Here is a 58,560-nt window from a genome sequence, read left to right as displayed (position 1 = left end):
GTCATGCATGATGATTGCTGTTTTGAGGAATGGTTGTGCAGGAACATGGCTCATCTCAATACCTATGACATGTGTCATGTACTAACCACATGTTGGAAGCTTTGGGGCGCAAGGAACCAGAAAATCTGGGACATTACTCAACCTAATCATTTGGCCATCCTTGCTGATGCCAAAGCTTATCTAGATGCGTGGATGGAGCTGCATTGCAAGGTCTCAGGAAACAACATTGAAGCACACAAAGAAAGCTAGAAGAAACCACCCCAAGGAATGCTAAAACTAAATGTAAATGCAGTTATGGATAAACATTCTAATGCAACAGGCCATGGGTTCATCTTACGGGATGCTTGTGGATGCTTTGTGGCTGCTACGGAAAGGAACTGGAAAAGAATCTATCAACCAAGAGTGGCAGAGGCAATCGGAATCAGAGAAGCTCTTAATTGGATAAAGTCCTTAGGCGTTAGTAATGTCCAGGTCGAGTCTAATGCGAGCACGGTGATTGATAGTATAAAAGTTGAGTCAGATTTGACAGCTTTTGATCTTATTATTCAGGACATTAGAAGTTTAGCTAAGAATTTCACTAATATTAGCTTTGTGTTCGCTAGACGTTCTGCGAATAAAGCAGCACATACACTTGCTAGGGAAGCTGTATTCATAGCTGAACGTAGGGAATGGAGTCTGTATCCTCCGAGTTCCCTTTTGGATGTACTTTGCAGTGATTTGTGTTAATGAAGTTCTCTCTTTATTTAAAAAAAATAAAAAAATTCTTTAATCAGGGACGGAGCCAAAGGGGGCAGGGGCAGCTGCCCCCCTCCCCCACCCCATATATAACATTTGTATGTATATATGTATATATAGTACAAGTTTTAGTATTAGTATAAAGAAATAGATGAATTTTAACAAGAAGTGAGTTAAATTAGTTGGCAGAGCACATATTTGGTTATAATGAAGGTCCAGGTTTCAAATTCTTAGTTGGAAGTTTCATAGTTTCTCTTGGCTACTTTAATAACTTTTATAATATTTAACACACACACACACACACACACACACACACACACACACACACACACACACACATATATATATATATATATATATATATATATATATATATATGCACTCAGGTGCGAATAAGTGTCCAGGAAAGAATATGCGAACGAATCAGTGCGTGACACGTGTCCAGATCTAATAGATTAAAAAAATGTGGTGGCATTTTCGTAAATAATTGAACATCGAAGTGCAAGTAAAATCACTTACAATTGCACCTACTTTCACCTATAAGTGCATGTAATTTTGCGTTGTTAACATTCACTTCCCTCAACCATTCATTCATCTAGGTACACCTACTTATAACTATAGGTGCAACTACTTATAACTATAAGTGCACTTACTTTCACCTATAAGTGCATGTAATTTTGTCTTGTTAACATGCATTCACTTCCTGTACCCATTCATTCACCTGGGTGCACCTACTTATAACTATATGTGCAACTACTTATAACTATAGATGCACCTACTTTCACCTATAAATGCATGTAATTTTGTCTTGTTAACATTCACTCCCCGCAACCATTCATTCACTTGGGTGCACCTAGTTATAACTATAAGTGCAACTACTTATACCTACAGGTGCAACTACTTATAACTATAGATGCAATATAACTATAGGTGCACTTCGTATTGATGTCACCTATAATACATTTTACTTGCACTTCGATGTCCAATTATTTACAAAAATGCCACCACATTTTTTTTAATCCATTAAATATGAACACATGTCGCGCTCTTATTAGTTCGCATATTCCTTACGAGGAGCTTCATTCGCACTTGAGTGCAATTCTATATATATATATATATATATATATATGTAACACTCTTTTATATTAATAATGAGACGTAATTTATAATGTGTTCTCTATTCAAATTATTTTATCAAATTAAGAGCAAATTACACTTTTGGTCCTATGACTATAGGGGGTGTGTTAACACACCTCCTATAATCATAGGACCAAAAGTGTAATTTACTCTCAAATTAATTATGTTTCAAATATTTTGTTATGAATATTTTTATAAAATTTTGATGTGTTCTATTTTGTTTTCATGTTTTGGCTTCATTCGAAAAAATTTATAGACCCATCCCTGTTTCTTCACCCCGCTCAACAAAATTCCTGGCTCCATCCCTGTCTTGGACTACTGTTTATTTAAAGTGTCCAATTATATTTTCACTACCAAAATACAATCCCTTAATTATTATTTTTTCTGCCAAAATAAATTTATATTTAAAAAAAATAGTACTTCGTAATTCAAGGGACTATTAAGGACAGAGAGACATTGAAACAAAAATTATTGCACAACACAGCCTTGACCATCTTCCTTCATATAAATTAAGGCACGCCTTATCCTCTGCAAAAGAAATCAAGAATAATTGATAATTAACATTTTTTTTTACAATAATAAGTGCAAAAACAGAACAGAACCAAATTGCCAGAGAATTCAATAATTCATTCTAGGGTACCAGGTTGGGAAGTACATAAGCTCAAAAATTGAAAGGAAACAAAAATAATGCTTCACATTCAACACCTATACAATTTTCTCGAAAGAATCACTAGAATTTTAGTAAGAGCATCCTTAAGCATCTACATCAGAGGAGAAATGGGAGAGAATTCACTACTTTTGAGGCCAAAACGCCATGGTGACAGAGAGAGAACCAAGAGAGAGATATTACTCTGTCACCATCTGTGCAAAGGTTGAGATATTACTCTGCCCAAGAAAAAGGAATTAATGATGGAAGAGAGAAAACCAATAGAGAAAAGACATGCTTATTATATATATATATATATATATATATATATATATATATATATATATATATATTTTTTTTTTTTTTTTTTAAATCAGTTTTGATTCTTTTTCCTCTCCTCCCACATTATTCTTTTTCCTACTCACTCTTACATTCTCCCCCTAATATCTCCAACCGATAAGGATGCTCTTCAGTTGGAATATTAGGGGGAGAATGTAAGAGTGAGTAGGAAAGAGAATAATGTGGGAAGGGAGGAAAAAAAATCAAAACTGATTTTTTTAAAAAATATATATATAAAAAATAAGCATGTCAGAGTAATTCATTTTCTCTATTGATTCTTTCTCTTTCATCATTAATTCCTTTTTCTTGGACAGAGTAATATCACAACCTTTGCGGATGCTCCTCACCCCTTCTCTCTCTTGGTTCTCTCTCTGCCACCATTGACGTTTTGGCCTCAAAAGTAGTGAATTCTCCCCATTTTTCCTATGATGTAGATGCTCCTAATACTAATGTTATGCGTATAGATATATTATTTCAAATGCTCAATGCTAAAAACAAAGATTTAACTATATTTATTGCTTTCATTCTGGAAATAAATAAATAAAAACAACTTTATCCCCCGTGTATCAATAACTCATGGCACTAATTATGTTGTACACTAAAAGTACGAACAAATTGTTCATTATTCAATATCTTTATCTTTATTTTCAGTAACAACCCGTTATAGAAGGGGTTCACCTTAAAGAGATTGTGAAAGAACTCAAAAAGTTATCAGCCAGTTAAATTGATGAAAAGCCAATGAATTCAGGTGAAGAATACCTCGTCTGTATCTCGTAACTTAAGGAGCTCTAATCTTTCAGGTGGCCTCCTATTCGTCAATGTACATAGCTGTATTTAGGCAAAAAGGCGAGGCTATTAGTTTTTGTTGCTCTCTTGCTCAACATGAAAGGGATTTAAGGTTTATACCCAGAAACTAAAATGCTCAGGATCCTGTGTTGAGGGCATCAATCCTTCTGCTCTATGGAGTTCAGCAACCCGTGCACGATCTGTAAGGAAATATATGTATATATATATTATTAGAACATAAGAGTAAGAAACATATCAACTCCTGGACAGTAAAGTCTACCCAAACTCCGCATGTAAATTTTATCAACATTAACCAAAAATCCAAAAGTGATATGTTTGGAAGTATGATGCTTGGGAAAATACGAGTGAGGATATATAATAAAATAAGAGAGAAATAGTGATAATTTTCCTTTATCAGAAAAATTGATAATAACTAAAAATAAATATTATCCAAAAGATAACTAAGTGTTCATTTGGCCAAAACAAATAAGGGGCAAAAACAATCCATACTAAGACAAACTTACAAAAGGAGCTGTCAGTATATACTTCTTTTTAAAAAACATTTAGAATGAATAAGCAAATTTTGAAATATAAAATTTTCATTCAAAAGTCTGTATCTCTCCAAAAAAAATACAAGTTTAAAGGTAAATTGTCTCTTATCTACTCCAACAAAAAGGACTTTGCACCAAAACATTGTTTATCCCAACATATGACTTCTTGGATTAAATAAGAGTCAAGCTACGTGCAAACAAGCACTAAAAGTATTTAATATTGGTGCATTTTTTTCACCCATATTGAAATGAAATCCAAGTAGAATTGTCTAAAGAATAATTGGACAAAATTATTAACTCCATATAGCAGAAGGTATGAGAGACAGCAACTTTGAGAAGAACTTTTTCAAATGAACCACGCCACATCAACATAAAATGGGCTAAAAGCCAAAGGATCCAATTGATACCAGAAAATGGCAAGAATCACTGAGGGAATACTAAAAAAATGTTTATGCACACTTGTCAATGATTACCTCCTCGAGCTGCTCGCTGTGCAGTGTGCAACCACTCTTGAGCATAGGCTGCTGTCCTATTTATCATCTCTTGTAACTGTTGAGCAAGTGAAATGACACCAAACATAAGCCATTAAAATTTTTTAAAAAATACAACTAAATGAACAAATTATATTGATCAAGGTGGTTTTCACACACTCAAGTCAACAACAGCAACCAGAGGCCAAGAGACATTAACGACTGAGGATTCTGGTAGTTTTTACAATTCTTTTCTCTTATAGTATATTCTTTCTCTACATTTGAAGCTCTTCATGATCATAATATTAAAAGCAAAGAAATAAATACGGAGCAGTAACCTGTACTCCTTACAAGTTACAAGGCATTGAATGGTAACTTTTGAACATAAACGTTTAGTTAACAAAGAACATCATAGTTGTACTTGTACAACAAGAGAATTTTAAAAGTAAAAGATGTATGATCCAAGTTATGCAACCAAAATGGGCAAAAAGTAGAGTACAACATGCATCTTGTAGTGCATAATTCTCAATAGAACAGAACAAAGTTTCCAAAACCTGCATATCTTATGTCTTTAATCAAGACTGGAGCATGACTTACTTCATGTCTCTCTCTACTTCCCTCGGCTGGACAAACATCATGTACCCATTCAACTTCAGCAACTCGATACCTTCATGGCAAGACAAAGCCAAAAGATAAATTTTAAGAAGCACATGAATGGAATTCCATCCGAGAGAGAAAGAATTTTCAAAGGCACTAAATAGCTACTCCGAATTAATTTAACTAACCCATCTTGATCCCAGTTTCGAACAATACGACATCTTCGGCGACTTTCAACCTGCATTAAGTACCATGTTATTTGATAAAAGGAAAACTTAACAGCAATAATGTGAAAGGGAACAGTTCAAAAGGAAAGCTTCAGCACTAGCTATTTATTCCTAGCTAATCAGCGTGACATAATAATAAGCTAATGAATAGGAATATGAACCAGTCTATTAAAAAGGACAAAAAGCTAGAAGTAAGCACCAAGGCTCTCCAATACTAACATAAACTAAATACAAAAGTGAGGGCTTCCCATACATCATACTTGATTATACCTGCCTAATCTATTTGATAAGAAGTAATATAACTCATGAGGTAAATTACAAAAGCCACCCTGCAACTCTGCAAGTCTTTCTTGATTATGGATAGCTATCTTCTGAAAATTACAGGACTCCAAAATACACTAGTTTCCAAAACAATAATTAACACTGAAAATGTGTTAAATCAATATATATACTAAAATAAAAGCCATGAGCAGACTAGAAAATAGAAAGAAAGTTTAATCTAAAGACAAAAAATGTGATTACTAGGTTAAAATATGAAATACTATAAAGAGAACATGCTTCATAAAATGAATTCATATTCACCTCTAGAAGGAATCGCCCATCCGGAAGTGGCTCACAGCTACATGAAGAATGAAGAATGAAGAACATGTTATCAACTCCAATGATAAGAATAGCATAACAGAAGTAGTTTGGTCTAGTCGTCTAGAACCATAAATATTCAGACAAAATAGCATGTGAAACACCTACTCTGTTATCTCCACTTCACAACCATATTCAGCTATAGAACCTGTTGCAGAATCAACAATAGCCTACATCATTAATGTAACGTCTCAGCACAAATTAGCATGGCACTTAACAACCAACTAAAATATTTAAGGTGAAATCTTGAAACATATAATCTACCATTCCCATACGACGATTTCCTTCCATTATCCTCCTCACCTATTAGAAAACAGTGTAAGAAAATCAAGCATAGAAGATTTATTTGGACTTCTCAATCAACTGCAGGATGGTCTAATCCACAGCATTTGAAATGTAATGAGATCAATATTGTTATGCATAAATCACTGTTAGCCATATCAACACACTGATTAAGGCCGTATTAACTAATTGCAGCAAAGACATAAATAATCGGGCACATTCAGTTGTTGGCGTGGACAATAAATTCATGTAACACTAAATATTTAGAATGTTGCATCAGTTTACTTATCACAAGAATGGTCCAAGTCAAATTGCAAATCAGCTTATGCTTTCGTAGAACCAACTGCATGGAGATCATTAGAAAATCACTAATTTGAGATGCTATAACTCTTTCTCATAGCTTTTCATAACGGATCAACCCACTAAAATGCAAACTGGGATCAGAAATGTTGTCAAATCAGGAAGAATAAACAGATGCCAGAAGTTTGCATCAACCATAAAAATATATATATATATATATATATATATATATATATATATATATATAAAATTAAAATCACATTAACTCACCATAAGCCTATAACGAGGCTCAAAAATGTTAAGTTGAATCTTCTGACATGGTAGAATAACATCCATTACAAAAAGAGGCAGCAAATCAACACCAAGGTTAATCAAGCAATCATTCTCAGTTTTCCTTTCAGCATACTCCTCAGGAAAATTCTTCTGAATGATGTTATTCAATGTCACACTGCAAAAGGCAAGAACAGTTAATGCAACAACACCAACGAAGAAAGACAGTTTTCTGTAGGTTCATCAACCCATTAAAAGCATGTTTCATTGTTTCCAAGGCACTCACCTGATAGCACAAGATCTGGTACTAAGAAATAGAACCGTCCGGCACAATGGACATCTGTTACCTAAAATTTTCATTAATGTCAAAAAGAATAGAAGACAGAAAGAAATACAAATGGAGAAACACTAAGAATTATATATGTACAAACACTCAGGCATATCACATATGCAGCTTATATATATATATATATATATATATATATATATATATATAGAGAGAGAGAGAGAGAGAGAGAGATACAAGGGATGGAGACAAAAATTAATTAATTAATTAATTAACTGAACTTGAAGAAGTGATAAGGAGCAATGAGTTTATAATTACATCGATCCATCGATTGAAAAAGACAAGAGCGGCAAAAAGAATGCCCACATGGAGTCGTAATTGGTTCATATAATAATTTTAAACAAAGAGTGCAATCAAAATCATCACTGCGCTGTGGTTTTCCATGGATTCTCCTTCCTTCATTGATAAATCTTGCTAAATTTTGTAGAGGAAAGCTGCAATCAGAAAATAACATTTGAGAAGTTCAGTTGTAAAGAACTAGAAAGAAAACAAGTTAAAAACATTGCTTTATTTGCAACACTACCTTAGGGGGTCAATATGAAGGCCTGAATAAATAACATCTTGAGCAAGTTCATATTTTTCTAACTGCCATTCATATTAACATGAATGTGAGCATTTGAACGAATTATCAATTTGTAAATATTCAAATAAAAGAAGAAAAACAAACAGTAAATTGTGCATTGTCTTCCAACTAAATACTGAAAAGTTAGTGAAGATGAATGCAACAGTAAAACACATAAATGCCGTTGCATATATGAGTGTCTACCCAATAGACATACATACTCATTCAAATAGTATAAGATAACAACATCATCAATATCAAACCAATTAAAATCTAGCACAAGATGCCAGATAAATCAAATAGAAAGTGAGTTTGTCAAGTGAAGAAGTAAATTTTCAACCACTTCAATCCTAAATCACCTCATATCATGCATGCTCTAAGTGCAAGACTGTTTGGTCAAATGATATTTTTTGAATTATAATCATATCCTTACCATAACAAGTGCATTTGCCTTCAAAATGTATGATTTTACTGAACTGCTTCGCAAGCTCACCACCTTCTCAGCATCCTTCAATGCAAGCTGCAATTCAAGGTAAAAATTTAAAAACATTGTCTGCAAGACCTTGAGGATGAGCGATGCTATTAACCAGGAAGAATAAGAGGGCACACCCCAGCATGGGTTGTTGGATCCAGCCCACTCAGTGGCCTAGTTTCTGAATCTGATGAAGATCTATTTTTCAGAAACAGGCTAAACCTGGAATAAAATTAGATGATGGCATAGTAAAAATTAAGTTCACTCCTCATATTAACTGAAACCCATCACCACGCTCAACAGTCAAGTGAGAGAGCTGACAGTAACAATTCAAAAATAGGTAGGAAATTACCTAAGGTATGACGCACATCTGTTGCCAAGGATGGTAGCATCATTTGGTTTTACATTGCTAGCTTTGGTGTAAAAATTGATAGCCTGGTCAAAGAGAAATGTCAGTCAGAAAAGTAGATCCAGATGAAGTTAGTTCAATTTAAAACAACAGGACATGTCTTGTTGCATGAAACATCATGTGAAAGATCATTTTTGGCTTCAACTGGCAAAGACCATGGAGCTGATAAACATTTTGAGATAGAAAAATAAGTGCGGCAGAATAACATCCAGATAATCATGCCCATAAACATAGACCTCACCTACCAACCATCTTTACCCACTTTGCAATCAGGATAGAATTCCACCCTTAAGAATCCATCCAATTCCTAGGCTAATTTATATCCCTAAATTTAGAGGGCTTTGGGAATATCTACATTTTTTAATAAACAAGGAAAATCACTACACTCCAGATAACACTAGAACTGACACCCAACCAATATTGTACTACTTAACAATTACTTAGAACTCAATATACTCAAAGACAAATATAGGTCAATGTCAAAGTTGTGCGCAATCAATCATATTCAAGTTACAAAGGAATTGAACTAACAATAAAGCTTTTTTATTCATATTATAATTATAATAATTAAAAAACATGTAAAAACTAAAAATACTAATCATCAGAAGTGCATTGATTCTGTAAAGCAGTTGAGTAAGACTAAACGACTAGGAAATAAATCCACCTCATCCAATCTATTGTCCCGGAAGGCATTATTCCCCATCCGCACAAGATCCTGGAGATGACTGAACCGCTCAAATGACATCGAAGGATCTCCTTCACTCGCCTGCATTCATGTAAGTTAAATCTCAAACCTCCATTTTCCAAGCTTTCAGTAAGCAGAAAACCATCATTATCATGAAAATTTAAAAATAAATAAATAAATAATAATAATAATAATCACCGATGGAATGTCCTCGACGTCGTCAACCCCTTCCAAACCAAACTCCGGCAACGACAAAACTCTGGCCGACATTCTCGCCGATTACTGCCTACCAGTCCAAACAGTTTGAGATAGAAGAGGACGAACAGTGTATATATATCTGATGAAGTTCAAGCGGAGGGAGTCGAAACAAAACGGCACCGTTCGAACGCGTGATGTATCGTGTTCTCCCCTGTATCCTTCGTGCCACACATGGATCGTATTCGTTTACGTAGTCTCTATATATATATATATATATGATCATTTCTTTCTCTCTCCTATATCTATATCTAGATAAGTATTTTGTTCTCACAAGCCCCCCAAAATTTATAGCAAAAGTAAGGTGGGAGTGTGAGACTGGGAGTTAAAATAATTGATTATGGTAATAGGCCAAGAGAGCCGAGAGCGTCATCTGATGTCAACGCCCGGTTTGGGTGCTGCCGGCAAATTAGGGTGTGAATTACGGTACAAAACGACGTAGCTTTGATGATAACAAAAAATATTTGGAATAAGAGTCAAATAGGCTATTGAACTGCACCCAATAATGCAATTAGGCCACTGAACCAAAAAAACAACAATTAGGCCACTAAACTAAACAATTTCATTCAATTATTCTAATTTACAGGTTTTGTAGGTTACTAACAGGTCACTCAAACAATTTAAAAAATTTTTTTAAAAAATATTATTTAAAAATAATAAATTGAAAAAAAAAAAAAAAACTCGTCTCTGCCGGAGACGAAGAACCTTCTTCGTCTCCATGGCCGGAGACGGAGAGTCTCTTCGTCTCCGGCCATGGAGACGAAGAAACTTTCTTCGTCCATGGCCGGAGACAAGAAACTCGTCTTCGGCGGGGATGGTTAATGTTTTTTTTTTTAATTTTAATTTATTATTTTTAAATAATAATTTTTTAAAAAATATTTTAAATTGTTTGGGTGACCTGTTAGTAACCTACAAAACCTGTAAATTAGAATAATTGAATGAAATTGCTTAGTTTAGTGGCCTAATTGTTGTTTTTTTAGTTCAGTGGCCTAATTGCATTATTGTGTGCAGTTCGATGGCCTATTTGACCCTTATTCCAAAATATTCTTACTCTGTGCATGTGTTAGAATAATGAACATTTTAGAATAAATAATACTTTGTATATTTTATGAATTAGAATAATGTACTTTATGTGTTAGAATAATGAAATTTCTATAGTAAGATAATGTATTTTATGAGTTAGAATAATGTATAATGCATTGTGTTAGAATAATGAAATTTTTGGGGTAAAATAATGTACGTTATGAGTTAGAATAATGTACTTTATGTGTTAGAATAATGTGTTTTATGTGTTTTTCGATCATGGTCCACACAGCTGTGTGAACTATGGTCCACGCAATAATGATTGGGTGTTGTCACGGTTGGTTATTCTTTGTGTTACTAGTATTTTATATGCGCAATGTGTGAAAGTATATGTCCAACATTAATACTTAATGTTAAAGTATTAATTATATTTAAAAAAATCAAGTGAGAGTATATAAAAAAAAATCTTAATTATAATAAAGTCATATGGTCTTGTGAAAATTAAATGTTTATATTAATGGTTAAATGTTGATGTTAACAATATTTAATTTTCACAAGACCATATGGCTTTAAGAAGCATTCATGCACACCACACGTGCTACCCCAAAGTCCATAAGTTTGAAATTAATATATAGCATAACTAGGCGGCCTAATATTTAAGATTGTTGATGTGCATATCGAGGATTACGGAGACAAAGATGTGTTATTCGTGGATTCATCGGATACTATCCAACAACACTCTCCAACTTAATTGACGTGAAGTAGGCTTAGTAACATTAAGATTATATTCTCAAATTATTAATTCTCATCTTTTATTGATTACACACTTAATTCGATAGTATTTGGAAGAAAAAATAATGTTTGAACTAAGATTGTGATTGTTTGGTCTTTAAAGGTCAATTGTATGTTGCTACATCTAGAATTAGAAATCTCAAAGGTCTAACAATTTTGATCCGTGTGACTCTAAAATTGTAATTCAATTACAACTGTAGTTTACTAAGTTCTTAAAATTTGTAATATTAAATACTATGTACTAAATTTTTAATATAGTTTAAGATTTGTAATAATCACACACCTTAAATATTATTTTAATTGTAAATATATTTATGTTCATAATTTTATCATAGGAATTCACACATAATAATTATTAAATAACAAAAATTTTATATATGAATAAATCTCATATAAGGTAGATTTTTATAACATATTTTGTTGGAAATTGGTGAATAAATCGATACACAAAATATATATAAAATATATATTTATCCCGAAAGATGGAATTTAATTTGTACAAAATTAATTCCAACCAATTTTGGTACGAAACCAAAATTACATATATATACCTCGTATATATATTAACCAACTAGGGATTTATTTTATCAAAATAATCCCACCACAACTAGTACGAAACTAGTACACGGGACTTAATTTTCACGAAATTAATCCCACCACAACTAGTACGAAACTAGTACAGGGATTTAATCTATCCGAGATTAATCCCACCTCTTGGTCCGAAACCAAGAACAAAATAAAAGCAAGAACGGGTTTCTAACCTGAAGTTTTAACCCAACGCGAAGAAACAAGAAGAAGTAGAGGGAGCCCGAGTCGTGTGTACACACACTCTCCTTAAAACCGATTCGCCACCTCCCGAGGGTGGTAGGACCGTTGTGGCGTCAGTCTCCCAGGATAAAACGGACTACGACTTTGGCGTTCGAGCACTCCAACCCAAAGCCCGGCGAACTAGAACACAAGTTGAGCACTCCGATGTTTTACGGAATATGTTTGGCAGAATTTCTTTTCTCTTTGTAAACGGAACGAGAGTTGGGAGAAAACAAAGAAAGATTTTGAGAGTTTCAACCTTGAGCTTCAAAAACATTCTGCCAACATCTTAGTTTTTATAGGGAAATGAGGAATTAGTAGCCCACTAATGGCACATTAAACCAATCATAAATTCAAATTAATAATTGGATAATAACGTTTGAAACGGTCGTAATTATTATCGAAATAATATCAACGGTCACGAACTTAATACGCGATTAATTCGTACCGACCATAACGACCCGTTTCAAAATATCTGAGTGACCGAGAAGTCCGTACAAACCCGAAGGTTTAACGAATTGGGACCGGAAACCACACCCGAGTGGTCCGCAAGCACCGAAACGGTGCAGCACGAATCAATGCATATAGCATTTGATTCGTGCTGGAAGCACCAAATTGGTGCAGCACGAAAGCTCACACGAAAGGAGCTAAACTCCATTTCACTAATTAAGCCTTCCAAGGCTTAATTAATACAAAAGCTTCCTTCCATTCGTCCATGCATCATCACAGCACGAATGCATCCCAATTCAATTAAGCTTTTCAAGCTTAATTACACTTAAGCTTTCAACCAACTTTCGTGCAATACAACGAAAGCTATTAAAATGCTGATTTCTAATTAGCATTTAAACTTAAGTTTTTGACTTCTTTCAAATAGGTTCACTTTGAGAATCAATTTCTCATTCACCTATTATCCATTTTGAGCGTACATTATATCAAATTCTTCGTCTCACTACGAAGAACCCGAATCCACTTTGACCCGACCCAAATCGGAAGTGGATCCCACATATATTTGTATCACAAAATAATCACTCAAAATGCCATTTTTAGCTAAAAATTCCAATAATCCCCCACATGAATGAAAATTGATTTTCGGGACGAGGAAAATCGACACGAACGTGCTCAACGGTCGATCCCTGCATAGCATAGGTAGGTGTTACCCTTTGAACCTTGCCTTGTGAAAATATGTTTACTCTACTGGCTGTATGGTAGAACTTGATGTCTTTGAACCAACTGCCGTTTGTGTAGACGATGACATATCCCACAGAGGAACCTTCCAACCTTTGTTCTGTTCTCATGGGTGTGCCCGTTTTGGTCATGGGTCACTTTCCTGGTTCTGCGAGAGTTTCTAAAGAATTGAGCCCATCAATTCTCCTTTGAAGCGACCCCACTTCTCTCTAACATAGGTGATTCTTTATCGAGTATCCCGCATACTCACACATGTCAACCGACATTCGAATCATTAAAGCATCAACATGCTAGCCTCGTGCGGGAGTCACTGTTCTAACGAGGAATGGTAGGGAGTCCGAGACCCCCACAGTGACACGCTTCGTTCCATAATTTAGTTGTCCCATTGAACCTAGGTGCCAGCTAGGTTGGGTGTCCACTATAGAACTTTTATTCCAAGGGCTTCAAACCCATTCCTCGTGCCAACTTCTCAACAACATCTTTGCTCAACCCTTTGGTTAGCGGATCCGCTATATTGTCCTTTGACTTCACATAGTCAACCGAGACAACACCCGTTGTGAGTAGTTGTTTAATGGTATTATGTCTTCGACGTACATGTCTAGACTTACCATTATACATATGACTTTGTACTCTCCCAATTGTTGCTTGATTATCACAATGCACACTAATTGGAGGTACAGGTCTATCCCAACAAGGAATATCCTCCACAAAATGGCGTAGCCATTCAGCCTCTTCACAACATTTGTCTAAGGCTATCAGCTCAGATTCCATCGTGGATCTAGCTATCAAGGTTTGTTTCGAGGATTTCCAAGAAACGGCTGCACCGGCTAACGTAAACACGTAGCCACTCGTGGACTTAGAGTCCTTCATATCCGATATCCAGTTAGCGTCGTTATACCCTTCAAGTACAGCAGGATATCGCGTATAGTGCAGTCCCCAGTCACGAGTATACCTCAAGTATCTCATAACTCTCACTATTGCCTTCCAGTGCGCATCACTGGGGTTACTCGTATATCTACTGAGTTTGCTAACCGCAAAGGCAATATCAGGCCTGGTACAACTCATTAGATACATCAAACTTCCAATAATCCTAGCGTATTCTACTTGAGAGATACACTTTCCGCGATTTTTGGACAGATGAACGTTAGTATCTAAAGGAGTCCTAGCCACTTGATAATCATCCTTGTTAAACTTTGCAAGGATTTTATCAACATAATGAGATTGGCTTAACACGAGACCATCAGGTCTTCTCACGATTCTAACCCCAAGGATTAAATCTGCCAAACCCATATCCTTCATGTCAAATCTCGAATTTAACATGTCCTTGGTAGATTTGATCATTCGATCGTTACTACCCACGATGAGTATATCATCCACATATAAACAAAGAATGACATAACCGTCTATCATTTCCTTAACGTAGACACACTTGTCACTTTCGTTTATATTGAACCCATTGGTTAACATCGCATGGTCAAACTTCTCGTGCCACTGCTTAGGTGCTTGTTTTAAACCATATAACGATTTAACCAATTTACAGACTTTCTTTTCTTGGCCTGGAACCGCAAAACCCTCAGGTTGTTCCATATAGATTTCTTCATCTAACTCGCCATTCAAGAAAGCTGTTTTCACATCCATTTGATGTACTTCCAAATTCCGCAGTGCGGCTATGGCAAGTATCATCCTTATGGAATTTATTCTCATTACGGGAGAATACGTGTCGAAGTAATCAAGGCCCTCGCGTTACCTGTAACCCTTAATTACAAGCCTAGCCTTATACTTCTCAATGGAACCATCAGGTTTCAACTTCCGTCTAAAGACCCACTTGGATCCCAAGGGCTTACTACCCGGAGGAAGATCAACCAGTTCCCAAGTGTGATTCTGTAGGATAGAATCCACTTCACTCTTTATAGCCTCTTTCCACATTGGTCCTTCCGTAGAAGTCACAGCTTCTACATACGTTTGAGGCTCGTTTTCTAACAAACATGTCAGAAAATCCGGTTCATTTTCTAGTAAACAAGTTAGAATATGCGTATCACATTCTAACATGTACGTCAGAAAATCTGGACCAAAGGATTTTTCAATCCTAACTCGCTTGCTACGTCTAGCTTCGAGCTCGGGTTCTATTTCAGACCCTCCACTGCCGTTATCCACAGCCTCGTCGAATGCTCGTTTCGACGTACTAGGTCCCTCACTGGACCTACACGGAAATACATCTTCAAAGAACGATGCATTCCTTGATTCAATTATCGTGTTCTTATGTACGTCCGGATTATGGGACTCGTGTACTAAGAACCGATACGCACTACTGTTATGTGCATAGCCAATAAAGATACAGTCCACCGTCTTAGGACCTATCTTTATTTTCTTAGGTGTTGGCACCAAAACTTTGGCAAGACACCCCCACACTTTCAGGTACTGGTAGGAAGGTTTCCTACCGTTCCACAGCTCATAAGGAGTCTTATCGAGCTTCTTGCGAGGAACCTTATTTAAAAGGTAGTTACTTGTCAAAATCGCATCACCCCACATACTTTGAGGTAGGCCCGAACTTATCAACATCGCATTCATCATCTCTTTCAATGTGCGATTTTTCCGTTCGGCAACACCGTTCGATTGAGGTGCGTAAGGTGCCGTACGCTCGTGTATGATACCTACACTTGCACAAAAGTCACCAATAGGTGCTTCGTACTCACCACCTCGATCGCTTCTAACCTTCTTAATCCTCCGATTAAGTTGGTTTTCCACTTCATTCTTGTGAAAGTGTGAAAGGTTTCATCTATTTCTCAACGTAGAACTGTACAGATTACAATAATTTATACTGAAAAACTAGCTATAACCTAATGGGCCCACTGTAACGGGCCTAGGGTTTCAACACTCCCCCTCAAGCTGGAGAGTATAGATCATAAGCTCCCAGCTTGTTACAAATATATTCAACTCTAGGAGCTCTAAGGGATTTCGTCAAGATATCAGCTAACTGATCTGCAGAATTAACAAAGCTAGTTTTAATACACCCTGACACAATCTTCTCTCTAATGAAGTGACAGTCAACCTCAATGTGTTTAGTCCTCTCATGATAAACAGGATTTGACGCGATGTGTAGAGCTGCTTGATTGTCACATATCAACGTCATTTGGGCAACATTGCCACATTGCAATTCTTGTAGTAGGTGTTTAAGCCACATAAGCTCACATGTGGCAAGCGCCATGGCTCGATATTCTGCTTCAGCACTGGACCTAGCAACCACATCCTGCTTCTTACTTTTCCAAGATATGAGATTACCTCCAATGAGAATACAATAACCTGAAGTAGAGCGTCTGTCAAACGGGCAACCAGCCCAATCTGCATCACAATACCCAACAACTTGTGAATGTCCTCTATCTTCGTATACTAAGCCTTGTCCTGGTGCTCTCTTGATATACCTTAGAGCACGAACAGCAGCACCCCAATGAGAATCACAAGGTGTCTCAAGAAACTGACTCAACACACTAACTGCGAAGGAGATATCCGGTCGTGTGATCGTGAGATAATTCAGTTTTCCAATCAATCTCCTATATCGCTCTCGGTCAGGCAATGGCTCCCCCTGTCCTGGTAGGAGTTTAACATTCGGATCCATTGGATTATCAACCGGTCTACTGTCCAGCATGCCAGTTTCTTCTAAGATATCCAAGGCATACTTCCTTTGAGAAATAACAACACCACTGCTAGATTGAGCCACTTCAATTTCAAGAAAGTATTTTAGCTTACCCAAATCCTTAGTCTGGAACCGACTAAAGAGATACTCCTTCAACTGAAATATGCCCTCTTGATCACTCCCTGTAATAACAATGTCATCCACATATACTACAAGGTATATGCATTTCTCATTAGAATGACGATAGAAAACAGAATGATCAACTGCACTTCTTGTCATACCAAACTCACACACCACAGAACTAAACCTTCCAAACCAAGCTCGTGGAGATTGCTTTAAACCATATAAAGAACGGCGAAGTTTACATACCATACCAGACTCCCCCTAAGCAACAAACCCAGGTGGTTGCTCCATATAAACCTCCTCGTGAAGATCACCATGAAGAAAGGCATTCTTGATATCCAGCTGGTGTAAGTCCCAATGATGAATGGCTGCCAAAGACAAAAGTAAACGAACTGAAGCAATTTTAGCAACCGGGGAAAAAGTATCAGTATAATCCAAACCAAAAATCTGAGTATAGCCTTTTGCCACCAGACGAGCCTTAAGACGATCAATTGCGCCATCAGGGCCCACTTTCACCGTATAAATCCATCTACAACCAACCACAGTTTTACCAGGAGGAAGAGGAACCAACTCCCACGTGCCACTAGACTGGAGGGCCTCCATTTCTGTTAACATGGCTTGACGCCAACCTGGATCCGAGAGAGCCTCACGAGTGGATTTGGGTATAGACACAGAAGATAGGTGAGAAAGAAATGCAAAGTAAGGGGACGAGACACGGTGATAACTCAGAAAGGTATATATAGGATGGGGGTTACGAGTAGAACGTGTACCTTTTCGAACAGCAATAGGTGCCTCAGTGAGATCAGTGTCAGATTGCAGTGGAAGTGGTGGAACCGCAGCCGGAGGATCGAACAGTACTGGCAAGTCACTAGGGACCTCAGGAACTGCAGGGCGAGGACGCCGGTGATAAACCTGAAGGGGCGGGTTAAGAGGAGTCGGTTGAGCTGGAGGAACAGTGGACTGGACAAGAGGAAGTGGACCAAGATAAGGTATGGGGAGCACCTCAGAGACAGGGATCGTGTCTCCTGATGAGGACTGGAAAAATGGTGTGGACTCAATAAAGGTGACATCTGCGTATACAAAGTGACGCTTTAGTGCTGGAGAATAACACCTATAACCCTTTTGGACACGGGAATAACCCAAAAAGACACACTTGACTGCTTTAGGATCTAATTTGGATCGACCTGGAGTCATGTCATGAACAAAACAAACACACCCAAAACACGAGGTTGAATAGGGAAAGGATCAACAGAAGGACACACAATGGAATATGGGGTGTCATTGTTAAGAGCAGAAGATGGCATGCGATTGATCAGGTAACAAGCAGTAAGGATAGCATCAGCCCAGAATTGAGAATGAACATGGGAGTGTAACAACATAGTACGGGAAATTTCTACTAGATGTCTATTCTTACGCTCAGCCACCCCATTCTGCTGAGGTGTGTAAACACATGACCTTTGATGCAATATACCACGAGATGTCATATATGACTGAAAAGGATGAGAGAGATATTCTTTAGCATTATCACTACGCAAAACACGAATGAGTTTGCCAAATTGAGTTTGTATTTCAGCACAAAAAGTTTGAAAAATCTGAAACAATTCAGAACGATCTTTCATAAGGAAAACCCAAGTGCACCTTGAATAATCATCAATAAAGGTTACGAAATAACGAAAACCCAAAATAGAGTTGACACGACAAGGACCCCATATATTTGAATGAACTAAATCAAAGAGGGACGCAGCCCGATTATTGACTCTTCTCGGAAAAGACTGACGTGATTGCTTTCCAAGATGACACGACTCACAATCAAAAGACTCAACAGACAGACCTGGGACCATCCGTTTTAGTTTAGAGAGACTAGGATGACCCAAACGACTATGAATAAGTAAAGGAGACTCTGTAGAGGCAGAAGCAGCAACATCACCACCCCGCATGTAATAGAGGCCCTGTGACTCATTGCCGGTGCCAATCACCCTCCCCGTACTGCGATCCTGCACAACAACCGAATCAGCACAAAAGGTTATGGAACAATTGAGAGTACGGGTAATTTTACTCACAGAGATAAGGTTGAAGGGACTGTTAGGGACATATAAAATAGACTCCAAGGAAAAAGACGATATAGGGGAAGCCTGACCAACACCAATTGCTGGTGTTTGATGACCATTAGCTAAGGTGACCATGGGTAAAGTCTTAGACTTAGACACATTATGCAAAAGAGAAAGGTTACTAGAAATATGATCTGAAGCACCTGAGTCCAATATCCAAGAGTTTGGAGTATTGGCGTGTGAAAGACAAACCAAAGAGGAAGTACCAGCATTAGGTGTGGAAGATTCAAGGCGGGATGCTGCTTTAAGTTGGAGATACTCTTCATATTCCCTAGAGGTCATCTCAACTGGGGTAGAGGTTGGCTCATGAGTCTGACTCTCGGATGCAGCAGCCTGGGCTAGATTAACAGAACGGGGAGGCCGACCATGTAACTTCCAACAACGATCTTTGGTATGACCATCTTTGTGGCAGTATTCACACCGAGGACGTTTGCCACGACGACCACCACCACCACTAGATGGTCCAGAAGGTCCTCTATCCACAGCCCGAGTAGCTAGAACTGATGACTCTCCAATAGGTTCAACTGAGGGAGTTGAGGCAATACGAAGCAGTCTGGCAGCAGCGTCAGTGTAGGTAGGCACACTAGGACTGGATAAAATCTGATCACGAATGTGAACCTGGTCAGGCCGAAGGGTAGCCAAGGTCATCACCATAAAGAACTTATCATACTGCTTCATATGACTTTCTGACGTCTCCTGATATGGAAGTAAATTATGATACTCCTGCTGTAAAGCTTCCATCCGACCCAAGAAATCCTGTGTACTCATATCAGCAGTGGAACGGAAATTAAGCATATTAGATACAAGGGAATATAGCCTTTGGATATCATTAGTATACAATGACTTAGCTTTATTCCACACATCATAACAAGTGTCATAAGACTTGTAAATAAGATATAATTTAGGGTCAATGGATTGCCACAACATATTGCACAATAACGCGTCTGACTTCTCCCAATCTGATTTCTTCGACTCTTCAATTTCCCCAACCTTTTTGGTTAGATGATCAGACATCCCCTGGCCTTTGAACCAGAGTGTCACAGAAGCGGCCCACGAAGTGTAGTTTTCACTCCCAACCAATTTGTCCATAGTAATGGTGGGATAAGAGGTAAAGGAAGCCATAGAGATTACCCACAAAGAAAAAACACACTGTCTGTTTCTCTTTGACCGGCGGTGACCGGCGGCGGCGGTGGCCGGAGAACGGCGGCGGCGGGCGGTGGCGAGGAAAACGGTCAACACTCTCGGAAGCGTCTCGTCGAGACGAGTCCAATGGTGGTGACGGCGTCTCGATCGGAGATCGGAGGAGAGAGTTATGGCCGGAAAACAGAGGCGGTTCCCGGCGACGGCGACGGCGCGTGCGGCGGCGGATGGCGACCGGACTCTGGGCACAGACTCGCGACGGAGCTCCGGTGAGGCCTGTGGTCTCGGTTTGGGAGAAGAACCACCAGGCAGAGGTCGGAGAGAGAAGACCAGTCGCGGCGGCAGTGAAACTCCGGTGGCGGCGGCGGCGCGGCGGCGGGGAAGAGAGGGGAAAAACTATCTAGGGTTTAGGCTCTGATACCATGTGAAAGTGTGAAGGGTTTCATCTATTTCTCAACGTAGAACTGTACAGATTACAATAATTTATACTGAAAAACTAGCTATAACCTAATGGGCCCACTGTAACGGGCCTAGGGTTTCAACAATTCTTATAAAGAATGAATTTATCGACGGCCTCGTCTTTGCTCTTAAGCAAATACACATAGCAGTATCGTGTGCTATCATCGATAAACGTGATAAAATATTTATTACCACCGCGCGATTGTATTGATCTAAAATCACATTCATCGCTATGAACCAACTCAAGTGGTTCCGTTTTCCTTTCAATCGATTTAAAAGGAATTTTCGTTTGTTTTGCCTCAACACAAATCTCACATTTGTGCTTATCAACTTGAAATGCAGGAATATGGTCCAAGTTAATTAATCTACGTATAGAATTAAAATTAACATGACCCAGTTTACCGTGCCACAAACACGAAGACTCAAGTAAGTAGGCTGAATTAATAACACTTTTATTAATCGCGGTTATTGCATCAAGCTTAAAAAGCCCATCTAGCACATAACCCTTGCCTACGTACATTCCTGATTTCAACAAAACAACTTTATCTGACTCAAACACTAACCGGAAGCCATTCTTGTTCAACAATGAACCAGAAACTAAGTTCTTTCGTAGCTCCGGTACGTACACGACGTTGTTCAGAGTCAGCTCTTTCCCAGAGGTCATTCTGAGAATTACTTTGCCCATGCCTACCACAGTAGACTGAGCAGAGTTTCCCATCCATACCTTCCCACAATTAGTCGTCTTGAAGGTAGTAAACAACTTACGGTTGGAACACATATGTCGGGTCGCACCCGTATCAATGAACCATTCCATTTGGTTCGAACCAACCAGGTTTACCTCGGTCACCATTGCCGAGAGGATGATTTCGGACTCATTCTGATTGAGCCGCACCACGTTAGATTCCGAATAATCATTCTTCCTCTTAAGTGCTTTACAATCAGTCCACTTGTGACCCATAATGCCACAATTGAAGCATTTTCCGTAGAATTGCTTCTTGAAGTCCTTTCTGCCCAAAAGCAACAAATGGATACTAGGTTCCACTTGAAAGGCTTCACTCACGATCGTTCCTTCGTCAACTTGACTTAGGACGATCCCGGAATCCACCATCTTGTATTCAAGTAATCGGCTAACGACAAACATTTTTGCCTTAGCGTCATCACTCTTATACTTTAGGTCCAAAGATTCCCAAAACGAGTCCCACAAACCGTTCAAAACATAGTTTAGGCATAGGAAAACCAAATATTTCCAAATCCTCACTATGCTAACGGTTTGAGCGTTAGACTCATGTTCCTTTCCACTAGGAACCATCTCGGTCAAGAACCATGACATGCCGAGAATCATTAGGTTGTACAACATTTTAAGTTGCAACCCTTCAAAATTCAACATCTTGAATTTCCACGGTCTTTCGACCAATCCACAAGGTACCGTCCCATGTACCTTCATCGTAGGGATATACCCTTGGATGCCACCACCGGTCTCCGAACCAAAGTTCACCAGGGTTTCGGAAAGTGCAACTATGTCGCCGATCCGACCAATTGAATGTGCACCACGAGCAACATTCACGGTTCCACCACTCGTGGAATCCATCGACTTTAATCACCAAAAATTAGTCGGTTTTAAGATTGTTGGAAATTGGTGAATAAATCGATACACAAAATATATATAAAATATATATTTATCCCGAAAGATGGAATTTAATTTGTACAAAATTAATTCCAACCAATTTTGGTACGAAACCAAAATTACATATATATACCTCGTATATATATTAACCAACTAGGGATTTATTTTATCAAAATAATCCCACCACAACTAGTACGAAACTAGTACACGGGACTTAATTTCCACGAAATTAATCCCACCACAACTAGTACGAAACTAGTACAGGGATTTAATCTATCCGAGATTAATCCCACCACTTGGTCCGAAACCAAGAACAAAATAAAAGCAAGAACGGGTTTCTAACCTGAAGTTTTAACCCAACGCGAAGAAACAAGAATAAGTAGAGGGAGCCCGAGTCGTGTGTACACACACTCTCCTTAAAACCGATTCGCCACCTCCCGAGGGTGGTAGGACCGTTGTGGCGTCAGTCTCCCAGGATAAAACGGACTACGACTTTGGCGTTCGAGCACTCCAACCCAAAGCCCGGCGAACTAGAACACAAGTTGAGCACTCCGATGTTTTACGGAATATGTTTGGCAGAATTTCTTTTCTCTTTGTAAACGGAATGAGAGTTGGGAGAAAACAAAGAAAGATTTTGAGAGTTTCAACCTTGAGCTTCAAAAACATTCTGCCAACATCTTAGTTTTTATAGGGAAATGAGGAATTAGTAGCCCACTAATGGCACATTAAACCAATCATAAATTCAAATTAATAATTGGATAATAACGTTTGAAACGGTCGTAATTATTATCGAAATAATATCAACGGTCACGAACTTAATACGCAATTAATTCGTACCGACCATAACGACCCGTTTCAAAATATCTGAGTGACCGAGAAGTCCGTACAAACCCGAAGGTTTAACGAATTGGGACCGGAAACCACACCCGAGTGGTCCGCAAGCACCGAAACGGTGCAGCACGAATCAATGCATATAGCATTTGATTCGTGCTGGAAGCACCAAATTGGTGCAGCACGAAAGCTCACACGAAAGGAGCTAAACTCCATTTCACTAATTAAGCCTTCCAAGGCTTAATTAATACAAAAGCTTCCTTCCATTCGTCCATGCATCATCACAGCACGAATGCATCCCAATTCAATTAAGCTTTTCAAGCTTAATTACACTTAAGCTTTCAACCAACTTTCGTGCAATACAACGAAAGCTATTAAAATGCTGATTTCTAATTAGCATTTAAACTTAAGTTTTTGACTTCTTTCAAATAGGTTCACTTTGAGAATCAATTTCTCATTCACCTATTACCCATTTTGAGCGTACATTATATCAAATTCTTCGTCTCACTACGAAGAACCCGAATCCACTTTGACCCGACCCAAATCGGAAGTGGATCCCACATATATTTGTATCACAAAATAATCACTCAAAATGCCATTTTTAGCTAAAAATTCCAATATATTTTTCGTGCATCGCACGGGACAAATACTAGTTAAAAATTATAGTTGCAGAATTCATAGTTGATAAAGTCAGCAGATCATATCATCATTGAAAGACAAATAATTTTGATATGATTAATAGTATTAAAGTACAAATTTTAGATAGGATAAATTACTAAATATAATTATGGTAATATTTAATTAAAAGCTAAATGAAATCAAACGTATTTCTTATATTACTCTAATATATAATGTCTATACACATTATTACTAGAGTTAATTCCATTTTTTTGTCATAGATTTATAGGTGGCAATCCACTTTAAATCATTTTTTAACGAAACATTCACTTTTGATCATACTATTATTGTGGCATGACCGCATAACCATTATTGGCCCTTAATCAGCAAAATAGTTTAAATATCTTTAAATACAATGACATCTCCGTCTTCAATTATAGATTTTTTCAAAAAAAAAAAAAAACCCTAAAAATATAGTGGGTTAGCTTACTTTGTATAAAAGATCAAAATATCTTTGTATTTAACGACATTTCAACGATTTTGTTGACAGAGAATTAAAAATAATCATTCCACAATAATATTAGGATCAAATGAGGATGTTCTAATAAAAATTGATTAAAAGTGGACTATCACCTATAAATCTAGGACTAAAAATGAAATTAACTCTTATTACTATTAAAGAATATATAAGAAAAGATATTGGCCATGTTTGGTAAAATAGTTAGCCTATAGGCCAATTTTGACTTATTTGGCCACTATTAGTTGTTTGAGTTGATTTAAAAATCAATATAAATTTTTGGTTAATTAGCTTTTTGTACTCCAAAATGCTAAAATTTAAAAATTTACTCAATTTAACTTTTTCAAATAGCTTTTTGAGAAAAGAAATTATACCAAACATCTATCAGCTAATAGTTAATTTACCAAATACCTTTCTACAATCAACTAATGCTATCAACTAGTTATACCTTCTAATTAACCCAATCAGCTAACAACCATAGCCATTTACCGAACAGAACCATAGTGTATGCATGTGCATGGTAATAATAAAGGGAAAAGATAACCAAGTTATAATGGTAGGGATATTTTTGTCCAAAAAATGTATAATACAACTCTTATAGCATGATGTATATATATATATATATATATATATATATATATATATATATATATAATTAACAGGAAAAAAAACAAACATAAATAAGGGATATAACATGCATTGATACTTATTATATTTTTAAATTGAGTTAATACCCAAAATTTGAAATTACTAATTTATCCTTGTACTTAAAACCCTTTTGACAAATTATCTAACGGATGACAATATTGAACAATAACACAAAAATCGGAGACTACTTTATGACACCGAAGTTGTTTAGGACAAAATTGAGAAAAACTACTATAGTCGAGGACAATTCTAGGTATTAACTCTTTTTAGATTGTATGTGACAACGTTTTTTTTTTTAACAATATGACAACTTTCTTTATGATACCTTAATTTTTTTAATTTCGTCATACTATATAATGTATTCTATGAATAATATATTTATTGTTAGAAATAAAATTAATGGTGGACATAATTTGTAACAATTTAACGAATTCAAAATGTGATGAACGAAAATCACAAAATAAGAAGTGTAAAATTACTAACTATGATCCTTCTTATAACTTAACATAGTCAATAAATTTGACTAAGTGTTTTCTTCTCAAAAAAGAAAGTGCGGATAATGAAAATATATTATCATCTATGTTCATATTATAACATGTACGAAACATGCCTAGAAATGGTATGTGTGATTGAAAAACTGAAGTATTGCTTCCTAGAAAGATTTCTATAAATCAACAAAGATCACATGATAGTGTCTTGAATATATTGCATATCCTTCACTCTTTCAATATATTAATTGTTGGGTAATAAGGTGAAAAATCCCAAAAATAATAACCCTACGGAAAGATTATTACTATATGGGAAAAACAGAAAAACTGGGAAGGAAAAGGTGGATGATTTGGATGGTGGTTAGCACGAGTTTGAACAAATCGTTCTTTTCCTTAAAACCTTATTTTCTATCTCCCACAAGTGCTTTGAGCGTTGTAGCCTAGGTTTCCCAGGATAAAACTTGCTTCGATTTAGTGTTTGAGCACCCAAACAAAGAATCCGGCAAACAAAGCAAAGGATGAACACAGCTGGCTATAGAAAAAAAGAGTAGAAGCAGAGTTTTGGGGCTGAAAGAGTGTGTTCGGTTGTAAGATGTAGTGGAGGAGAAACAACCATAGGTGTGGCCACAGGTTTAGCATCCACCATCCCAGCACGACAAAGTATGTCACAAATGTACTTCCTTTGGTTGAGAAAGAGGCCGTGAGAGAAGGGAGACACTTCAACACCAAGAAAGAAGGAAAGGGAACCAAGATCCTTTAAAGAAAACATGCGAGCCAAACGAGAAATAAAAGAGCAAAGAGATTTTTCATGTTTGCCAGTTACAATTATATCATCAACATACACAAGGACCATGGTTGCAGTAGGCGCTGGGCGCTAGTCGGGCGCCCGGGCAGCGCCTAGTGCCTAAGCGGCCTAGTCGGCGCCTAGGCGGAATCTAGACGGCGCTAGGCGGTCGCCAAAAAAACAGTAGCAGACTTGCAATTTGACAATTTTAATGAGGCTATTTTCAACATTCAATCAAATAACACATTCAAATAAATGACATAATGACAATTCATAAGTCATAACATCAAAAGAATATTAAAAAAAAAAAAAAAACTCAAATGAAATACCCAAATACTTCAATCATCCAAAGATTGAAAGTATCAAACTAGTCTACGAGTGTATATATGTCATATTATATATATATATATATATATATATATATATATATATATATATATATATATATATATATATATATGTCATATAAATGAAAAAATTAGCAAGGTTGAGTCGATCGGGTTAACTCGACTAACTCAACAGAAATTGACGAGTTAACTCGGCGTAATCGGACGAGTTAGGCGCTAGGCGGCTGAATTAGGCGCTAGGCGGGCGCCTAGGCGGCCGGTCTCCTAGGCGGGAGCCTAGGGGGGAAATCGCCATGGCCTATGGGCACCTAGCGCCTAGGCGCCGATTACTCGGTGCCTAGGCGGGATTTTTACAACCCTGACAAGGACATAAACAGAGTCCGAGTGATGAGTATAGTAAAATAATGAAGTATCTGCCTTAGAATTTTTAAAACCAATCTGCAGAAGGTAATTACGCAGCTTAGTGTACCAAGCTCGAGGGGCTTGTTTCAGACCATACAACGGCTTTCGTAACCGACACACATGCTGAGGTAGTGTATGATCAATAAAACCGGGAGGTTGAGTCATGAACACATCTTCATTCAAAGTTCCATTCAAAAATGCGTTGTTGATGTCCAACTAAGGTGTTACCCACCCATGAGTAACAGCTAGACTTAAGAACAACCAAACAGTCGATGGTTTAACAACCGGACTGAAAGTTTTAGTGTAATCAAGCCCCGGTCACTGATGAAAGCTTTTGGCAACCAGTCTAGCTTTGTACCGAGTAATGGACCCATCTGGATGATACTTGAGGCGGAAGACCCATTTGCAACCCACAAGATTGTGAGATTGATCAGATGGGGAGGGGGGGACAAGATCCCAAGTCTCATAACGAGCTAACGCTGCAACCTCATCCTTCATGGCTGCCAACCAGTTTGGATCCTGCATAGCTTGCCTAACAGAAACAGGTTCAATAAGAACAACTTGAGCTGATAAATTGAGTTTTCGAATGGGTTTAAAAATGTTTTTTTTTTCGATTAAGTGATAACGACACGTGGGGCAGGAACTGGTACATAAGCTGGTGGGCCAGGAAGAGAAGTAGCAGGAGATGAAACTTGACTCATTTGTGAGCAACTAGAGGGAGAACAATGGGATGTAGAACCAGGCAGAAATGGTGATGGAGACGACTGAGTATTTTGAGTAGGAGGTGAGGGGAGTATAGGTGACAGAGGGGAAGTTATAGGGGAATTTGGAGGAAGATTATGGAGGGGTGTCGGTGTGATGTTTTGGTAATGTGGTTGCGCCAGTGAATGGGCGATGGGAAGAGAGATGGAACACCACTCACCTGCACTGGAGGAAGAAGGGCGGGAGAGGTCTTTAGCAATATGTGAAATGGGAACCACGCTTCAACAAACCATACATGTCAAGACACATATATACGATTTGTAGTTGGTTCTAAACAATAAAAAGCATGTTGAGATGCCCCGTACCCGACAAAAACACAAGGTAATGAACGAGATTGAAGCTTGTGGACAGTATATGGTTTGAGCTATGGATAACACAAACATCCAAAGGGGCAAGCATAAGTATTTGCTAGGATATTCCATGCCTCGTGAGAAGTTCGGGCACTTGAAATGAGAGGCCCGATAGCTGAGGACAAAGTACCAGCTATAGCGCAAAAAAAATGAGCTTATCTTGGCGTATCCAAGTGGAATAAGCAGGATTTGGAAGTACGCGATCTTGCACAGTGATAGTAGCAGTTGGGATGGGTTTACTGCCATCAATAAAATGTTTAAGATCATAGCCAATAAGAATGGCTTTGAGCTGAATTTTCCATGTGAGATAGTTGGAGGAAGTGAGTTTTTGAATGTTATGAAATGTAACCACAATTAGTGGTTGGCTAGGTTCAAGATTATTAGGAATGATATTAGCACCTTCAACATTTGGTACCGGGTTAACTGGAGTGGGGGAGACAGTAGGTTGAGTATTTGCATCATTAGCAGCCATGGAAAATAGAACTTAGGGAGAAATTAAAGGGAAAAAAATTATAGTTTAGATCGAATAGCTCTTGATACCATGTAAATTGGTGAAGAACTGATGAACTTACATTATTCAGAGAAAGTATTTATACTACAAAAGGTGAAACTAAAACCTACTAAACTCAAGGTAACCACAACAATAAATACGAAACAAACTAATCACAACCAAGCACTATATTATCTCTTATCAATAACAAATTCATTCCGTGCATTGCACGGGTAAAAATACTAGTTACTTTTAAACATTGAAGTAGTCTTTGTCATTTTTAAATGTAGCTATTTGAGTTAAAATATTTGTATATTTTAGGTTCATTAAGTATAAATACTTGATTGTAAATATCGCATCGCTTACAAGAACATATATGCATGAGGCGGTTATGTATAGTACATTACGAATAAAAATTTTAAAAAGACAAAAAGAATGTAAAATAATTTTTTTTAAAAAAAACTCAAATAGCTACATTTAAAAATGACAAAGACTACTTCAATTTTTAAAAGTAACTAGTATTTTTACTCGTGCAATGCACGGAATGGATTTGTTATTGATAAGAGATAATATAGTGTTTGGTTGTGATTAGTTTGTTAAGTTTGTTTCATATTTATTGTTGTGGTTACCTTGAGTTTAGTAGGTTTTAGTTTCACCTTTTGTAGTATAAATACTTAAGGAATTAACTAGAGGTCGAAGGTTCTTTCGTTTAGGTAAAAAATAAATTAACCTTAAAATCTATTGTGTAACTGGAGCTTGTGGATGTTTATTGTTGTTTATAGCAACTTAATAAGTGGTCCATATTTCACTTTTTATATTTAAACTAGTCGAGGGCACGCGCTTTGCGCAAAACGTCATGCTCAACAATCAATTATTATGTTCTAATTTTTTATTTTTTATTTTTAAAACGAGTATGTTCTAATTTTTAAATAATAATATATATCATTTTTAATAATTGTTATATGACAAAATAAATAAGAATACATAAATAGGTTATTTAGATACCAACATGATATACAAGAATTGAATTAGGAACATGCGGAAGGACATTAGATTTGGTTTTGAGGGAGAGAATGAAGATGTTAGCTAGAATAATGTAGTGGTTTTCTAAAAAAAAATGTTAAAAAAAAAAAGAAGAAGAAGAAGAATGGAGTGTTGGAATGATGGAGAAAAGAGAAGACAAAGATCACATCAAGGCAAAGAGGAAGAAGATAAAAAAAGTAATGGTAAAGTTGTTATTTCTTTAAAAATTGAGGGCAACTAAAATGAAAAAATAAATCAAAAATTAGATAAAAAAATTTCATCCATTAGATTTGAAATCAATGGTAAGCAAGGGTGCCATTTTTGAGGGGCAAATGACAACTCCCAAATATAAGTATAGGGGAGAATTTTAGTGATATTCTAACTTTATAAAATATGATGATTTTCCATCTTCAAAATTTCTAAAACTATCAAATCATGTTTTCAAATAAGTTTTAATACCTTTTAGGTTCCTGCACTTTTGCCTTTAGAGTACAACAACTTGATGCATTATGTGGTTGCTCATTTGATACCTAGATATGAGATACAAAGGTTATTGAAATGGAATGAATTTGTAACTAACAACATAAAGAACAAAATAAAATATAATTGAAGTTTAAACAAGACATGATATAATTGAATCTAGTTTTAGCAATTATCCTTTTTTTTTTTCAAACATATTGAACAAAGACATAAATAATAGAGGTGGCCAAAAATGTTGAAGTAGAGAATTAAGATGAACGGAATAAGGCTATCTTAAGCCATGTGCTGTAAAATTATGAGTTGTTGGCTTAGAAACAAATAAGGTTATGCTACAGATTGTGGGTTATAGTTAGCTATCTAAACGCACATACAATACCTTAATGTGTAATATTTTTTCATTAGAATCTATAATTGTAGTTATTAAGTACCCAAAACACGCAAATACACATTCTCTCATCGCTTCTCAAATTGATACAATTGCAAAAACTATGTAGAATGTATCCAGAATCCAAAAACGTGTTTGGGTCCAACTCTATTGATGGACCATTTTAAAGAAGATTTATATTCTATTTGTCTACTAAACAAAATATCACACCACACGTTTGTAATTAACCTGATTGAGTTTGTTTTTTCATTTTTAGTAATTTTTTTTAGCGTTTTTAATAGTTTTCAACAACAAAAGAAAACATTGTTTTGTTAGGAATAAATTGTAATAGATTTTGATATGCCAAATTTGTATTTGTAGAACCCCCAATTTTTATTTGGTTTAAGTCTAGTTGAGTCTTAGACCATGATCGGGAAATTATTAATTAAGAAGCAAAAGAGAAAAACAGAAGAGGAAGATGTAACCAAATGATTGTATAGATGAGTTGGAAGATGCTTGATATATTATACCTAATGACTCAAGTTTGAATCTCATAATTTATAATTTTACAAGGTAAAATTTGAGGAGCCAAGTTAATTAAGCCAGGAGTTGGGCGGATGGGCCAAGAAGAAGCCAGATGGAGTTGGGCGGTTGGGCCAAGAAGTTTGAAGCATATAAATCCCAAAGAAGAAGTAAGAAACAATTGCAAGTTTGAAGCATAAAGCATATAAATCCCAAAGAAACAATTGCAAGAAGAAGTTTGAAGCATAAAGCATATAAATCCCAAAGAAACAAGAACCACTACAGAGAAAGCATATAAATCCCAAAGAGAAAATCCCAAAGAAACAAGAACCACTACAGAGAAAGCATATAAATCCCAAAGAGAAAATCCCAAAGAAACAAGAACCACTACAGAGAAAGCATATAAATCCCAAAGAGAAACAAGAACCACTACAACCACTACAGAGAAAGATCAAGATCAGAGAAGCCGTTCCCACACTTTGCCAGAAGATAAGATAAGATCTCTGACAAAAGATACAAGAATTCAAAAATGATATCGTCTTTTTCCAACTAGTAGATTCTCATTACCAGCTATATGAAGATTGAAGCTGAGGAAAACATGAAGAGTTTACACGAACAGAGCTAAACAGAGCATACAAAAATTAAAAGATCTTTCCATCTCAAGAGCTATATTTGAAAATATCCAAGTGAGATAAAAACACTCAGATATAGAGCGTTCAAGAGAAATCATTCAAGAGTGTTAAATCTTCATCACAAGAGACTTGCAATACATTGAAAATCATCTACAGAGTCTCAGAAGTTGGAAGCAAGAGAAAATTTGTTTTTTCTATAAACAAGTGACATCCCTACTAGAGTGTAGGAAGGAGACTGTCATAAGGAGTGTGAAGTCTTGGAGAAGAGAAAGTAGCACGGAGTTGCGAAACCCAAGTAGCAGTTCTACCGGAGTGTAGAAGTTGGGGGGAAAGTAACGTGGAGTTGTGAAATCTGAAGCAGCAGTGTTGGTGGCACTAGGCGTGATTAGTGCGGGCTTGGTGACCAAAGCACTAGATCACGGAATTCATTGTATCTAGGAAACAAGTAGTGGTGGATATAGTGAATTGCTCTTGGAGATAAGAGCAAGTGGAGTGGGAGGATTACAGCACCTCCGAACCACTATAATTGTCTTGTGTTCTTTACTACTTCTTGCTTGCTTCTCATGAGATATACTTGACACAATCTCTACACACACTTATTTTATTTATTTCCGTTGTGCACCAGACTTTAACAATCTAGTTAAGAGTTTTGGTTTCTTTGTGCCTTAGCAATTGTTATAATTTGGCAAAACGATTTAAAAGTCTATTCACCCCCCTCCCCCCCTCCCCCCCTCTAGACTTTTACCACACCTCTTTTGGGACCAACAAGTTCTCATTTAACAAAAATTTTCAATTATCATAGAAGCAATTGATAGATTATCAACGAATAAATTTTAAAATAAATTTTACGTAAATTACTTATGCCTTCATACAACTTCACAACATAATAATTAAATATTGTGTTATGTTGTCAACATTATGTTTTCTATATATGATTTTCTTAATGTCGCTATCAGCACACAAAAGAAAAAAAAAATGAAATTTATGATTAAAAATTGGACTATTCCTCAATTAATAAGCTAGGAAACTTCATAAAAAAATTTTGAAAACAAGAAATAAGAGTAAATTGAATTTAGAAATTACTTGCTCTCGTTTTGAATAACATGTCACACCAATGTATTAAAGCATAGAGTAGTTGTCATATATAGATATACATATCACTTGAATTCAATTGTCTCAATTCAACAGCTTTCACAGATTGATATCTAAAAATCATGTGGCACATATGAGATAAATATTTGTAAATTGCACATAATTACTATATCAAAACCATATTTATTTAAATTTGAAATAAGAGGGTAAACAAACTAACATCAATAAACGTGAGACATGGCGTTAGTTTTTGTCTGGTGCAACAATGGTTTGCGAAATGTACTCTATGATTTCTTGATAAACAATATTATTTGTAATATTAGTCAGTTTGTTGTGACCATCATCATTGAATATAATCATCTTGACAAAATCAATTTTTTTTGCTCGAGATATAACAACATACAACTTTCCATGACTAAAAACTGGCTCTTTCAAGTAAATTCCAACAAAATCTAGTGTTTGCCCTTGAGCTTTGTTAATTGCCATGGCAAAACACACTTCAATAGGAAATTGGGTTCTTTTAAAGATGGACAATTTTCATCATTTGATGGCTCAAGAGGAATTCTTGGAATAAAGATATGTTTTCCTTTGTATTCACTAACTGCAATCAAACAACTGATGAGATGATCTTCAAATGAATCACAAACTATTCTCGTCCTGTTACATAATCCTTCAGATGGATTCAGATTTCTCAATAAAATTATAGGACACTTTTTCTTCAGAAGTAACTTGTGATGAGGCAAGCCAGCCGGGGATAAAGTGTGTAAATAATCTTTACAATGCAACTGTTTCGAATCAAGTGGTTCATCAAAACTAACATAACACTTACTTTCTCTCGGGAATCTATCTATTAAGATAGAATTAATTTCATTGCAATCTCATTCTTAGTTGTTAAGATGGCTCTGCTCATTAACGAATAAGGATCATTCCTGAAACATGTTAAGCCAGGATATACGGATTGAAATAAAGCATCAAGAGAAATATCTTCATCCGAACATGGAATAATGAATGAAGATGGAATCTTAATCTTGTCTCGACCAATGAATTGTTCAATTCCATTGCCAATTTTCATCAAGTACTCACAAAATGTTGGAACCTCATTTGCACTTACATTTTGGACCAATTTTAATCGTTGGATGTTTGGCCAAATTGATGGTGATTTAACCAAACTCGCTTCAATGAAATCTTCTTTCTTCCCATATCTAATAACTGGCAATGTTTGTCGAAAATCACCTCCAAAAACAACCATTTTTCCTCCAAAAATTTGATTTGTGTCCATAATATCTCTAAGCGTTATATCAACACTTTCAATAACCTGATGGTTACCATAGAGGCTTCATCCCAAAGAATCAATCTACATTTTTTTAATAAAGTAGCTTCTACAATTCGTTTTCCAATATTGCAGACATACTTATCATCTCCATCAATTGGTATTTTGAATGTAGAATGAGCACTACGACCACCAAGCAAAATAGATGCTGTAATTCCTGAACTTGCAATTGCAAGTACTATCCATTGTTTAGACATGACAGTAGCTAATAAGCGTTTATATAGAAAGGTCTTACCAGTACCACCTGGGCCATCTATACAATAAACTCCACCCGAGTTCGAAACGATACTTGCCATAATAGTATCAAATGCTTTGCGTTGCTCAACATTCAATTTTTCCATACAAAGCAAGTCATATTCACTTGTATGTTATATTCAACTGCAATTTCTCTATCCTCCGTTTCTTGGGTTGATAGAGATAACTTGTTATCGACAAAGTTAAAGTCACCAATCTTCTTCCCCATTTTTTCTACTGTATTTGCAATTAATTGAAGCACAAAAACTTAGAAGGGTTGCAAATAGTCTCCTAAAACTTGATGGCATCTGGTATAATACTGCTTCATCTAGACATTTTTCGACAATATGATCCCCAGATAACAGACCCAATTTTTCAGCTACCTCACGAAATGTTACTGCTTGATGGTCATTGACAGTTTTTAAGTGGTCAAATGATTTGGGTGTCCTAACATTCATCAAAAATAGGCGTAAATAGTAACGCTCTCCTTCAGTTGGATTGACTGTCACAAGTCTAACTATGACTTCTTTCTTCTTTCTTTGTGTCCACATTTTTCTTTGATTGTTCCACACAAAATATTCAGGGAATTGAATATAAAGCAAGTTGAGTTTTTTCGCAACTTCATCAACACAATTCATGTAGAAAAATTGTGTTAACATTGTGCGAGAAGCAAAGTCATCTACAAAGTAACATAAAGACTTCATATAAGTAAAAATCACAATATCACTCAAGTCTGTGACGTTTATCTCTCACATAGTGATTGTCAACATTTGATGGAAGTAAATTTGTTGAATCTTCCACCGGAATGCTAGATTCTCCAAAGGAAAGTTTCTTTTTAGTACCGGTAATTGATGAAGTTGATATATCTTCACAAATATATGCAACTGTGTAATTCGTTGTCATTCCTCCCCGGTCTTGGGGTTGACACCCAAGCTCAACTGTAAAAGTGGGTGTATCAAGTTTTTTTTTGGAGCTTTTGAAAATGAAGCCATCATTTCCATTCTCTATTTCTGTTAAAGAAAATAACTTATCCACATGAGGATTAAACATTGTTGCTTCAATTCTATCTGTCCCATCAAATAGCTCAACAATTAATCTATATCTGTAATATAGAGGGCTTGCCAATTCACTAATATCAACGACTTTTTTAAATTTGTAATTTGTGATATTTGTTGATCTAGAGGGCTTTCCAATTCACTAATTGCATTGTTATGTGCTTTTTCAACAATCAATCTTTCAATAACCAAAGAGTTAGCCTTCACCCTATCAACAACATAGAAGCATTTAGCATGTGGAATAAATAGAACGTTTGAATGACAAAAGATGAATTTAGGTTATGATTCTTTAAGAGCCTCAGCACGTTTACCAAATGGATTCACTTCTACACCAGAATCAGATTTTGTAGATAAGGAAATTCCTATTTAACATGTTAAACACACTTGATAAGGAAAATGACAAGTACATCATTTCATCCTACCGGCAACATTTGAGTTAGAAGGATGAAATTTATGGCTTGCATGGTTTTAGTGATGCAATTTATTTTCAGTTAAAGAAATAAGCATAAAAGACTTTACTACTAAAGAAAAATTTTACTTTGTATAACACAATAGAACATCCAGAATGCGGTCTCCATAATTGACTTTAAAGTCCTCACATGGATACAATACTTAACTAGATAGTACTCACTACTCAGTACATCTTATTTCAATGTTCATAGTTCCCTCCAACATATTACAATATAAATAAGTTCAGGCAAGGGTGAGGCACAAACATTGAAATATGGAATACAAGTTGGACTCTTATTAGAACTATAAATAAGCTAAAATTAATATTGAAATTACAATATTGGTTTGTACATATATTTTTGCAGCATGAAAATATGAATTACAATTAATTGATAAGAAAATTATTCATGCTGCAGAAATTTAGTCTTTCTAACAACCACATTTAATACTTGATCATGTTATTGATACTCACTCTTTCATAATTAACTTATTGAAATGAATATTATGATCGCATGCAGACCTTGATATGGGGTGACAGTAATCCTTTTTCCAAGAACAATTAGATAATCTCCTGATTGGAGTTCTTTGTCAATTTCAACCCTTTGGTAAATCGTAAAATTTCCCCACATTGTGAAAATGATAGGTTTAAGCCTACGAGATTAATAAGGAAGTTATAAACCAATTATATTTAGAGTGAATTTCATTTTTAGTTCTACTGTTATAGGGGCGTTTCCAATTTTAGTCCACCTTAATTTTTTTTGCCACTTTATAACCACTATTATTGAATGTGTTCCACTTTTAGTCCCACCGTTAGTATTTCCATCAAGAGGTCGTGTAATCTAGGGGTATTTTGACCTTTCTTCTCATCCAAGACTATGTTTGACTAAAGAAATGAGAACATTAAACCTAAAACCTAAGAAACATCGTCGGCCCATGTTGGAACGAACGAAACGATGTAGCTTTGGCTTCCCATTCTCGTTGTTCGAAGAGCCATCTTCGAATATCGAAGGAGGAGGACGAAGAGCCTGGATTAAAAGAGATGAGACAAACATAAAAAGATCAAAATACCCTTTGATTATACGGCCTCTTGACGGAAATATTAATGGTGGACTAATAGTGGAACACATTCAATAACAGTGGTTGTAAAGTGGAAAAAAAAATTAAAGTGGACTGAAATTTGAAACGCCCCTATAACAGTAGGACAAAAAATGAAATTCACTCTTATATTATTATGACAAGCTTAGTTGACAATAATATTTTATTTGTTGATACACAATGCAATAAAATAATCTAAAAACAAAACATAAAATAAAGTGTAAATTAATCATGCTTCCTTCCAAACTATAATAGAGAATTAAAAACTTTCAAAGTTAAATAAATTGAATAAACATACTCTTCATCAACCATCACAAAATCATTAGCTTTTCGTTGTCATGTACTGTTGGTGACAATAAATTCTCTTGGTAGTTTAGAAATCACAACTCCAATGATATCTACAAATAATATTAGAATTAGATTGACACAATATGTTCTAAATATAAATAATTGTTCACAAAAAAAAAAAAAAAAACATATGGAAAGAATCTAAACTCACTGATTGGTTGTCTTTTAGATTTGTAGGCATACAATTGTCCAAATGGTTTTGTATCCATGTCAGAAGAAGGTTGCAAATCCAATTGTTGATCATCATCAACATCTTGTATAATAGTTTTCCTATTAATTGACCAAACAAACATATATCTCTCATCTGGGACATTGAAAAATTCATTAGCCCGAGAGACTAATGCATTAGAGATAATATATGTGGAATATAACTTGAGTCTTTCATCAAGCAGTTCAATATCATTCTGATAAGTTATTCCTTGAACTTTGTTGCTCTATAATTATATTTCAAAATAAATGTCAATAATTATTACAAAATATAACAAACATTCATAATCCTAACATATGCATAATAGAATTATGTTTAAAATTGAGAAATGATAAAAGGAGTAACTGCTCCATCTTGAAATGTTATAGGTTTGTACAATGTTCAAGGTTTAGTCTTTGACTCTCTTGTGTGCAACTTTTCAATAACACAAACTTTACAACTCCATTGTTTTATGTCAGTTGTGATTTGAGGGATTAAAAGGTGAGATTCCATTTCTAAAAAAAATAATATCTATATATATATGTGTGTGTGTGTGTGTGTGATGTGAAAATGCAGTAGTAATACAAGATATTCATGAAAGCATGTGCACCACAGGGGAGGGAGATATACCACATGAAATGATATAACTACATAAAGCATAAAAACTATACAACATTTTTAGCATATCAGAAATCAGAAAGAAACATAAAAGTTTTATCCAAAATGAGCAAGAAATAGTAACTCACTATAAAATTGAATTGCAAGATGCAATAGGAAAAGGAAAAGATCAGAAACTCAACATTGTATTATTGACAATTGGTAACTATAGCTAAAATGTCAATCCCATCATGTCATACATAAGCATAAAAACTATACAACATTTTTAGCATATTAGAAATCAGAAAGAAACATAAAAGTTTTATCCAAAATGAGCAAGAAATAGTAACCCACTATAAAATTGAATTGCAAGATGAAATAAAAAAGGAAAAGATCATAAACTCAACATTGTATTATTGACAATTGGTAACTACAGCAAACAGAACTACAGAAGATTGATGTTATGTAAATTTGTGATGGTAAGAATCTAATGCTTAAATAGAGGAACACAAATTAAGAGATGAATAAAAGGTAAAGTTTAAAAATTTTCAAGAGGGGTGAATAAGAAATGAATTGGAGAGAGGAAACATAAAATAATAGGAATGGGCATTAAGCTTGAGATTAGGGATGACAATTTCAATCCGCCTCGCGGATATCCACCCGAATCCATCCCGTGTGGGTCGGGTTTTTTTTGGGTGGTAGTTGGTGATGGGTCGGGTGTGAGTCTTAAAAAAGTAAACCCGCGGTGGGTCGGGTTGGATTCGGGTTCTATGTAAAAAATTTTGCTTAGAACCCCATTCGACCCACCATGTAGTTATTTATAAAAGTTTCTATAACTTTATGTAAATTTTTACTATTTTTATATCTAAACTACTAAGTTTATTTTTAAAAATTAACAATTTAGTTATTATATTTAAATATTACTATTATATTATGTTTTAGTATAACTAATAAATTTTATTATTTTATTATGTGTAAGTAATTTAAATATTATTTTTTTAAAAAAATAATAAGATTATAAGTGGTGGGTACCCGTAGTGGGCACCCGCACCCGGTGGGGGTAGGGATGGGTTTTGAAAAGTCCACCCGATGCAGGTTGGGGGTGGGGGTGGGTGGAGAAAATATAATGTGGGTCGGGTGATGGATGTAGCCATCCCCGACCCACACCCGACCCATTGTCATCCCTACTTGAGATACAGGGGACTACAAACTACTACTTTTTCTATCCTTATGCTAAGTGACATTGACTGCTGAAATCAAACATAAAAAAAATAGCAAATGAAACAGGTATCTTATTTAAGAGATCCAAACAAACAATGAAAGAACGACATTTACCAATAAGAGCTATTACTTCTAAATTGGACCATGATATAAAATCCAATATTCATGCACATTTCATAGATTTCAATTTTACTCTTTGAGAATGTAAGATGTTAGTTTTGTTTCACTCCAGAATAAGTATTCAACAATATGTGCTTCTACTCAATCACATATTTATACACATGAAGGGAAAAACAATCAAATTAACAACATAAAGAATTTAATTAAAGTTGTTGAGAAAAATAAACCTCTGAAGAAAATAGCAAATGAAACAGATATCTTATTTAAGAGATCCAAACAAATAATGAAAGAACGACATTTACCAATGAGAGCTACTACTTCTAAATTGGACCATGATATAGAACCCAATATACAGACACATTTTGTAAATTTTCGTCATGAATTTTACTCTTTTTAGAAGGTAAGAGGTTAGTTTTGTTTCACTCATTTAACAATGTGTTTCTACTCAATCACATATTTATACACATGAAGGGAAAAAATCAAATTAACAACATAAAGAATTAATTAAAGTTGTTGAGAAAAACAAACATGTGAAGAAACTTGTGCACGGAGAAACACACTAAATTTTTAGAAAAGAAAATAAATAACATGCAACAATTGTTTTGTGGTGCCTTCACTGTACAATGGGGTCTTTAAATAGCAGAGGGTAGATAGAGTAAAAAAGGCATACTGGGTGAACAGCCGAAAGAAGTGTTGAATAAAATTAGAAAACATAAATTTACCTTTGATGAAAACATTAGAAAACCCATTGAATCCCTTTAAGTGCTTCAATCCTTCAACCCAATCACTGCAATAGGCCAATAGCATATTGAGACTCAAATACATACGTGATGAAGGAGGAAACATATGAGATTATTATGCGATGAAGGAGGAAACGTCTTAGATTGTTGCGTAATGAAGGAAGATGAAGGGGAAATGTACGTCTCAGTCTTAGTTCTTTCGCGATAAGGAAGATGAAGCCTGAAGGAGAAAACATGGAGTCAGATCTTACGCGTTTATGCAATTGTCAACCTTAATAATAAACAATTAATAATATTAACAGAATATGCTGGGCATTTAACAGTAACAGAATATGCTTGGACAATTTTGTCATAAAACAAATAATGTACAATATTGAGAACATAATGTACAAACAACTCAGCAATAACAACAAAAACATAAACCCAAGGACATAAAATGTATTAATACTTATTATATTTTTAGACATTGCATAAATGTTTATATATTGAATACTATGGTTATTTCCTCTACAAAGTTTAGCGCATACTATGAACCAGTTTAGGCTTTAAATATTTTTAACGCCTAATACCTAATTTAGTAAGATATTTACAAGATGTTTTAGTTCCATGTGCTCTGTACATATTTGTTGCGCCCCATTAATACCTTGTTATCATCTTACTTATAATACTATTATTCTATGATTATGAACACCAATAAGAAGTAAGATGAGAATTGTAATAGCAGCAAGTCTATTAATTAGTAGATATCATTATTAATATCTTTGTACAGATTCACGGTGTGTGCAATTTATGGATGGTGCATTTTGTCTAGGTTGTCTGTGCGTTTTAAGGGTCACGGTGTGTGCGTATTTGTGTGGTAGTGCAATCAGGGTATTCTAGTCATGTTTGTGCATAGGGAGGCTGTGGGGGTGTGCATTATGTGAAGGAGGTAAACAAGTTTGAAATGGAAAATCAAGAATTAAAAAAAAAAAAAAAACATCCCTATTTTACCCCTAAATAATTTAGCGAAAATATTTTGGCCTTTTAATCAAAATAAATCTCATTCGTGCAGCTTAAAGATTGGAAGGCCATAATTAGTTCTTAAGTACGCATATTAAGATGGTTCTTATGTATATGATATTCACTATCATTTTTTTTTTTGAAAATACCTTACGGATTTTGAAATATATAAATTGTTGCTGAATCCCTTCCCTACGGCGATGTTGGCACGAAGCAAATGGTTTTTTTTTCTTTTTTTTTTTTTGTCGTCAGTGGTCGGAAATCTTCCGGCACGGTGGCGCTGGGTTGCTGCTGGTTTCGGACACTCCTTGTCGGTCAGATGCTCGCATCGCAGATATGGGACGTGGCAACAGAGACACCGCTGTGATGGTGGCGGACGGCAGTTGGACGCGACAGTGTAAACGCCCGGCGGTGAAGGCAGCTGCAGTGAAGGCAGTTGGAAGATTGCGTTTTTTGAAGAGCTTTCACTGAGGGTTGCGTGTTTCTTTTATTAAATGCCTAAAGCGTTCTTCAAAAAAATGGATAATGGTTTGTTTTTATTTATTGGACCTCCTCACTCTAAAAATTGGAGGCCTTTGTGGCCCAATACTTATTTATTCACTTCAAATGCTAAACCTTTTATTCCCAATAACTTTGTGGGTTGGGTCATCCAATTTATTTTAAATAGATCCAAGGCCCCATACTCTTTACTTCTACAAAATAAATATTTCCTTGGTGTACCTCATAAAAGAAAATATTCCTTTTCATGTAGAACATGGTTGCTATCACCAAGCGCGAATTTACTGAGCTTGTCCTAGACGGGAGCAACTTTTTAACTTGAGTACCTCACCGAAAAAGACCCTATACTTTAAAATGAGTAGCTTATTATAACTCAGCTTTACATAAAATTGTGTCCCAACTCAAACTTTTTAAAAATAAGATCTCTGAGACGGACTTGATTAAAAAACCTTGTCCACTTTCCATGCAAATAACATTGTACTCCAGCAGCAGTATAGGGCGAAAATTATACGAAAAATTCTAAGTTGATCTACGCTTTACTAGTTGCTGAGTTAATAATGCATGCCCAGCTGGCGCTGCACCGGTGCCTGAAGCACACAATGTTCCTCAATCGAGCAACACTAGGGAGGGGACGAGGAAGAAGACACAAAAAATGTCACGGTAGAGGTCAAAAGAGATGTGGTAGTAGTGGAGCAAAAAATAATGACTCACGAAATCAGAACAGGCAGCCCAATGATCAAGCTCGTCGAGGATTACCAAATCTATCCCATCATAACTCTGGCTAATCACAAATATGCTATAAGTGTGGGTGTAAAGGACACTGATCCCGAATGTGCTGCACTTTTAAGCATTTGGTGGAAGCCTATCAGAAGATGATAAAGCAAGATAATGAGCATAAGAAAAATGATTATCAAGTTGCATTGCCTGAAGCAAATGTTCTAATCAATGATAATGATGACTTTTTGGGCAATGAGATTGAGGATTATGGAGACCAAGCATGATACTTTTTTCACCAACTCTTGATAATTTACTTTTTCTATTTTATGTTGCGAGCATATATCTTTCTCGAACAAGATATTCTATATATTTTGAATATTTTTTACTATATGAATGCACTATTGATTATCCCTCCTATATGCGTTATATTAATGCATACTCCTTTATTTTTAGAATTATGAGGGGACGGTTCAATGCTATGTCTGGTCGATAGTGCAACCACACATACTATCCTAATAGATAAAAGTTTTTTTTTTACACAATTCATGAGAACAAATGCAATATTTCCACTATTCTCAATGATAAGGTTTCTATTGTGGGCTCTGATAGAGGCTCACTCATACTTCCTAAGGGTACTAAATTAATAATTGAAAATGCCCTTTTGTACCCCTAATCCAAACAAACTTTCCTCAATTTTAAAGATATTATGCCAAACGGTTTCCATGTCGAAACAAGGACTATACACAATTTATAATACCTTATAATGACCCATCTTGTCCAACTAGACGAGCCTGAAAAAGGCTTGATTCCCGAGCTCGTGTGCGTCTTCCGGAAATTGGCTGGCCTTGCGGGCTAAGTTATGCCAAACTTCAGAAATGCCACTGGAGCTATTAGCAGAAATTAACACAACAAGAAAGTATAATTTCCAGCCTCAAAACTCTCTGCTTCTACTCTTTCTTTGCCTACTGTGTTCATAGCCTTGTCTTGTTCGCTGGATTCATTTGTTTGGGTGCTCAAAAATTGAATCACAAGCAAGTTTTATCCTGGGAAGCCTAGGCCACGAAGCTCCTAGCACTTTTGGGAGGTGGAAAATAAGGTTTTAAAGAAAGAGTGATCGCTTGACTATTGCAAAAACTCTAACACCAAACACTAGCCAAATTCTCCACCTTTCCTTCCCTTGTTTTCCAGAAAATAATAATCTTATTATTGGATTATTATTTATTTTTCTACCAACGGCTCCAACATCCTTCACGTTCTACTGTTGGTTTTGAGCCACATGTTTTCCTTCAAAGGTAACAAGGCGACATTTGTGAACCCATTTACCCATCATCTAGACCATTTCGATATTTTATGGTCCTTATTGATGCTTCTGTTGGGTAATATGGTTGTAAAATCCCAAAATAATAATTCTACAGAAAAATTATTATTATATGGGAAAAACAGAAAAAACTGGGAAAGAAAAGATTGAGTTTTTGGGTATAGGTTTAGCACGAGTTCGAACACAAAGTTCTTTTCCTTAAAATCTTATTTGCTACCTCCCACAAGTGCTAGGAGCGTTGTAGCCTAGGTTTCCCAGGATAAAACGTGCTACGATTCTTTGTTTAAGCACCTAAACAAAGAACCCGGCAAACAAAGCAACGCTGGAACACAGATTGACTAAAGAAGAGAGTAGAAGCTGAGTTTTGAGAGGATAAAGCTACTGGAATTCCTTTTGTTTCTCTACTGTGTAAAATGCTTCTGTCCTACCTCTCTTTATATAGGGATGTTGGAGTGATAGCATTCAACATGGCCATTAAATTGGTATTAAAACCAATTGTGTAACACCTGTAACAGCCACCCACTAAGTAGGATTAAACTCAGTTTTAAAATTGGAATTAAAACAGTATTAATTCCGTAACAGATGAGTTTAATCTTCTGAACTTTCGGGTTTCAGACCGTTGGGATGCAGGTTCAGGACACGAGAGCGCACCTCTCGTGCTGTGGTGCAATACGAGAGTACACCTCTCGTGTTTTGCTCTCGGTGCACCACAACCTCTCGTGCTCTCTGTAGCACGAGAGTACCACTCTCGGTTTTGGGCGAGCCAAGTGACTATTTCGATTGGAAAATGATACCGAAGTTTGGCATATCTTAGCCCGCAAGGCCAGCCAATTTCCGGACGACATTCGTGCCCGCAGGTGAGCTCGGGCTTGAATCAAGCCTTTTCGATCTCCTCTAGTTAGATTTTGATTTGCACCCCCCCCCCCCCCCCCGCGCGAGAGAGCCTCTATGCTATACAATTCTACAAGCTTCAAAAGAGCTCATGTATATAAGGGGGCAAATCTTGTTTCCAAACCAATATGGGACAAAGTCCACTATTTTCCCTTCATTTCCCAACTCAAATGGGTCTACTTTGAGAATCAATATCTCATTCACCCATTATCCGTTTTGAGCGTACAATATATCAATCTCTTCGTCTTACTACGAATAACCCGAATCCACTTTGACCCGACCCAAATCGAAATTGGACCCCACTGATAATTGTACAACAAAATAGCCACTTAAAATGCCATTTTAAGCTAATTTTTCCAACAATTCCCCACATGAATGAAAATTGATTTTCGGGGTGGTTTTAAAAACGGAAACAACTGTGAGGTCGATCCCTGCATAGGATAGGTAGGGTCACACCCTTTGAACCTTCCCTCGTGAATATACATTTACTCTACTGACTGTACGGTAGAACTCGATGTCTTTGAACCAACTGCCGTTTGTATAGACGATGACATATCTCACACAGGAACCTCCCAACCATGCTTTGTTCTCATGATTGTGCCCATTTTGGTCGTGGGTCACCATTCCTGGTTCTACAAGAGTTTGTGAAGAATTGTGCCCGTCAATTCTCCTTTGAAGCGACCCTCACTTCTCTCTCACATAGGTGATTCTTTCCCGAGTATCCCGCATACTCACATATGTCAACCGACATTCAAATCACTAAAGCATTTAACATGCTAACCTTGTGCGGGAGCCACTGTTTCTAACGAGGAGTGGTAGGGAATTCGAGACCCCCACAGCGACACGCTCCATTCCATAATTTAGTTGTCCCATTGAACCTAGGTGCCAGCTAGGTTGGGTGTCCACTATAGAACTTTATACCAAGGGCTTTAGACCCATTCCTCGTCTCAACTTCTCCACAGCTACTCTACATAACCCTTTGGTTAGCGGATCCGCTATATTGTCTTTTGACTTTACGTAGTCAATCGAGACAACACCAGTTGTGAGAAGTTGTCTAATGGTATTATGTCTACGACACACATGTATAGAGTTACCATTATACATATGATTCTGTACTCTTCCAATTGCGGCTTGACTATCACAATGCACACACATTGAAGGTACAGGTCTTTCTCAATTAGGAATATCCTCTAAAAAATGGCGTAGCCATTCAGCCTCTTCGCAACACTTGTCCAAGGCTATCAGCTCAGATTCCATCGTGGATCTAGCTATCACGGTCTGTTTAGAGGATTTCCATGCAACGGCTAGTGTAAACACGTAGCCACTCGTGGATTTGGAGTCCTTAATATCAGATATCCAGCTAGCGTCGCTATACCCTTCAAGTACAGCAAGATATCTCCCATAGTGCAGTCCAAGGTCTCGAGTATACCTTAAGTATCTCAGAACCTTCACTATTACCGTCCAGTGCATGGCACCGGGGTTACTCGTATATCTACTGAGTTTACTAACCGCAAAGGCAATATCCGACCTAGTACAGCTCATTAGATACATCAAACTACCAATAACCCGAGCATATTCTACTTGAGAAATACACTCCCCGTGGTTCTTAGTTAGATGAACGCTTCGATCTAATGGCGTCCTAGTCTTTTGATGATTATCCTTGTTAATTTTTTCAAGGATTTTATCAATATAATGTGATTGGCTCAACACAAGACCATCAGGTCTTCTAATGATTCTAATCCTGAGGATTAAATCAGCCAAACCCATATCCTTCATGTCAAATCTTGCATTTAACCTGTTTTTGGTAGACTTGATCATCCAATCGTTACTACCAACGATGAGCATGTCATCTACGTATAAACAAAGAATGACATAACCGTCTATCGTTTCTTTAACGTAGACACATTTGTCACTTTCGTTTATTTTAAACCCATTAGTCAACATCGCATGGTCAAACTTCTCGTGCCATTGCTTAGGCGCTTGTTTTAAACCATATAGCGATTTAACCAACTTACACACTTTCCTTTCTTGGCCTAGAACCACGAACCCTTCGGGTTGTTCCATATAGATTTCCTCATCTAATTCGCCATTTAGGAAAGCGGTTTTAACATCCATTTGATGAACTTCCAAATTCTGCAACGCGGCTATGGCTAGTATCATCCTAATGGAGTTTATTCTCTTCACGGGAGAATACGTGTCGAAGTAATCAACGCCATCGCGTTGCCTGTAACCCTTGATTACAAGCCTAACCTTATACTTCTCGATGGAACCATCGGGTTTCATCTTCCTTTTAAAGACCCACTTGGATCCTAAGGGTTTACTACCCGGAGGAAGATCAACTAGTTCCCAAGTGTGATTCTGTAAAATAGAATCCACTTCACTTTTAATAGCCTCTTACCACATCAGTCCTTCCGTAGAGGTCACGTCTTCTACATACGTTCGAGGCTCATTCTCTATCAAACAAGATAGAAAACCGGGTTCATTTTCTAATAAACAAGTTAGAGTACTCGAATCGTACTCCAACAAGTAAGTTAGAAAATCAGGACCAAATGATTTTCCAACTCTCGCCCGCTTACTGCGTCTCGGCTCAAGCTCGGGTTCTCTCTCGGATTCCCCACTATCATTATCCATAGCTTCGTCAAGCGTTCATTTTGACGTACTCGGTCCCTCGTTGGACCTACCAAGAAATACATTTTCAAAGAAAGATGCATTCCTTGATTCTATTATCGTGTTCTCGTGTACGTCCGGATTATGGGACTCGTGTACTAAGAATGATAAGTACTACTGTTATGTGCATAGCCAATAAAGATACAGTTCACTGTCTTGGGACCTATTTTTACTTTCTTAGGTGTTGGCACCAAAACTTTGGCAAGACACCCCCACACTTTCAGGTACTGGTAGGAAGGTTTCCTACCGTTCCACAGCTTATAAGGAGTTTTATCAAGCTTCTTGTGGGGTACCTTATTTAAAAGGTAATTACTTGTCAAAATAGCCTCACCCCACACATCTTGAGGTAAGCCCGAACTTATACATCGCATTCATCATATCTTTCAATGTACAATTCTTTCGTTCGGCAACACCGTTCGATTGAGGTGAGTGAGGTACAGTACGCTCGTGTATGATACCTACACTAGCACAGAAGTCACCGATAGGTGCTTCGTACGCACCACCTCGATCGCTTCTAACTTTCTTAATCTTACGATTAAGTTGGTTTTCAACTTCATTCTTATAAAGAATGAATTTTTCCAAGGCTTCGTCTTTGCTTTTAAGCAAATACACATAGCAATAACGTGTGCTATCGTCGATAAAGGTGATAAAATATTTATTACCACCTCTTGTTTGTATCGATCTAAAATCGCACAAATCACTATAGATTAATTCTAGTGGTTCAGTTTCCCTTTCAACCGATTTGAAAGGTACTTTCGTTAATTTTGCCTCAACACAAATTTCACATTTGTTATTTGTGTTAATTTGAAAATTAGGAATATGGTCCATGTTAATTAATCTATGCATAGAATTAAAATTAACATGACCTAGTCTACCATGCCACAAATTGGAAGACTCAAGCAAGTAAACGGAAGTAACTTTGCTATTATTCATGATAACAGACATTACATTGAGCTTAAAAAGCCCATCGGTTATATAACCTTTGCCTACAAACATTCCTAACTTAGACAAAACAACCTTGTCTGAATCGAACACCATGCGAAAGCCATGCTTGTTCAATAGTGACCCAGACACCAGATTCTTCCTCAGCTCTGGAACATACATCACGTTGTTCAACGTCAGTTCCTTCCCGGAAGTCATCTTCAGAACCACCTTGCCCACGCCTTCCACAGCAGACTGAGCAGAGTTTCCCATCCAAACCTTCTCGCCCTCAACGTCTCAAAGGTATTGAACATCTCTCGGTTGCAACACAAGTGCCTTGTTGCACCAGTATCGATGAACCACTCTCGTGGGTTAGAGTCCACGAGGTTCACCTTAGTCACCATAGCCGAAAGGCTAATCTCGACCTCCTTTTGATTGCTTTCCTCAACCATGTTGGCTTCAGAACTCTTGTTCTTCTTCTTTGGAACTTTGCACTCAGAGGACTTGTGGCCAGACTTGCCACAATTGAAGCATTTTCCATGAAATTTCTTCTTGGTAATGTCTCCTTTCGGACCTAGCTTTTGCTTGTCCTTCTTGTTCTTCTTGGAGCCTTTAGCATGTTCCACAACATTGGCTTTAGCGCCAACAATGACAGAATTTCTGCCATCATTCGTCCTGTTCCCCTCCTCAATTCGGAGTCACTGGATCAGGTCCTCCAGGTTCATTTCCTTTCATTTATGCTTAAGGTAATTCTTGAAGTCCTTCCACCCTGGAGGCAGCAAATGGATAACAGATCCCACTAGGAAGGCTTCACTCAACGTCATGCCCTCATCACAGATTTCATCAAAGATTAGTTGTAAATCTTCAACCTGACTTAGCACGGTTTTGGAATCAACCATTTTGAAGTCAAGGACTCGGCCAACCACAAATTTCTTTGCGCCGGCATCCTCACTTCGGTATTTATGATCCAAGGCTTCCCACAGTGCTTTCGCTGTGCTAATCTTGCGATATACATCGTATAACACATCACATAATCCGTTCAGGATGTAGTTTCGGCATATGAAGTCTGAATCCTTCCAATAGCCAACTGCCATCACGGATTGGGCATCCTGTTCCCTTAATTCGGGAACCATCTCGGTCAAGAATCTCGCCAAGCCGAGAGTTGCCAGGTAGAACAGCATTTTTTGCTACCACCTCTTGAAGTTCGATCCACTACCGGTGAACTTCTCCGGTCTTTCGGCCGAACCACTCGGTACCGTAGGTACCCGAGTCATGGGAATATATCCCTCAGTGCTCCCACCATCTTGTGAACCAACGTTCACTGGTGTAGCTTGAGAATTAGCAACAGTGTTGCCATTCCCACCATCGTTGTTCTCAACAACATTCTCTTCCCTTGGGTTAACGATAGGCACACCAAGGTTCTCCATTTCTTCTAGGAAATTAGAGATAACAACCAACAGGAAATGAGTATAAGGTTTTTAGATTGTTGGGTAATATGGTTGTAAAATCTCAAAATAATAATTCTACAGAAAAATTATTATTATATGGGAAAAACATAAAAAAAACTAGGAAGGAAAAGATTGAGTGTTTGGGTATAGGTTTAGCACGAGTTCGAACACAAAGTTCTTTTAATTTCCTTAAAACCTTATTTGCTACATCCCACAAGTGCTAGGAGCGTTGTAGCCTAGGTTTCCCAAGATAAAACATGCTACGATTCTTTGTTTAAGCACCTAAACAAAGAACTCGGCAAACAAAGCAACGCTGGAACACAGATTGACTAAAGAAGAGAGTAAAAGTAGAGTTTTGAGAGGATAAAGCTACTGGAATTCCTTTTATTTCTCTACTGTGTAAAATGCTTCTGTCCTACCTCTCTTTATATAGGGATGTTGGAGTGATAGCATTCAACATGGCCATTAAATTGGTATTAAAACCAATTGTGTAACACCTGTAACAACTACCCACTAAGTAGGATTAAACTCAGTTTTAAAATTGGAATTAAAACAGTATTAATTCCGTAACAGATGAGTTTAATCTTCTGAACTTTCGGGTTTCAGACCGTTGGGTGCAGGTTCAGGACACGAGAGCGCACCTCATCTCTCGTGTTCACCGTTGCACAAGTTTGGCATAACTTAGCCCGCAAGGCCAGCCAATTTCCGGACGACATTCGTGCCCGAGCTCGGGCTTGAATCAAGCCTTTTCGATCTCCTCTAGTTGGATTTTGATTTTCACCCCCCCCCCCACGCGCGCGCGCGCGAGAGAGAGAGAACCTCCATGCTATTCAATTCTACAAGCTTCAAAAGAGCTCATGTATATAAGGGGGGCAAATCTTGTTTCCAAACCAATGTGGGACAAAGTCCACTATTTTCCCTTCATTTCCCAACTCAAATGGGTATACTTTGAGAATCAATATCTCATTCACCCATTATCCGTTTTGAGCGTACAATATATCAATCTCTTCGTCTTACTACGAATAACCCGAATCCACTTTGACCCGACCCAAATCGAAAGCAGACCCCACTGATAATTGTACCACAAAATAGCCACTTAAAATGCCATTTTATGCCATTTTACGCTAATTTTTCCAACAGCTTCCACCCCGGTGGACACACGTGAGCCTGTTATCCAATAGAAACAAGGCATTTGCCAAATTTACAAGCAAAATTATTGAATTAAGTGTTCAATTCCATGTTTATCCTATTAAACATGTGAGAATAGATAACTTTTGTGAATTCACCTTGTCAACTTTCACGATTATTGTGTGGCATTAGCCATTAAGGTAGAACATCATGTACCTCATGTCCACACCTAAAATGTTTTAGCTGAATCTTTAATTAAACGAGTTAAATTGATCGCTAGACCACTGTTACAAAGGTCCAATTTGCTAGTTACTTGTTGGGGGCATGCATTATTACATGTTGTTGACTTAATACAACTCCGACCCACTGCATATCATGATTATTCCCCTTTATAACTAGTACGTGACAATGAGGCAAACATATCTCATTTCTGTGTTTTCGGTTGCGCGGTCTATGTACCTATACTACATTCACAACGTACCTTGACCAATTAGGGGGGGATAACGTAAAAACCCAAGTTTAATGGAATGCTTGGAAATTTCATGGGATGAAAAATATCTTCAGTACCTTGACCAATGCACTAGTCAGATTGAACTAGAAGTTCATAAAACAATAAATTTGCAAAAATAGTAATTAATTTCCTAGATGACGTGTTTGCTGATTATAAAGGAGTAACTAGGTCCTATATCCCTGTAGAAAATGCTCCGTAAAGAGTAATTGTCCCCAAAGGACCCAGTATTGACACTAATACCCCCATCTCCAGAAGGGTGAGAGACCAATCGTTGCAAAAGATTTAACTCTGTAGAAAATCAAAACTAGTAAACAATCACAATCACTCCAGAAATTATCAATTGTTTTCCATCTTGAAGATGATCGTCCTGAAGACAGAAAGCCCAGTAAAAATGCATGTGCTTTAACTAAAACTGAGAATGCGCAACGTCTTTATCAAGATATATTGGCAAATGATACAGATTTGATTGATGTAAACATAGAAACTACCATAAATTCTGTATAAACAGAAGAAAATTATAATAGAAATTTAACAGTCGTCGACGATCATTTTGCCTACACAACTGCCTTAGTAGTTACCTCATCTAATCATTAAGAGATCATTGCTCTGTATGGGGCCTCAAAAGAGTGTGTATGGTTGAGGTCATTAATACATAATATTCATAACTCATGCGGGATAACAAGTATAAGTGACGCCCCTACTGTCCTGTATGAGGACAACGCAGCATGTGTTGCATAAATGCGTAGTGAATATGTTAAAGAGAACCTTACAAAAAAAATTGCACTTGAATTCTTTTACGACACGAACTCCATAAGAGTGGTTCATTCCAATGACAATCTAACATATTTGTTCACTAAGTCACTGCTACTGTTGCAAAAATCGGTCTAGACGGGCCTAGACCGTGACGATTTTCCTTCTAGGCGTCCAACTGCCTAAGTGCAATCATTATATCCTACACCACGGCGCACATAGCACTGTGCGCCGCGCGCCTCCCAAAACGACGTCATTTTGGGGTAGTGTTGGGAGGCGCGGTAGGAAGTTGCTGAGATTATGTGTATTTGTTCACAATGTTATGTGTATTTGTTCACAATGTTATGTGTATTGGTTCATACAGTTATGTGCATTTTTTATACAATTATGTACATACTTTTTATACAATTATGTACATCCGAATCAGAAAATTTGTGTGTATTATGTTAAGAGTTGATGTGTATTATGTTAAAAGTTTATGTTTATTATGTATTATGTTAGATTATGTGTATTATCTTTTAAAAAGAGTATGTATATTTTGTTATTTAATTATGTACATTCATGTATAACATTATGTGTATTCTAGTATAACATTATGTACATTCTTGAACAGCGGGGTTTTTTTTTAAAGAAAAAACTACTGTCATTCACTGGGGCGGGAAATTTCAAAAAAAAAAAATAATTAAAACGACGTCGTTTTGCATCTGGGCGCATAGTGCAATGCGCGCCGTGGTATAGGATATAAATTGCCACCTAAGTGCCCGTCTAGGACCTAACTTGGCCGAGTTAATTCGGTTGATTCACGACATTAAGACTCGAACTCACAACTTTGAGAGAGTAACTTAGTGTCACTAGAGACTAGACTACAACGTCCTTTTGGTAATAATAGTAACGATAATGTAAGTTAAAAAGCTCAAAAACCACAATTCCTAACCAGAAAGAGTGAAAGACAAAATCCCTAACCTTAACATCCGTCGACCAAACCTGCGCGTCTCGCCGAACCAGACCACACCGGAGACCAGTCCGCCGGCTGCCTCTACGCTGCCTGCTCCGCCGCCTCCAAGCCTCAGCGAACAGAGGCAGGTACTCCTCCTCCTCCTTCAAATGTCTTTATATAATGTATTGTTGAATTAGGAGTTTTCATGTCTGATTTACAGTATTTCATAGCCATGACTTGAGGTTGATATGATAGTTGAAATTGGTTGATGTCTGACCTAGTTGTCCTCTGTTACTCCAAATCTCTATATGTTTATAAAAGAAATATTCTAAGAACTCAATTATTCTAAAATTTCCAGTGCTTGTTCAAGGAGTTTGGTTTGTAGAAATTCAAACAACAAACTCTTTCTCTTATATCATGTTTCTCAGTTTGCAAAAAGGTTTCCAGTGCACTGGAAATACTGCACTGGAAGAAATATATTTCCAGTGCACTGCAAATGTTTTTCCAGTGCTTGGCCAAGCATCGGAAATAATTTCCTGTGCTTGACACGGCCGAACATTGCCTTAGTGCCTTATTTATTTATTTTTACTTTGTGATTTCAATTCCTCAATATTTGAATACTTGAAAATTATTATTTTAATGATTCTTGTTCTCCAAATATTAACTTTGGATTTGAACGGTGTGATTTTGGTAATTGGTAGTATGTTTGGACTTTGAATTGATATTTTGTTATATAATGTTTTGACTTAGGATTTGGACTGTTTGAATATGTGTTATTTGGTAGTGCCGTAGTGTGTTTGGAACATTAGGAAATGTTGAGAATTTGGTTCTTAAACCGAAACTGAACTATAATGTTAAACCGAATGGTATTATTTTTTGAAAACCGAACAAATCGAAAAAAACCCCGAACCAAATACCGAAACGCCCACCCTTACTAGGGCTGAGCGGTTTGTTACCATTCTCCAATTGGTAACATTTTTCCTAAACTGAACAGTTCAGTTCGGTTTAAAACCCAAACCGAAAACCGTTTTTTTTTTTTTGCATCTGTTTGAATCGAGAGAAGTTTGCTGAAGATTGGGTATTTGAGATTTGGTTTTTTAAAGACTAGGAAAGCTGAGGTGAATATGCTGGGGTCTGGTATAAATCTGATTACCAGAGTCATTGGGTTTGGGATGAGTGCAATTTTCATAGTATTTGTGTGTACTAGGTTGATTTGTGGGCGGCTTCGCCGCCGTCAGTCAAGGCAAATGTATAAGATTGAATCAAGGATTGATCTTGAACTGGTAAGTTTCTTCCATGTTTTCAATCTGTTCTTTTTCTTCTTCTTCTTCTTCTTTTTGATTTATGATTAATGGCTTGTTGTCATTGTTGGTGATCCATACTTATCTGTCTGATCAGACTCCTTGGTTCTAGAGTCCTGGGCTTGTTGACTAGACAACATAATATAACCTCTTTTTAGTATTTTATGTCATTTTACCACTGTTACTACGACTACAGCTTCTGGTACCTAGTACTGCTTTCTCATGCAACATGTTTTAAATAAGGTTAAACTGTGATTAGTGAATGAATATTTTGGTTGGTGACTTGGTTCAAGAATCTTTTGTTTAGTTGACCATGATGATATATGTTTGTACAATTATGTTGACTGTGAATCCTGTTAAACAATGAACTCAACTTGTATATTTCTATATGTTCTGTGTATATGTACAAGGAAGTGTAGAGCTATTTATACAAGACAAAAGCTAATCCTAGCCATAGATTTCAAACACCTAAACCTAAGGCTAAGAGAGATCCTCTCAACTAACACCCTATTCCTCTAACAATCACTAATCTGGTGGTGTTTATAGTACAGATTACATGCATAATTAACCTGTGGGGATTCTTTGGCTTGTTTGGAAAAGATGATGATGAGTCAGTATGAATCACTTTCTGGGATGTTGATACAAAGGCCAGATTATAAGCATGTGCATATTTTTACACCTACTTGTCACCATTCTGTGTGCTTCTGCAAGCTGTTTGAATTTGAAAATTTTATGCAATTCCACCGGAATATGATTACGTTAAAATACTAATTTATAATGTTCAATATCTATTTTGGTGGGTAACTGTGGGCTTGTGGCCTTCACATAGCCTCCCAATGCCCAATGGGATATATTTCACTTGTCAAATAAATAAATAATTATTTACTCTAGATAATTAGGAAATGTTGAAATTTTCAAACCGAACTAAATCCGAGCCGAAACCGAACCAAACTACAATGTTAATCCGAATGGTTTCATTTTTTCAAAACTGAACAAACTGAAACCTAAAACAACCGAACTGAATACCGAAATGCCCACCCCTAACTTTGACCACTCAAGTTTAGACTTCCCCTATAATGGAAATATACAATTAGAGCATAGCTATTATTACTTTTAAACATAGTTGCATGTAAGTAGTTCAATATATAAGAATTTGACAATAAAAAGTCACTATCATTTTACAGCATTACCTATACTTTAAATTTATTCTCCCTAACCTTAAGCTTCTTTTTTTTTTTTTTTTTTTTTTTTTTTTTTTTAAATTCTTGAAGGCTAGTTACTATATTGGATTTTAGAACTATACTTGGTTCTTGTTGACTGACTTAGTGACATTTTCCTTCTAACAATCTAAACCCATTTTGTTAGCTCATATATGTTTTTGGGATTTGTCATCTAGATTCGTATGGTAGTCTCACAGTTTTTATAAAATTATCTAAGTTTAGTAATTATTTTGTTCAAGACTTTTCAATTTGGAACTTTGGAATGTATTTTTAAAGTATTAAAGTAGTTTATTTATATGTATTGGAATATTAAAATTAGTTAAGGGTTCGTTTGGAAAATGAAAATTGTTTTATGGAAAATGTTTTTCCGAAAAATGATTCATTTTCTGGAAAATATTTTTTTTCTTTAGTGTTTGGCTGAAAGCCAATTAGATGAAAGTAACTAAGTAAGTTGTATTTTTTTTCATTCTTCTGCTTGGTTTGTTTTTAAAACATGAACATAAATCTATTTCAATTTACAAAGTTAACTTTTTTTATAAAATAATAATTAATTTAATAATGATAATAATTAGTTATATTAAAATAAAAGTCTAAATTAAAATGTATAATAGTAATAAAGATTAATAATTTTGAACTAAAGAAATTAAAGAAAGAATTTAGGGTGTGTTTGGTTGGTGGGTTTTGCCCATAGGAATGGGTATGAAAGTGATTGTTGTTTGGTTGATAGGTTTTTAGAATACCTCTATGGGTTTTGAATACCCCATCAATTGAAAAACCCATACCCAAATAAAATAAGGGTTTCATTCCCTTATTCATTCTCAAGCACTACTATTAGTAATCATTCTCATTCCACCCTACTACCAAACATGTTAAGTACTTTCACCAAAACCCATTACCATTACCAAGTATTTGATACCCATTCCGATTCCGATTCCTATGTGCGAACCAAACACACCCTTACTTTTTTTGAATATGGGTAGGGCAAATTAAGATTTTTATTATTTTGCTCGGCTCGGCCTGACTCATGTACAATCAGACTTGATTATATTGTTCTCACCATCGAAGACATGTAGTGGTTAGTTGAATTCATCTAAATTGTCACCCCAAAGCATTTGTAATAGATCATTTTTCAGTTCTTTCTGTTAAATAATTAATCCTGCAAACAGGGCTACCTAAGAAAGCAATATGGAGAGAACACCGGCTGCTTCAGCTATGCAATGGAGTATAGAGCTTGAAAAGGGTCTCCGTTCTAAACAACCTGGTAAATGTCTAATTCATGTCAATATGTCATAGTTGTGTGACCTAAATTTGGCATTTTCTTTTTGAGAATTTCTGCTTCTTTATTCTTAAAGTGAAAATTAGGATTGATTCTCTTTTTCATAACCAGGGGAAATATTCTTCTTAAATTTAAAATTATTTACTTTTTTTTTTTGTGGGGGGGGGGGGGGTGGGGGGTGGGGGGTTTGGTGGGTATTTGACTTGAGCCCTTAACCTAATTGGGTTATTGTGATTCAGGTAAGTCTTCTGAAGCTATACTTCAGATTGGACCAAGACTTGAATGGTGGAACAGAGAACCTAACCTTGCAGTAGCTGAATACAAAATGTTTGGCTTAATACCGGGAGAGGATAAGCTATTTGCTGATACAATCCTTCTTAGGCTTGCTGAAGCATTCAAGTCAGGAGACAAACTCACAAGGATGTGCATTGTAAAGATATTCATGTCAGAGCTTAGGCAGAGCAGGAGATGGGGTTGCCAGGATAGAAAAGATAACCGCGGCATTATATCAAAGGATAAATTAGACAGCTATGTGGAGCTTCTAACAAGAGTGAAGTCAGTATTCGACACCGGGGATGCAGAGGAAAGAGCTTTGGCCTTGGTTCTATTTGGTTGCTGGGCAGGTTTTGCAAAAGAAAATGCAGACATAAAATACATTATTCTTTCAAGCTTGGTCTCAAATAACATTCTGGAGGCAAGGTCTATTATCTTATAAATTTTTTTGAAGTATTTGAACAGTAATATATACCTCTTAATTGAATGTGAGTAAAGATAAAAGTTCAAACAAAATTATTGCCAAGTGTGTATATCACTAGGTGTTAAGTGTTTATGTCTTTCATGTTACCCAAGAAAGAGAAATTATGATAATATGATATATTTATTCCTACCCCATTATCCTCTTTACATTGTATTCATTACTTAAGGTTGAGATAACAATTCTAATCAACTTGTAGCCATAATACCACTTTCTGTTTTTTTTTTCCTCTTGTTTTTTTGAGGGACAGGGTAGTCTGTATTTATTTGTTTTCATTAAAGCTACGAGTTGATTAGTTTAGTTTATTTTGATGCTTGAATAATGGTGTTTATCTACAGGTGAAGGCATCTTTGTTTGCTGCTGGATGCTTCTGTGAGTTAGCAGATGACATTGCCCCTGTACTTTTGGAGATGTTTGAAAATTTGATGTCACCTGAAACATCAAAGACTCTAAGGTTAGCTGCAGGCCGAGCTTTTGCGAAAATGTGGTTCCCAATATTACTTGCAGACAGAGCTTACAAGGTTCTGCTTTATTTGGTGTTGTATTACTCTCATCAAGCAATTATGACCATGGCATAGTTTTGTGCCAGACAGCTTCCTATATTCTTTTCCCCTCACTGCTTTACGCATTTGTCATTGTCATTGGTAGTTGCCCATTTGTGATTGTGATAAATATTTTTGTAGTTTCACATTACTGCTATGTAATAAATTTTGTTGCTTAGTAGTATAACCACCATATGTATTGGGGGTGGCAGGGTACCATTTTATGACGATTAGACATCTATGGATTATGCCATTTATGTACAAATGTGGTAGCACTAATTTCTAAATTATGTATTGCAGACAGGTTTAAAGCTGATGTTAGAATCTCCAGATGAAGAATTTTCCAAAGTTATGC

The 58,560-nt window shown here is 36.5% G+C and overlaps 2 protein-coding genes and 1 long non-coding RNA gene across 7 annotated transcripts in view; 1 reads left to right on the top strand and 2 right to left on the bottom strand.

The window, feature by feature from the left end:
* Nucleotides 1-2,182: 2,182 nt before the first annotated feature.
* LOC109162820 (LON peptidase N-terminal domain and RING finger protein 1-like) lies at nt 2,183-9,912 on the bottom strand. The gene is made up of 18 exons (XM_019311512.1): nt 9,652-9,912; nt 9,433-9,534; nt 8,712-8,794; nt 8,497-8,581; nt 8,321-8,407; nt 7,849-7,910; nt 7,584-7,759; nt 7,266-7,326; nt 6,980-7,157; nt 6,392-6,430; nt 6,236-6,297; nt 6,071-6,107; nt 5,450-5,499; nt 5,262-5,331; nt 4,668-4,743; nt 3,764-3,843; nt 3,617-3,685; nt 2,183-2,400 (listed from the first exon to the last, which is right to left on the bottom strand). The coding sequence occupies exons 1-18, from the start codon at nt 9,721-9,723 to the stop codon at nt 2,341-2,343; spliced, it is 1,449 nt and encodes a 482-aa protein (XP_019167057.1). The 5' UTR covers nt 9,724-9,912; the 3' UTR covers nt 2,183-2,340.
* A 27,534-nt stretch (nt 9,913-37,446) lies between these two features.
* On the bottom strand, nt 37,447-37,826 carry LOC109162774. Its single transcript, XR_002051154.1, has 2 exons — nt 37,614-37,826; nt 37,447-37,512 (listed from the first exon to the last, which is right to left on the bottom strand). It is a non-coding gene; the product is annotated as an uncharacterized LOC109162774 (long non-coding RNA).
* Nucleotides 37,827-53,103: 15,277 nt separating this feature from the next.
* The window catches only part of LOC109162867, a 9,338-nt gene continuing 3,881 nt past the window's right edge, over nt 53,104-58,560 (top strand). For 2 of the 5 annotated variants that reach the window (XM_019311580.1, XM_019311579.1), the window contains exons 1-6: nt 53,104-53,258; nt 54,320-54,395; nt 56,800-56,894; nt 57,149-57,603; nt 58,002-58,184; nt 58,506-58,560. The exon at nt 58,506-58,560 is cut by the window's right edge and continues 53 nt beyond it. In XM_019311580.1, coding sequence (XP_019167125.1) covers nt 56,819-56,894; nt 57,149-57,603; nt 58,002-58,184; nt 58,506-58,560 — 769 coding nt within the window. In that variant the 5' untranslated portion in view covers nt 53,104-53,258; nt 54,320-54,395; nt 56,800-56,818. Of the gene's footprint in view, nt 53,259-54,319; nt 54,396-56,799; nt 56,895-57,148; nt 57,609-58,001; nt 58,185-58,505 lie in introns of those variants that run through there. The other 3 variants (XM_019311582.1, XM_019311581.1, XM_019311583.1) reach the window with 3 other exon arrangements.

This window comes from Ipomoea nil, unplaced genomic scaffold (assembly GCF_001879475.1).
Source record: "Ipomoea nil cultivar Tokyo-kokei standard unplaced genomic scaffold, Asagao_1.1 scaffold2957, whole genome shotgun sequence".
Classification (NCBI taxonomy): domain Eukaryota; kingdom Viridiplantae; phylum Streptophyta; class Magnoliopsida; order Solanales; family Convolvulaceae; genus Ipomoea; species Ipomoea nil.
This window is presented reverse-complemented; position numbering and strand designations above follow the sequence as displayed.

Excerpts from the sequence above, each read along its gene's own strand:
- LOC109162820 (XM_019311512.1), bottom strand. The coding sequence starts at position 9,723 with ATGTCGGCCAGAGTTTTGTCGTTGCCGGAGTTTGGTTTGGAAGGGGTT. Across the intron at positions 6,298-6,391 it reads GAAATCGTCGTATGGGAATG|GCTATTGTTGATTCTGCAAC; the intron begins GTAGATTATATG and ends TTAATGATGTAG. Across the intron at positions 6,108-6,235 it reads TGTGAAGTGGAGATAACAGA|CTGTGAGCCACTTCCGGATG; the intron begins GTAGGTGTTTCA and ends TTCTTCATGTAG.